General features: G+C 42.5%; 2 protein-coding genes across 2 annotated transcripts; both read right to left on the bottom strand.

Annotated features, from left to right (window-relative positions):
• Window positions 1–539: 539 nt before the first annotated feature.
• rbl2 (retinoblastoma-like 2 (p130)) lies at window positions 540–18,885 on the bottom strand. The gene is made up of 22 exons (XM_083666834.1): window positions 18,594–18,885; window positions 16,840–16,970; window positions 16,221–16,421; window positions 15,844–15,908; window positions 13,978–14,106; window positions 13,312–13,472; window positions 13,120–13,184; window positions 12,713–12,884; window positions 12,344–12,507; window positions 11,887–11,999; window positions 10,670–10,773; window positions 10,405–10,542; window positions 9,233–9,397; window positions 8,637–8,748; window positions 8,176–8,436; window positions 7,405–7,661; window positions 6,488–6,664; window positions 6,266–6,337; window positions 5,296–5,395; window positions 3,430–3,677; window positions 2,991–3,161; window positions 540–2,238 (listed from the first exon to the last, which is right to left on the bottom strand). The coding sequence occupies exons 1-22, from the start codon at window positions 18,729–18,731 to the stop codon at window positions 2,071–2,073; spliced, it is 3,312 nt and encodes a 1,103-aa protein (XP_083522960.1). The 5' UTR covers window positions 18,732–18,885; the 3' UTR covers window positions 540–2,070.
• Window positions 18,886–24,876: 5,991 nt separating this feature from the next.
• On the bottom strand, window positions 24,877–44,192 carry rpgrip1l (RPGRIP1 like). The gene is made up of 26 exons (XM_083666172.1): window positions 44,132–44,192; window positions 43,313–43,413; window positions 42,882–43,026; window positions 42,469–42,776; window positions 41,883–41,982; window positions 41,610–41,753; window positions 40,577–40,682; window positions 40,035–40,181; window positions 39,574–39,647; window positions 39,332–39,471; window positions 39,116–39,222; window positions 38,947–38,997; window positions 38,650–38,829; window positions 38,258–38,375; window positions 37,697–38,149; window positions 37,378–37,520; window positions 36,849–37,212; window positions 36,475–36,734; window positions 36,136–36,225; window positions 35,854–35,931; window positions 35,532–35,697; window positions 34,296–34,396; window positions 31,574–31,760; window positions 28,778–28,862; window positions 27,988–28,124; window positions 24,877–26,150 (listed from the first exon to the last, which is right to left on the bottom strand). The coding sequence occupies exons 2-26, from the start codon at window positions 43,398–43,400 to the stop codon at window positions 26,014–26,016; spliced, it is 3,909 nt and encodes a 1,302-aa protein (XP_083522298.1). The 5' UTR covers window positions 43,401–43,413; window positions 44,132–44,192; the 3' UTR covers window positions 24,877–26,013.
• Window positions 44,193–72,089: the final 27,897 nt, after the last annotated feature.

A 72,089-nucleotide genomic window follows, 5' to 3' on the forward strand; every position in this document is an offset into this window, starting at 1 on the left:
TCATAGTTGAGGTAAAAGGGGAGGGGCTAAGCTGATGATAGATCAGTGCCCAAGTGGCTTCTATTTCATGTCACTAAAGTCTTCTCTGATCCCTTGGATATGCAGCAACATCTAGTGGTGAAAAATACAAATGACAGTTACAAATACAAAATTGAGGTTTCCAAAGGCAACCTTTATTTTTAAAGGATTGTTGTTTTACAAGCAGGGAGTTAGTCGATTAAAGAAGAAAATTAAGCTTCATAATTTAAACGAACAGATTCAGAGACAGAAAAAGGCACTTATCATACTGCCTAGGATAAAATAATATGCTTTATTTTTTACAAATATGTACAGATATTTGCCATGACTTGTCATTTCAAGTTGGCGGTCATCAAACAACAATACATGACAATGAGTTAGAACATGATTTTCAAATGTAATGGTTTAAAATGGAGACTAAAAGGATGATCTTACAATGAATTAGTTCATACAAGACAGGAAATAAATACAGAGAGATCATTCTATCACTAGTATTGTCAAGGTTAACAGAAAAGGTTAAGGTCTCTAACATGTCTAAAGTTCGAAAAGTAACATAAATATCACACACACACACACACACACACACACACACACACACACACACACACACACACACACACACGCACAGACAACAAATGTAAAATAAAGCATATAAAGCTTTGGGGGGGGGGGGGGGGGGGCTGCAGATTGTATAAAACCATGAACTCTACTCCTGCATTTTAAAAGCTTTAAAAATACTTATTTGAAAGACACTTAGGGCTCTATTTTCAGCCGGCGCATAAAGAAAGTCCAAACGCAGAGATAATGGCAATTTGTGTCGGCGGTAACAGGTGAAAATACCACTGCGGTGTAGCGCTGTCTAGCCTCCGCTCACGGTAAGTAGAGGCGTGCTCAGGAGAATAAGCAGGTCAAGTGCCATCGTGCGAACTAAAAAATCTGGCCTTGAAAATAGCAATTTCAGAACCACCCCCTAAGTGCCAACGCGTTTGTGCTATTACAGTTTTTTACGCCGTTAAAATACGGCCCTTAAAGTGTGTATTCAAGGCAAGAGCGTATACAAAGTACACAAAGAACAAGGTAATTGTCCAATGTTTTAATCTGTGCTGTCTACTTGAGGTTATTTTTTTTAAAACCGTCATATAAACTTTTGAAATATAAAATCCAAAATACATAAATGCGTTACAGAATACATAGTGTATAGAATGACAGATTTTACACCAGAAGAAACTTGAAACACTGAAGGCATTCATAGTATTCAGAACAGCGAAATTGTGGGCATGAACAAGTTAACATTAGTCAAATACATTCCAAAATGAACGATTTTTTTTTTAACTTTTTTTTTTTTTTTTTTTAACATATTCTAGCATAAAGGCAAAGAACCACAACACTAACATTAGGCTATCATTTCTGTATTTGCGGTATAGTCATGACAAATGACATTCCTTTGACCCTGAATATATGCAGAAATATATTGCCATGGGTATAAACGGACTGAACTGGGTCAACAGTCTGACCATGCTAGAATGGACGGAAGTAGGGTTACATTTCTATCTAACCGCAAATCAGATTTTGGCTATGGATGTTGGAAACCAGGCTTTCTGAAACAATGAGATTTTTGAGCCCAATATGTCGAAAAAGTTTAGCTATTCAAAGCCTCGAATTAGTGACATCTGCTGGCAGCAGTGGTTATAGCAGCCAAAAAAAGCTTCAATCTTCGAACCACTTTTAGCTGAATTGAAGCTTCACACGTCATTGATCACATCGTTATGCTACTGTTTGAAACGAGTCGCGCTACAACGCATAAGTGCTTTGGTAATTTTACGAAAGCTCCGGAACAGTGGTATTGAGCTTAACATCCCCACTTTTGACCACTAGCTTTAACCCTGACCTTAGCCCTACCTAACCTTACTCTTATCCTTAACCCTACAGTAAATCAAGACCTAAGCTTTCAAGTATGTGCAAACTCCAAAATGTTGATGATATTGACATTTTTGTCCTTTCTAACATGGCCATCCAGTGACTACTAAACCCAGTAGTTGAGGGTGTGTTGCCTCAGTGGGAGGAGCTGCGGTCGTTGGCCACATCCTGTAGCCTGCGCAGGAGGGCGGTCTGGTTGTCTGGACACACCCTCTTGGGCGATGGCTCCTCCTCCAGCTGCATGCTGCGCTTCTTTGTGGGTGTCTCGCCTGTGCGGATCATACTGTTGATCTCCTGCAGACGCTGGTGACAGAGGCCATAGACATAAAGTGGGGTAAGGTTTTAAAGACATACAGTACCGGTCAAACGTTTGGACACACCTTGCCAAGAGTGTGCAAAGCTGTCATCAAAGCAAAAGGTGGCTACTTTGAAGAATCTAAAATATAAAACATATTCTGGTTTGTTTAACACTTTTTTGTTTACTACATAATTCCATATGTGTTCCTTCCTAGTTTTGATGTCTTCAATATTAATCTACAATGTAGAAAATAATAAAAATAAACCATTGAATGAGAAGGTGTGTCCAAACTTTTGACTGGTACTGTAGGTCTAGTAACCTAGACATACAAGTCAAGTTTTATTTAAAGTGCGTCATCACGTCTCAATACACTTTACAGGGAAAACAGTAGGTAAGGTGTATCAACAAGCACACTATTAAAGTTCTAAAGTTCCAATGTCAAACAGTTTATTTCTCTTTATTCTCAATGAGACTTTGCTTGACCACAGTCCTTACAATAGCTTTTACTGGCCACTCTATGTACTGCGACGCTGTTAGATAATGCTCTCATTTACGTGTGTGTGTGTGTGTGTGTGTGTGTGTATGTGTGTGTTCGTCTTTGTGTGTGTGTGTATGGTCTCTTACAGTCAGACTGCTGTAAAGTCTGTATACTCAGGGGTCCTGGTTTTGTGTATGTGTGTGCATCTTTTTTTGTGTGTGTGTGTGAGAGAGTGTGTGTGTGTGTGTGTGTGTGTGTGTGTGTGTGTGTGAGACTCACGTCGGGTGGGCTACTGCAGATGTAGTAGAAGATCTTGTCCCGTGGAGAGGGGGTGGGGGGGCCGCCACCCTTGTGGGGGGAGATGTAGATGGAGTGGTTGTGGGACAAGAGGAACCTGCGGGGGAAGCTGGACCTCAGACAGGGGTACGGACACAGCGGCGGAGACTCCATCTGATTCTCACACACACACACACACACACACACACACACACACACACACACGCATTATTCGAACAAAACCAAAGATCCACGCAGAGCAAACTAAAGTGTACATTTTATGCAATATCCTTGCGATATATGAATGTTTTACATTTCTCTGCAGATTTGACAATCCCATTTAATCACATCCCTGTGTATGTGCAACTTCTCCTTCCTCCCTCATCCATCATCACATGAGCTCCCTCCCTCGTTCTCTCCCCCCTCCTCCTCTTTCACTCACCCCCGCGGAGGGCGAGCTGGGCGAGTAGCGCAGGGCGAAGGGACGCATCTGCTTTATGTAGACCAGGTTGTAGAAGCGGATGAGGTCTCCCCTCTCTTCCTCCCCCCCTTCCTCCTGCAGCTCGGCCAGGGAGGGGGCCAAGGAGGAGGAGGGAGAGAGGGAGGATGTGGAGGGGGCGAGGGTCGGGGTCGGAGTGGATGGGGTGCTGCTGGAGCAGCGCATAGGCACAGGGCTGCTCTCGCCACTCGCTAGAGGGAGGGAGAAGGGGAGAGAGAGAGAGAGGCAATTACATTTGGAAATGGTAATATCACAGTCATTCATTAGGGGGCAAGCCCACTAATAAGAATAACTATGAGCAATAACAATAGTTGGACTTGCTGAAGCATGCCCACCAATTATATCATTGTTCATATGTACACAATGAAAGTCCATACTGTGACTACAGAATGTAGGCCTCGGTAAACATAACTGGAGACACTCAGACATCATTTTTGGGGACAGGCAGCAGTTGATGCTGTCAATGACTAAATATTGACTTTAAATATTTAGCTTGGAAACTTTGTTAACCTTGGGGTGAAACGTCCACAGTCAGTTGAGGGTGATTGAAATAACAGAAAGGCAGATGTTCAATTATGACTGTAACATTTACCTGGCAAACCTAACCTTTGGGCAAAATACAAGTAAATTAAATAAATACTAATTATATAAAAATACTAAATATTGACTTTAAATATTTAGCTTGAAAACGTTGTTTATCTTGGGGTGAAACAGTCCACATAGGATGGGACTAGACATGTTGACCATTAATTACATGTATCTACCAGTCTGGCCTGTCTCCAGAAGTGAGAAGAGTGTCTCCAGTTATGTTTACACTCCGCAGTTTATGACACTGGACTTCCGTAGCATATTCAAATGATCAGAAAGCTTTTTATCAGGGTTGATGATGATTTTCTGGGTAGTTGAAAGAAAGTGAAATGGGTCGGTCGGTTGATTGGATGGATGAATGGAGAGATGAAAGAGAGCATGGATGGATGAGAGAGGGGAGGTATAGAAAGATCAATACATTTAAGAGGTTAATCAGTGTGGATTATGATGCTATGTAGTTGAAAGGTTAGATAGATATACGGTTGGAAAGCTAAAAGGTTAGATAGATAGTATGTTAAAAGGTCATAGATAGATAAACAGACAGACAGACAGAAGACAGACAGACAGATAGATAGGATGAGCCTGGGATAGTTCAGTGGAGTTGGGGGGGTTGGTTGGTTAAGTGGTTGAGAGTGGTTTTAGTGGAGTAGAACTGGCTGACAGAGTGTATTATGTAATCATTCTAAGAATGTGTTCTGCAGGTCTCCTTTTGTTTTTATTCAAGAGTTGTGAAAGTTCCATAGTAGTCGTAGTAACAATGGGGCTCTCAGAATGTTGGCTTAAATCAACATTCCACCATGTTAACCGGATGAGAGGTTTTGGAGTTTAAAAACGTTTAATAGGTGTCAAAAAGCCTTTATCAGAGATGGTAATTTCACATTTTACACACATTTGAAATGGTGTTAATAGGTTAAAAGGTGTAAGATAGGCAGTGCTTCAAAAATTATTATTTTTTTGTTTCCATAGACCTCCATGTTAAAAAGTGCACTTTCAAGTTTGTAACTTTTAAAAAGTTTAATAGGTATCAAAACCAAATGTCATAGCAACGCGAGATAGACCTCTCTGCATGTTTTAAAGTTGGATTGGTACAATAGCTTAAACGTTTGTGTGTGTGTGTGTGTGTGTGTGTGTGTGTGTGTGTGTGTGTGTGTGTGTGTGTATGTGTGTGTGTGTGTGTGTGTGTGTGTGTGTGTGTGTGTGTGTGTGTGTGTGTGCTCTTACCCTGCTCTTGGCTGGTCTCTGTAGGAAAGCTTCGTCTGTTGCCCTCACTGCTGCCTGAGTGACGTCTCTTTCTTCCGGAGATTAACACACTCCTATAGACCTGGGAGACACACACAATAACCGCCTAAAACACAAGACCATCTGTCTTAACTAACACATTACTCTTTGGGGTGATTTTCCACTAGAGACCGGGTCCCGCTCCAGACTTTTGGCTAGGCTAGCTACTTGTTACAAAAGCATGGAAACATAATATAAACCGTTAGTTACTTTGGTTTGAAGTCACATTTAGAAGCATTTATATGAACTATTAAGTTTGCTTAGCTCCGGTTATTTGTTCCTCCCTGCTTTCCCCAAGTCCTCAGAATCACTCTGGGTGGTAAAAGCAGGTGAAAGCAGGGAGAAACAAATAACCTCAGCTAAGCAAACTTAATAGTGCATATAAATGCTTCTAAATGTGACTCCAAACCAAAGCAACTAACGGTTTATATCGCGTTTCCAGGCTTTTGTAACATACAAGTAGCTAGCCTAGCCAAACAATTGGAGGGCGTAGTACACATCGCACGCCTACTTCCTAACCCTGCCTAAGTCCCAAAAAAGTCCCCAAAATCTTCCCAAGGACCCAGGTCAGGGCAGGACCTTGGGGCCATGGCCCTGGGATTTTTTTGCCCATTCTCGGAAACACAAAAGTCTGAGGCTTTGGGCCAAGCACTGGTGCCAAAAGAGAGTGGAAAAGCGCCATTACACACAACTCTATACCCGAAAATGTTGTGCATCCAGTCTATTTACAATGTTAAAAATGTTTGTCACTGCTTTTGTTATTTATTTATTTTTTTGGGGGGGGTGCAGTGGCACCTTGAGGATAAGCTTTGAATTACAGGTAAATGATGTGACAAGCCAGTGGGTCAAGAAATCCACGGGTCCTTAATCATGAAGTACAAAGCAGAGGTCCTGCCCTAGACTCAATACTCACGCTGCTGCTGGCCTGAGGTTGGGAGCGGTAGCACTTCATTATGTTCTGGAAGGACTTGTCTTCTTTAGTCACCTGCACAACAGTGGGAATTACATACAGTACAGTACCTATCGCCTTAGGAAGGTTGTATACTGTACTGTACCTTATATTACTTATACTGCAGGTTATACAATTTAATAAGTAAGCACACACACGCACGCACGCACGCACGCACGCACAGACCTTGGTCATGACGTAGACGGCGCACATGAGGAGCTGGTCCAGGTGGCGGTCCATCATGAGCTCAGTGCAATGCACCAGGGAGTACTCGAAACATGTCCAGATCTTCCTCCGCAGCTCCGATGAGATGTCCAGCTTAGCACACAGGTCTCTGAGACGCACGCTGGCCAGGTGGTACACCTGTGGAGGAGAGGACATTCTATTAGATAGGATTGAGGTTTTATATTTCACACACATATTTCACACAGTTTCAACTGGTATTTTCTCAATATTTATTAAGACTGTGTCGTAACAAGGGGTATTTACTCAGTATTTACTAAGAAACATTGTGGTAACGAGGTATTTACTCAGTATTTACTAAGACTAAGGCAACAAGGGGTATTTACTCAGTATTTACTAAGACTAAGGTAACAAGGGCTATTTACTAAGGCACTATGAGGTAACAAGGGGTATTTACTAAGACACGATGAGGTAACAAGGGGTATGACTATGAGGTAACAAGGGGTATTTACTAAGACACTATGAGGTCACAAGGGGTATTTACTAAGACACGATGAGGTAACAAGGGGTATAGACTGAGGTAACAAGGGGTATTTACCAAGACTATGAGGTAACAAGGGGTATTTACTAAGACACTATGAGGTAACAAGTGGTATTTACTAAGACACTATGAGGTAACAAAGGGTATTTACTCAGTATAGAAACTATGTGGTAACTAGGGGTATTTACTCAGTATAGAAACAATGTGTATAGGGTACTATTACCTGGTAATAAATGATACATACTCTAGTGGTGCTTGTGTGCTTCACAATTAAACCGAGGTGTAATTTATATGCAATTATATACTGGCAGTCAATGGTTTTACCAAGTACTTTCCAAGTACATACTTGCTTCATACCGATGATGTCTTGTTCTCTTACCTTACGGAAGAACAGTGAGAGGGAGCCCTTTCTCTGAGGCTTGTTACTGGCCTGGGCTGACTGCTTCTTGATTGGCTTGCCAGCGGTGGGGCTGCCCTGGGGGGCGGGACAGTTTTGTGCAGTGGTGGCTGGTGGTTGGGCAGTCAAGGTGCCAGTCAGGGACTGGGCAGACAGGGGCTGCAGTGTGGCTGCGCCCTGCGCTGTCACACTCACTTGGACAGGGATGAAGGTGATGCCGCCGTTTTCATTGGCTATTCCTGCAGAGGTCAAATGGCAAGAGATTGGTCAATATATTATGTTTTATAACTACATCATTCATGTAGGACTCATATATAGACACCCAAAGCTTGCTAATAGATTCCTTTTAGAAGTTTACTGCACTCTAAAGTGCCAAATAGAAACTGATACACTGGCACTATGACACAAGCTTTAGCGTGTGTAGACTATGGGATCCTTCTCTCCTAACTGTTACAAACTATCCACAAAACCTTCCAGGTAGATTCAGCAACATGGCATGACCACAGAAGGGGATGACTTCAGCGATGTTGCAGCTTCATGCAAGCGAGACGTTTCACCGATTAGCGTTTGCAACAGCAGTCGCTATCTCTAGCCCTGCTACCGTTGCTACGTCACATCACTGAGTCTACCTTAGAGAAGGAACGTATCACGCCTGATTTCACATCCGTAAAATATCAGAAAAACCCCCCACAAGTGACACTACAACAAACGTAAAACCAACCAACCGACCGACAGCGTCACCTGAAACCTCACCTTGCACAGGTATGGTGACTGTCTGGCCGTTGTTTGCGGTGACGGTGGCCGTTGCCATGGTGACCACCGTCTGTCCGGCGGGGATGGTGGTGACCAGGGATGTCTGGGTGGGGGTCCTGACAGGGGTGGTGGTGGTGGCGGCGGTGGTGCTGGAGTCAGGGGCGGTGGGGTCAGCTGCGTCTACAAACAGCCGCCTCCTGGCTGAGCCTGTCGGGGGGGAGCTGTAGCGATCCAGCAGGGTGGTGGGGGACGGAGACACTCCTGGGGAGGGGGGGGGGGGGGGGGGCGATTGGATAGGGTTCACTGGAAAAGTAGTGACTATCTAACTGATTGACTCACTCATGGACTGATAAACAAGCTAACTCACAAAAAAAACTCACTCACTCACCCACTCACTAAGAAGCTAGCTAATAAAATGAACTGACTGCCTTACAAACCAACCAACATGCATGCACACACACCTTTCCCCCCGCTGTTTGCACTCAGGTCAGGTCCATGGTTGTTGGGGGTCAGGGGGGCGCTGCCTGAGCTGCTGCCTCCATCACTGTCCTCCAGGTGCTGGGGTGGCATCACCTACAAACACACACACAGAGCCAGTGTATGTGTGTGTGTGTGTGTGTGTGTGTGTGTGTGTGTGTGTGTGATCTGTAAGCAGGACAGGCAAAGTGTGTGTGTGTCATATAGGTAGGACATGCATATATGCATGTGTGTCATATAGGTAGGACTGTTGCTAAGATGCAGTAAGTGTGTGTGTGTGTGTCTATGTGTGTATGCGCATGTATGCATGTACTGTACAGTATGTGTATATACTGTATATGTACTGCATGTGTGTGTGTGGGTGTGTGACTATGTGCATATGTGCATGTATGCATGTACTATACAGAATGTGTGTGTGTGTATGTACTATATTTGATATTTGTATGTACTGTGTGTGTGTGTGTGTGTGTGTGTGTGTGTGTGTACTGTATGTGTGTGTGTGTGTGTGTGTGTACTGTATGTGTGTGTATGTGTCAAATAAAGAGTATGGTTGAGGCGGGTGGATATGAGGATGTCGGACCTCCTGGCAGGCGGGGACGTGGTCCTTGGCCCCCCGGACGCTGTCCCACAGTGGGGAGCCCCCCCTCCAGGCCAGGCTCTCCAGGACCTGCTCCTCCACCTGGTTCAGGTGCTTCACCACCTCCCTGAACAGACCCTGCTCCGCACGCACCAGCACCTCTATCACCTACACAGAGCAGAGGAATACTACTCATCACGTCCAGTGGATTGTAGAACTTGTTGGATTCATAAGGTGCATGAAAACCACTAGCTTGAAACTTGGAGTTTTTCACTTAGTGACAATGGACCAAATGTGTTCAGTAAACAGTCACAAACTTCTAATGTTTTTTGATAACACATATTAAAACAACATAAAAGAAAACACACACAGTAGCCATTAAACAATACAAGCTGATAAACCAGTAAGTGCAAGCTATAAAGTGCCACAGGGCCATGAAACCCATAACGCAAATATTTTGTCTTAGCCTATTGGTGATATTGTGTTAAAGTAAAAGCCCAAATTCTCTCTGGTCACAGAAGGTGATCGCACCAAGAGAAAATTTCAACTTGTGTGCAATGGGGACTTGGCACTGTAAAACAGAGACAACCAGAGTGACATAGTAAAACGTTTATGAATAAACGTTGTGCTTCATTCAAAGGCTTCATTTCATTACTCTCCTTTTATAGAGAGGCGCTACATCATTTGTGGGGGACAACATGTTTACTGAACACTTGTTTGTACTTCTTTCAGACAGTAGGAAGAAGAAGGGATGGATGAGGTGGAGACAAAGTTGAGAAGTGGCAGACTTGAAGATCAAGCCCCTAAATCCAAGACCAGAGCACCTGGTGGCCCAGAGCTAACAGCGCCATCTACTGACCAAACTCCACACTACCAGATTTACTCTTAAATTCAAAGAACATTTTAAAAACCTTCAGAAAATTGAAGGTTTTACAATTTGAAAAATGTGTATTGGCAGATTGCCCTGACCAGATTGATTGGCAGATTGCACTGACTAGATTGATTCTTCAAGACAAAGAACATTGTAAAACAGTTTTACAATTTTAAGAATTCCTGTCAATGGAGTACAGTCGTACACTATTGTGTGTGTGTGTTACCACATAAAAGTGGTATGCGGGGGAGCTGGAAGGTGTGGATGACTGTTGTGTGTGTGTATGTGTGTGTGTGTGTGTTACCTTGTAGAAGTGGTATGCGGGGAGCTGGAAGATGTGGATGACTCGCGGGAAATCCCCTGGTGGTCTGTAGGAGAAGATGACAATCTCCAGACAGCAGGCCAGCAGAGAGCGATGGAACACATCCTGCTCCAGAATAACCTACCACACACACACACACAAACGCTTCTGTTATAACACACACAAAGGACATTCAGTTACTGTACTCTTGAGCCCAATTACATTTCATCAAACCTGCTAGACATACAGTCAGGTTTGTCAGACTCACAGAGAGGTCAGTGTCGCCCAGTCTCTTCTTCTCCTGATCAATGACGGCCTCCAGGGTCTTGTAGTACAGCGCCTCCGCCAGGCGGAAGTACTTCACTGCAATATCTAAATCACCAGAGTACACACATGAGTCCACTGGTTCCCGTCTTTGTAAAACATTTTATCAGCTAGGATGAATAGAAGTTTAACTGCAGCGATATGAAGACAACCAGTGCTCTTCGTATTGAGTGACGGGAGTGACTGAGACTGCGTGTGCTGCAGACAATCGGCTCTCACGAGCAAAAGCTTTGTCAACGTGACTTTGTAGAGGTAGGTCTTGTGCACATACTGACACCTCATGTTGTTCCGATGGGCCAATCAGAGGGAGGGAGATACAGACCTCCAAAGTCAAGTAGGCAAATCCGAGGAACCGTTTCACTGAGTGACAAGTGGTTTTTTCCACTGCGTTAGGAAGTGCAAGATGACTGGCAATATGCAATCAAGCATGCTTCACTGTCTGTGATACAGCAAATGGTCATACTAGGATTAGGATGGTCATAAACAGACTAGGATGGATGTTCTGATGGATGTTTGCATTGATCATGTATTGTCAGATGGATTGGTGACAAAAGTAATTTTATTAGTTCTGTTTGATTGAATTTAAACATATTTTTCTTATTGATCACACTTGAGATTCTGCCATAATCTGATTGCCATTGAACATGTCAAATGATGTATATGATTTATGTAAGACATGTCATTTTCTCACATTAAACTTGTATAACTAAATTCCCCTAACTCGCCTAAAAAAGAAAATGGATTACACTTGATAGCTCACGTTTATTGGATTGTTATAAAAGATGGGAGGGAATTTTGAAAAACTGAATTCCATAAACAGAAAAGCAAGCTTACCAAAGCTCACCCAAATGAACGCATACTGTACAGTATATGCAAGCACACACTCAAAATGTCACAAATGCCGCTGCCTGTGCCAGTCAAACGTGTTTGTATTGGGGTGTGTGTGTGGGTGTGTGTGTGTGTGTGTGTGTGTGTGTGTGTGTGTCAGGAAAAGCTGGTGGTGGTAGAAATAGAAGGACGGGCTCATTGTAATACATGGAATACAATGAGGAATGGCATCAAACATGTGTGTTTGATACCATTCCTCATTCCATTCCATGCATTACAATGAGCCCGTCCTACTATTTCTACCAGCACCAGCCTCCCCTGGTGTGTGTGTACCTTTCCCCAGTCCTCTGTTCTCTTCCCCGTTGCCTTCGTAGTGCTGAGTGAAGAGCTGGAACATGCCCTGTAGTCGACTGGAGACGGCCTCACTAGGGTCTCTGGCACATGCCCTGACACAAAACAACACAAGGATACCATTAGGGCTTGGGACAGGGAGAGGAACTACAGAGATGAATAGCACTGCATCCTCCATCTGAGAGGAGCACATTTTGAACAGCACAACTTTATTAAAACAACGACATCTGGTGGGAACATGGGGATTCTCTTGCTACTCTCTCTGAATGCAAACGTACATGGTGTAGAAGATCATTTGGACTTATAGTGCTTTTTGTGTTATCTACTGACTACTACTAAACATATCCCTAACAACTGGTGCTCAAAATACTACTACAATTATAGTATGATGAGACAAAACAGCTGTGGCTCTTGCGTCTTGACTTCAGAGTGTGTGTACCTTAGCATATCGCTCAGTCTCCCACTCGGGCCATGCTTCAGTCCTACTAACAGGCTGTGGAGTCTCCCGACACTCTGCATGGCCGTGGAGACTGGTGTGCCCAGGCTGTTGTCCTGGACGTACTTCCTTCCTGTCAGCGGAGTGGACACTTTTAGGGCTGAGGCCTACGCAGGGAACACAAAAAAGGGTTCAGGGTCATTACTGTTGTTTGTGCACTTCATTAACACGAGGTCGGCTGTGTGTGTGTGTGTGTGTGTGTGTGTATGTGTGTGTTTGTGTTTGTACTATATGTGCACAGTAATTATGTGTGTGTGTGTGTGTGTGTGTGTGTGTGTGTGTGTGTGTGTGTGTGTGTGTGTGGTCTCTTACAGTCAAACTGCTGTAGAGTCCATAGGCTGAGGGGTCCTGGTTCTCTGCTCCCTCACACAGACAGGGTCCCGGGGTGCCGATGTCATCATTAGCTCCCTCACCCAGGAAGATCCTCTCATCCAGACTGCCTGTCGCCAGCACATGCTCTTCATACACACGGCCCAGAGAGGCACTGGACAACACACACACACACACACACACACACACACACACACACACACACACACACACACACACACACACACAAAGGGAGCAGAAAATAAAAATAAATGTCACACACACACACACACACACACAGGGAGCAGAAAAGACAAGTAGATGTTGTAGATGCTAGCCACCAGAAACACAGTGACACATTAAATTCCCTCAGAAGATTGGCATGGGTCTACTGTGATCATATCACTTACAAGCTGTCTCCAAAGTTCATAGGGTCCAGGAATCCAGTCAAGCCGTCCTCTTTTCCTTTGAGAATCTGTTGATGACATGAACAATATCCAATGTGTGTGTGTGTGTGTGTGTGTGTTTGGCTGTTTTGTGTGTTGGTAAGCGTTGATGCCAACCTTCTTGTGGAAGAGTCTCTACGTGTATGTGCCCCTAACCTTCTTGTGGAAGAGTCTCTTGATGAAGGGTTTCCAGAAGTGCTCCTTGACCCCCTTGGCCTCCAGAACCAGCCCGTCGTGCAGCTCACACAGCTGGTCTATGAAGCAGTTGGGCCCTGGAGCAGGCTTGTAGTCCTTGTTGCCAAAGTCCTCAGGCAGGCCTGGGAAGGAGGGGAAACACACTAGCTTGTTGCTTTAGCTCTTTCAGAGTCGAGGGTGAATAAAGTCGCCCAAATGGTCAACATTCTAGAGTACCACGGGTGACTTTATTCACCGAAAGTGCATAAATGATGATGCTTCATTTTGTAGCCAATCAAAGTATTGTTGCTAGGTAGATACCACATAAAACACTTGGCACTCTAGGTGGTGAGTGTTCTGGAATTCTTTGGCAGTTAGTGAGTTAAATAACAGTAATTGTACACGTCTGACTGGCACAGGCAGGGGCATTTGAGGCCACACTAATACAGTGCAACAAGTCTGAGCTCCAGGCAGGATGAATATAGCAGATCTAATTTTGACACTATGCAGTTGTACAGCAACACATAGTCAGACTGGACTGATATGGCAGATGAAGGTCTGAAACTAGGACTATGATTTATTTTGGGGCCCATGGTTTCTTTGCTTAGCCCAGAGGGGGGATATGGATTGGACAGGTGTGGAATGTACCTTTAAAGTTGGGATTGAGCAGATCCTTCCTGCTGTTGCACTGCAGAGCGTTGGTGAAGACCAGGTCCAGAGCACACAGCAGCAGGTGGTAGGAGTTCACCAGGTCATCGCTGATCATAGGGAAGTTTCCTGGAAGAGGGAGGGAGAAAAAGAGAGGGAGACAAAAAGAGTGTGTGTGTGTGTGTGAGAGAGAGAGAGAGAGAGAGAGAGAGAGAGAGAGAGAGAGAGAGAGAGAGTGAACGAGAGAGAGTGAGTGAGAGAGTGAAAGAGAGTGAGGGGGGGTGCAGAGGGAGAGGCAGGGGGAGACATTCAAGTATAATAAATAGCATAGTATAATTGGAGAGGGTGCTGCTAACTGTTAGCCTTTGCTGAGGTAGCAAAGTGGAGAACAGAGAACCGGAGAAGGCCTTGTGGCAGCTGTACATGCCCAAACCATAGAACCCCTCCACCATGTTTCACAGATGAGGTGATATGCTGTAAATCTTGGGCAGATCCTGTTACATGATAATATTAATCTTATCTATCAACAAAACCGTTTTCCAGACCTCTGCAGGCTTTTTAGGTACTCTTTAGCAAACTGTAACCATCCTTTTTTTGACAACTAGTGGTTTGCACCTTACAGTGAAGTCCATGTAGTTCAGCTGGTGAAGTATTCTGCAGATGTTTCTCTGACACATTCACACCTACCTACTGGAGAGTGTTCCTGATCTGTGGGACAGTTGTTCGTTTTTTTTAATTATGGTGAGCATTCTTCGGTCATCCACTACAGAAGTCTTTCTTGGCCTAACAAGAAAGTGATTGCTGAGCTCACCAGTGCTTTCTTTCTTTTTTAATGATGTTACAAACTGTTTTGGCTATGTTTCTGATTCATTTCTCTTATGTTTCAGAACATTGAATAAAAGCTGAGAATCTCTACTTTAACCTCATAGTAATTGTTTGATTTCAAATACAAACTGTTGGGAGTATAGAGCTGTATAAGGGACAGGTATTCCAGCCATTTTCACTTGTGACTAGTGTTGTCACAATACCAGCATTTTGACTTTGATACCGATACCAGGTTTAGGATCAAAATGATGCCAAAACGATACTTGATACCATAACTCACTAAACTGGCTTAAAATGTAATTTGATACATATCAGGGCAAATTTGCTCATCCATTATTCATTACAGCTAAATAATTTATATATTTCATAAATAGTTTAGTTCCAAAACTACATAAACTATTTTATACATGCCATTTGCATTGAAATTCTAACTTTTGGACAATGAGAAGAACAATTATTAAGCATATAACTCAATATTCATGTTGTAACATACATTGTAATATGATTATACTCATAGCTATTCGTTGGGGTGCCTGTCACTTAGGTATTTGGCCAGGTTGGAGGTGTTGCCTTCCTTGCACTGCACAGCTTTGTAACATTGTTTGCACAAAGGCTTAGTAATGTCGATGGGCTCGCCTTCCTCATCAGCTTGGTAGGCAAAGTACTCCCATGCCTTCTAGAGCCAGCTTTATCTCCAAGCTGCGGGCATGGAGGTATGAAATAATTTGCAGAATGCTGTCGGTGGTGTTCTTCTGTCTCTCTCCTATTGTTTCAAGTGGTTCGCTGTGAAAGCAGCCTGCTTGGGCTAGCTTACTACTGCCCTCTAGACTCAGATGTACATTCAAACAGATGTGTCTCTCTCAATCAGTGTACAATATGTAAAACATATTTGACAGTACCGAAAGTCCAAAAAAAGATACTACGGCACCGCTTAAAAATAAAAAGGATCTAAAAAGTACAGATACTTTTATAGTATCTGTACCAGATATCAGTATACTGTGCAACACTACTTGTGACCACTACAGTGAAAATGCTACTTACCTTTAGCGTGGACAAACAGAATCCAGCAGAAGTTGAAGACCTCTGAGATGGTGCAAGGGTGTCGTCTGCAGAACAACGAGGATCAGGTGAGATGGGTCGTTTCCAGCCATTTTTACATTCTCATGGTAAAACTATACTAGACCAAACACTTTAGACATACAAAATGTATACTTTGATCATAACAATATACCATAATATATACCTTGGATGATAATATATGGTCATGTATAAGGGGAAAATAATTGAAAGTCCCCCAATTCTTGCTCTGAGCCCCGTAAGCCCCTATGCTCTGTTAACACGTTTTCACACTCAACTTTCACACGTTCAACTATGATATGGGGTCAAAGTTCAAAAGTAATGTGAGGAGTGAAACGTACCGCTGTTTACGACTCCTGTGGGCTCTGGGTGGGTCTTCCGAGGGGGCCTTGAAGATGGCTTTGAAGATGGGGACGTACTTCTTGAAGATGACTGCTGAAACCGTGAAGTTTCTCTCCAGCTTGTCTGTGCTCTGGCGGAACTCCTGTGGCAAGTTTGCCATGTCCTGCCATTTCTTCATCTTGTTAAAGAACTCTATCAAGCTGGGATTAGAAGGAAGGAAACTATTTGAATAACACAAGGAGTTTCCCTTTGTATTAAATGATGTATTCCCACAGGATGGATACAGTATGTGAAAATGTGTTGTTGTTCCTATTGCAGCATTATTCAACATGAACAAACAATTTATTGCATTGTGAACAGAATTGATATCAGAATCAAGGAACTGGGAAAGCTTGTTTCTGACTTTTGACTTGACTTAAAATCTACACAATAAATAACACAATAAAAGAAGAAACAATCTCCAAGGATTCTGTGTGAAAGTTGTAATAAGTCTATGAGACAGTATGAATAGAGATGAGTGTATGAGACAGTATGAATAGAGATGAGTCTATGAGACAGTATGAATAGAGATGAGTCTATGAGACAGTATGAATAGAGATGAGTGTATGGCCTTGGTACCTTTGTTCTGAACAGCGCAGGATCCTGGTCAGGGAGACGTAGTTGCCCTCAGCAGTTCCCTTGCCTACCGTTGGTACTGCTGTCCTGCAGGCCACGTAGAGAGAGCATGCCAGCCAGTGGAGCTCACTACCCTGTGGATGTGGATGTGTGTGTGGATGTGTGTGTGTGTGTGTGTGGGGAGAGAGAGAGAGATATAGAGAGGGAGAGAGAGAGATTAGCTTCTCACCTTCAACAATAACCTGGATGTTTTTTTTATTAATGAGCTTGACAGCTTGGACATAACCTTGACAGGGGCGGACTCAAGTTAAGATGCATAGTAGGACTTAGTGTAGAGATTACCCTACAAATAACAAGAACCTTGCCATTGTGTCGAAATTCAGTTTGAAGTTCCAAACAACAACATCCTCCCTAATAATAATATAAACCGCCAAAATGGATTTGCAGTGTTGGACATTAGCTGTTGTGTTTCTGCATTTCACCGCAGTGGCCAGAGGTGGCAGGTTTCCAACAAACTTACTCTCTGTTCCTTTAAGTATCAAAAGTAGTCATAAATTTTATAGGCCTACTAGGCCTACTGTCACACCATAGCCATGAAGTCTACACAGAGAGGATGGCAGGGAAAGAAAAAATATCCTGTCCTGTCCTGGAAAGTAGCCATTTTCCTATCCTTTTCCAATACCACAACAACCTTAAACCTGACTCCTGTCTTGAAGAAAATTCCTCACTTTATTCTGTAATCCGAGTGCTTTGTTATTGCGCCTATAAAATATAATGTCAATTCTCTAATATTTCACAGGTATTATGTATTTAAAGCTGCTCATTTTACAGATTAGAGCTAAAGTTTATATAGTCATATTGTGTCTTATACTCATGTCAAATGTATGAATTAAACTGTTGGCCGCACACAATCTGCTCGTGATGAGAGGAGCAAAACCGGGGTTGAAGGTAGGCTATAGTCAAAATTAATATCAAAGTGTGGATCCAAGCGTCGTCATGACTGAACAGCAGATTTCATGCAGATGTAACAAGCATTGTGTGTCAGAGTAGGGTGTCAGTGAAAAATATATAGGAGTAAAAGCACACATTTTCTTGTGAAAATGTAGTGAGTAAAAGTAAAAGTTGCCAGATTATAAATAGGCTACTGATGCCCCAAAAAAACCTACTTAAGTACAGTAACAAAGTACTTATACTTTGTTACTGTACACCACTGCTTTTACACTGTCCAATACTCTGAGCTAGTGACATCCTGAGACGCCATGTTAGAAATCCTCCCCTCTAGTGGTCTCTTCTCTTATCCTCCATATACTGCACCTTGTGTTTCTGCCAAACCATGACACAATAAACCATATATATTGGGGATATGCTTTATTCTGTCATGGTTTGTTAGAAACACAAGCTGCAGTATATGAAGGATAAGAGAATAAAGGATTATATACATATGGATTTATCATTAAGGGGACATGTTTGTGTTATAACAGTGCATTCAAATGGGTTGTTATGCTATTAGTATCTCCCTCCCCCCACCCCCCGCCCCCTTTCCAATGCAAAATATCGCAAATGGACAAGATACTCTAGGCTTAGAAGCTACGCCAACACATTTAAACGCAACTCATAAGCTAAAAAACACAGGGAAAATGTGACGACTGTGGCTGAAGCTGGAGGAGACATTGTCCACGCGAAAGCCTACCCGGTAAACGGAGCCCGAAAAGGTAAATATTACAGTAGTAAATAAACAGACACAATGTAATGTTCACCTCTAATGTGAAATTTTTGCTTATGTTTTCGTAGCTCTTCCATGCCTCGGTGCTCGCCTCCTCGTCCATATTCAAAGCTCGACAGAGATCTTCAAATCCCAGTCTTGTTTTCTGCAAAAAGTCGTCGTCCTCGTTCATTTTGAGTATTACAAAAGGGTTATCAAAATAAATCCGGGACAAAATGACAATACAGTTGCAAAGCAAGGACTTACGCGCGATCGGTTTCAAAGTACATTGAAACAATTGTATTATATTCGTGTTGTATCAATACGATATACAGTTCTGTACAGTGTAGCCATTTAAATGTCCTTTGAGTGACAGCTACTACGTGCGTAGCAGGTTTACGCTAAAGACTTGCATTAAATTCTTGAGCGATAGAAAAACGCCATTTTTTACCGTACTTGGTTGGAGAATACAGTATAAGTGTCATGGGATGCACGCCCACAAAATGTGCGTTTCAAACCTTGAATGGACGCACAGCAAGTCATTCAACAGTCTGACACTTCCGGCTTAATATGATCAGTCATATGAATCAGGCAACATGTAGTCTCTCAGAACAGTCTCTCTCTAAAGATAGAAAAGAATAAAGATAAGGATGTTAACCTTGATACAGTCCGTATTAAAACAGACCCACTATTACCCCTATAAATGTAAATCAAGAAATTGCAAACGTGAGCTTTGTTACTTTGTGAAAATCACCAAGCGCAAAATAGGAGCTGAAAACATGGATCGTGTTTGAGGATACATTTTGAGCAGTTGCCGACCAGCGCTGATTAGCACATTTCAATACCTGTTACATGATGGCGATAAAACATGTCCGATTTGCTCAAACATTTCAGCTGCTTGTGTACTTGAATCAGGAAAAGCCCTATATGCTGCCATGTGTAGACTGTGGTAGGATATAAATCATTATGGTATTTGAGAGATCTATTGATTGCACATATGTTCAGTTGATGGTTATGTTATGTGGTGATTATTCAAAGATAATTCATGGGATGTTTTATTGAGGATTTCAATAGCCCTCATGTTGTCATTATACAACTTGAAACTGCACAGATACACTGCCGGTTAAATTTTGAAGTCAAACAAGCTCACTGTAATACTGAAATTAACATTGACTCTTGTAGTCTTTGTTCTATCAACATCATCTAGATCTTGATGTTGGGTAATGAAAAATCATAACAATTAATGCTACTCTGCAGTGCACACACAAGACCAGACAAGGAGACTATACCTGATACATAAAAGTTAAATAAAAAAATATATTATCCATATATATATATATAATTAAGAAAGAGACTCTGAGAATGTTTTTTTTTCTATATATAAAACCATTCTCAGAGTCTCTTTCTTAATCACTATTGTAAGAGAGAAAGTTCTGGAAAAAATGTATTGTACAGTGTAAAAGTGAGTGAGGTGAATAGAGGTGGTGACCACTGGGTGAAGCCAGTGTTTTCTGATGGAGATAAAAATTGTAACATGGGAGTGAATTTAAAACTGGCTATGATGGTGCAGTCATTGTGAGAGATAAAATAATCAATGAGCTTTCAAACAGGACAAGCAATCCCATGCCCTAAAGCATTATGATGACAACAGCACCATTAATTGTCCAGTATGTAACATTCTGGTTGTAATAACAATATTTAATTAGTAGCGATCACGGAATGAGAAATATTTCATTTACGAATGCTGTTTTGGGCCCACGAAAGCGCTTTCAAAAATGGAGTGTCCTACCCGATACAAACATGTTGTTATGGCTAGGGGTGTTCTAGGGGATGGACCTGATTTTCGCCTGTCTGTCTCTGGTGGCTACTTTTTCGAATCGTGTGCACATGCAGAAACACAACAGCTAATGTCCAACACTGCAAGTCCATTTCAGGGGTTTATATTATTATATTATCAGGGATGATGTTGTTGTTTGGAACTTCTAACTGAATTTCGCTGCGGTGGCCACAGGTGACAGATTTACTTACGCCCTGCTCCTTTAATTTAACAGATGTAATTAGACCAAATGGGAGAATTGTTGATAAGTTATTATTGTAGGATGATGATGATGATGATAATGATGATGATGATCACCATCATCATTATCAGGTGAGATCTAGGTCATTTTAATTGATGAAATTATAGGGGCATGAAATCTGTCAATAGAAAAAAGAAGTTGGGATCATGATATTGAGAATAGAGGATGCATAATGTAAGTGCAATTTCAACCCATAAGTTAAGCTAAGTCCTGCATATTTATTTTCCTTCATATTAATAACGGTAAAAGGCAGAGTCAATGTTCTACTCTTGAGTAGGCTCATAAGCTGTGTCAAATCAACACTGGATGGCGCTGTAGTCCAGTTCAACATCCATGTAACAGCTCAAAGTAGTATAGTCTGTGCACAACTTCACATAGTAGTGTTATGACAAAAGTGTACGTGTTATAATCACATTGATGATGTATTTCATCATTCCTAGCTGTATGTTGCACCTCTGTGTGGTAACGGTGTACACTGGGTCATACGAGTCACTGCAGAATACATTAAATTCAAACATTAGTCAACTCAGGAAGTGAACTGAAATTCAGCTCTTGAACAGACACATTTTCTTTTAAATTGACCTCAATCCTGATGACCTGTGCATTTAACCTGTACTGTATCTGTACTGTGCATTTAACCTGTACTGTATCTGTACTGTGCATTTAACCTGTACTGTCCATCCATTAGTATTTTATGAGTTTCACTGTCTCCTTAGGGTGGACTATTACAGAAGTTCATGGTGCCTGACAAAGAATATACATTCACCGGCCACTTTATTAGGTACAGTTCAACTGCTCGGTAACGCAAATATCTAATCAGCCAATCACATGGCAGCAACTCAGTGCATTTAGGCATGTAGACATGGTCAAGACGACCTGCTGAAGTTCAAACCGAGCATCAGAATGGGGAAGAAAGGTGATTTAAGTGTCTTTGAATGTGGCATGGTTGTTGGTGCCAGACGGGCTGGTCTGAGTATTTCAGAAACTGCTGATCTACTGGGATTTTCACGCACAACCATCTCTAGGGTTTACAGAGAATGGTCCGAAAAATAGAAAATATCCAGTGAGCGGCAGTTCTCTGGGCGAAAATGCCTTGTTGATGCTTGAGGAGAATGGCCAGACGGGTTCGAGATGATAGAAAGGCAACAGTAACTTAAATAACCACTCGTTACAAGCAAGGTATTTTTGCATTTTTTTAAATGGTCCATACTGCATACTGGGTCCACTTCAGAGTCTGACTCTGGGATCTGTGGTATTGTTCTTCCAGCGTAACACCAGATACCATTGTATTTCTTTGGCTCACAGGAGGTGCAGTGCCTGGGATTCCAAAGGAGGCCTGAGTCTAAGGCCCAGAGTCAGGGGATAACAGAGGTAGGGCGCTTTCCTAAGGGCGCACATCTTGAGAGAGAGTTTTGGATTTGTCTGGGGTTTGTTACGGACAGATCTAATGAACCCAGGCGTGGACACAGAGTCAGGACACAAATATAAAACAATAAGGTATTTAATGAGGGACAAGCAGGGAACGGGACCAGCAGGGGGGAATGGCTAACGGGGTAGGGAAGGCAAGCATGTAGGGCAGGCAGGCAGGCAGGCAGGCAGGCAGGCAGACGTACAGGGCAGGCGGGCACGTAGGGCAGTTTGGGCAAGCAGGGGAGGTAGACTAGTCAGGCAGGGTGGTCGTCAATCATCTGGGGGGGAGGGGGGAGACAGGCACTGGGGAAGACAGGCTTAATCTGGGAGACATGAAAAGTGGGGTGAACACGAAGGAAGGGAGAGAGCTTTAAAAACGGACAGCACAGGGGTTGTCAATGGATTCAGTTACATAGGGACCAATAAAATAGGGAGCCAGCTTCTAGGACTCCACCCTGAAGGGCAGATCCTTAGCCAGAAGCCATACCTTCTGCCCAGGGGAGTACGTGGGTGCCAGGGTGCAATGGCGGTTAGCCTGCTTCTGGGATCGCATGGATGTGCAGGCATGCCTCCAGGTCCTCCGGCAGCAACGCATGCGGGCCTGGACGGACGGAACCACAATGTCCTCTTCCTGCACAGGAAAAAAGGGGGGCTGGTACCCGAGAGAGCAGAGGAAGGGGGACAAACCAGAGGAGGCATTGATGAGGGAGTTATGGGTGTACTCCACTCAGGAAAGCTGGGAACTCCAAGTGGACGGGTTGGCGGATGTGAGGCAGTAGAGTGCAGCCTCAATCTCCTGGTTAGCCTGCTCTGATTGGCCATTGGTCTGTGGGTGGTATCCAGAGGACAGGCTGACAGTGGCCCTCAGAGCCTTGCAGAATGCCTTCCACACCTGGGAGAAGAACTGGGGGCCTCTGTCAGACACAATGTCAGAGGGGATCCCATTGAGACGGAAGACGTGGGTGACCTTGAGGTTGGCAGTCTCCCTTGCTGAGGGAAGCTTAGATAGGGCAATGAAATGGGCAGCCTTGGAGAAACGTTTGATAACTGTAAGTATGGCAGTCTTAGCATGAGATGGGGGGAGACCAGTGACAAAGTCTAAGGCTATGTGGGACCAGGGACGACGGGGAACAGTCTTGTTACGGGCACAGAGGGTGCAGGTGGCGATGAAGGACCGGTCCGCATCCATTGTGGGCCACCAAAACCGTTGGCGGAGGAAGGCGAACGTCCAGTGGATACCAGGATGACAGGTGAGACAGGATGAATGAGCCCATAGAAGAATCTGGGAGCGGACAGAGTCAGGGACAAACAGGCAATTAGGGGGGCCGTTACCTGGGTCAGGTTGTTGGTTCTGGGCACGCCTGACCTGCCAGGTGAGAGTGGCGACGAAGCAGGTGGGTGGTAAAATGGAAACTGGCTCAGAAGACTTTTCCTCCCTAGAGTAAAGTCGTGACATTGTGTCAGGCTTGACGTTGCGGGAACCAGGGTGGTACGTCAGAGTGAAATTGAACCTACTAAAAAACAGAGCCCACCTCGCTTGGCGTAAGTTCAGTCGCTTGGCCGACTGCAGGTATATGAGGTTATGGTGATCGGTCCACACCACGAAAGGCTGCCTCCAGCCAATGCCGCCACTCTTCCAGGGCCATTTTGACGGCGAGCAGCTCCCAGTTGCCGACGTCATAATTCCTCTCCGGGGGAAGAGAGCTTGCGGGAGAAGAACACACAGGGATGGGAGGTGAGGGCTGTGAGTTTGACAAATGTAAAATAATAAGGTATTTAATGAGGGACAAGCAGGGAACAGGACCAGCAGGGGGGAATGGCTAACGGGGTAGGGGAGGCAGGCAGGTAGGGCAGGCAGATAGGCAGACAGGGCAGGCGGGCAGACAGGTGGATAACCAGGTAGGGTTTCTGGAGCACAAAGAAAAGATGGTCAACACGAACACAAACACGAAGGCTAAGTATCTATAAGACTAAGAGGCTGAGAATGAGACTAACATGTAAGAACACTAAACAACGACCTGGCGATGAGTGGATGGGAAGCCGAGGTTTAAATATAGCCAGGTGATGAGTTGATGAACAGCAGATGTGTAGATCAGGCAGGTGGAGATGATGACGTGAACAGAGAACCAGAGGATAGCCACGCCCACACACAATACAAACAGACAGACACAGACAGACAGCAGAGAGGGGGGCACTGGCACCGACTAGGAGAAAATGGAGGCCGTGACAGGGTCCAGTGTGGGGTTTGCCTCTGTGGGTGGGTTCTTCATTTGATGTTCAGTGGGTAAATCCCCCTTGGCACGAGAGTTGAGCCTGTCAGGGTGTTTGGTCCCCTTTTTATAATAAGAATTCATCAGAGGGTGCTCTTGTGTTGCTGCTCACCTCGCTGCCTTCCAATAGGGTGAGTTTTGCATCAGCTGCAGCTATTTCTGTGACGACTTCCAGCTGTTCCTTTCTTTTTCTCAGCTTCCCCAGTTCCACTTCCAAAGCATACTTCTTCTCAAGAGCAATAGCACTTTGCATTAGTGCTGCTTTCTGTTTTGATTTGGATGTGTGCAGAAGAGGTAGTAGACACCTTTGATGACACACCTGTGGTAACTTTGACTACATTATAGGTAACATTTAACCAAAATATAGTCGTAAAATAGAACCTCCATAACTGAATATAAGCACATTTCCATTTCCATTTAATATAATCATATGTGATGTAAAATAAAAATGGAAACAAATTTAGAAACTAAACTCTTTAATATTCTTAAAATACAAACCATGAAAACCAACAAACACAAGTAAAAACACAATTCAAAAATATCTACAATATAATCTCAAAGTACATAATTTCACAATCCGTAACTTCCTCACAATTTCAAATTCAGCATGTCTTGAGACCAACATGATACCAAAGAAAATAAACAGGTGTTAAAGAAACATTACAGTACATAAAGATACATATCTTTTGTCAGTAATTCTTTACATCATGCTTGAATGTTAACTGTATGGTTCATGATATGATGTTAATTAATTTGTTATCTCATTAGACCAGACAGTCCTTATTTTAAAGCTAACAAACTTGAGCAAAATAGGCTTTTGCTCATGGGTGTGTGGAGGTGTGCCTGTTGTCCAATCAGGTCATTTCTTGACAATATTTCTGTCTATTTAGGAGATCCACCTAGCTCAAGAGCTCCCCCAGAGGTAGAAAGTGCTAGCTCCCAAGCCAACGAGAGCAGGGGTGAAATAAGTGTGAAATTTTACATTGTCATGAGGGGGATTAACCAGAATTATAACCGTCAATCCAGCCTTAAGTACAGTGAGTGTTACTGTTCTCAGCTCCCAACAGTCTTTCTTCTCACCTTATTGGGAAAGCCTGGGGAAATTCGATGCAGAAGTGCGTTAGTGAGTAGTGGAGTCCTGTAACGTGCTTGCCACACTCCCAACCAATAGGCAGCCCAAAATGGAACAGCCAAACATTTTCATTGATCCCCACGTGGGTAATGTTTCAACAACCAAATAAAAAAATAAAACCACTTCAGCAATGTCGTTTAAAAAAAAAAAGAAGCTTTCTAGCAATGTTAGCAAAGTTGATTGATTGACTAATTAGCTCTTTTCACGAGTAACCAAAAAGGATAGGGGGTTGTTTTTCTTGAAAACATCACTTCTGCTCAAAGCTAATCAAATTGTGACCTCTTGCAGCCTGCTCTCCATTCAAACCAATTAGTAAATCAGCTAATAATAATTTCTCCAGACCTCCAAAGGAGAAGTGACAACGTGATTTGGAGGTATGGCTACTCAAGATCACACGAAAATCAACGTTTGCAGGTCTGATAACTATGTGATATTGTAGTGTCATATCAGAATACAGCACATTAGCCATCATTCATAAGTATTTCAAACTTTACCTCCCCTAATAAATAAATGTGTAAAGAATGCTTAGGGTACTTAAACAATGTTGAAATGTAGTATAACTGAATTGTTTGGTTTGATACAGCCCTATGTGTCCAGTTCCAGAGAGGAGATGGGGGTGTAGTCGTGATCTGGGTCCTCCATGATGGACTGAAGAGCCTCCAGTCCCTCTACAGACACGGTCAGAGTCCCCACAACCATACTGGTGTCCTGAACATCCACGACTACACAGAGAGAGAGAGAGGGAGAGAGAGAGGGAGAGAGAGAGAGGGAGAGAGAGAGAGGGAGAAAGAGAGGGAGAGAGAGAGAGGGAGAAAGAGAGAGGGAGAGCGAGAGAAAGACAGAGAGAGAGAGAGAGACGGTCAGACTCCCCACCACCACACTGCTGTCCTGAACATCCACCACTACAGAGGGAGAGAGGGTTAGCCTTGGCTCTTACACCAATGTATTAATTTCATGCAGGGAAGAGCACAAGTTTATTTTGATGTTTTTTTTTTTTATCCTTTATTTATTCAGGGGAGTCCCTTTGAGACCAAGGTCTCTCTTTCAAGGGTGCCCTGATTACAAAATATATACACATCACTTTTATTTATATCAAGATTTTAAAAGAACACAACTTACACAAGCAATCATTTTTACACACAAAAATCAATTATAACTAGAAAAATAAGATCCAGAAGAAACTTTGTGGGCAAAGTGTTGTTTTGGTAGTGGAAAAGGTTTAAATATGTTTCGATAGATAGATAGATTTGATGGGTAGTTGAAAGAAAGTGAGAGTCTTATTATGGTAGCGGATAAAGTTAGACATGGTTTGGTTGGTTGGATGGATAGAATGATAATAGATCGATAGATAGGATGATCCAGGGGTACTTCAGTGGAGTGGGTAGAGAGTTGGTTGGTTGAGTGGTTGATAGTGGTAGAGTTGGTTGGTTAAGTTGAGTTTTTGTTTGACAAAAAGCTTCATAGTTTGAGTATCAGAAAGCTTTTTATTAGGGTTGATGATTTTCTGGGTAGTTGAAAGAAAGTGAGATAGGTTGGTTGATTGGATGGATGGATGAATGGATAAATGAAAGAGAGGATGGATAGATGAGACAGGGGAGGTATAAAAAGATCAAAACAATGAAGAGGTTAATCAGTATGAGTTATACTGAGTGAAGCAGTAGTGACTGGTGAAAGGATGATGGCCAGGTAGTTGAAAGGTCAGATATAAGGTTGGAAAGATAGAATGTTAGATAGACAGACAGACAGACAGACAGACAGACAGACAGACAGACAGATACATAGATAGATAGATAGATAGATAGATAGATAGGTAGGATGAGCCAGGGGTAGTTCAGTGTGGAGGGTAGAGAGTTGGTTGGTTGAGTTGGTTGCTTAGCCGGATGAGAGTTTATGGAGTTACAAAGGTATCAGAAAGCTGGGCAGTTGAAAAGAAAGTGAGATAGATAGGTTGGTTGGTTGGTTGGTTGGTTAGTTGGATGAATCGATAAATGAAAGAGGATGGATGAATGAGAGAGGGGAGGTATAGAAAGATCAAATTTTGAGAACAGAAATTGCAACACTGCCCCCTCTTCCTAACCTCTCAGATCTAAATATATTGTAGCCAACAAGGGTTATCATCATCAATTGATATAGATTTGTTTAACCATGTCTCTGTTCAAATAAAAACATCTGGGTTTGCCTCACGGATCCAAATGTTAATGAAGTCCATTTTAGAAAACTTGTCCCTTACATTTAAGTGCAACAGTCTGAGCCCATGTTGTGATTTGAGATCAGATGGAGTCTCAAAGGCTGGTAACTCCCCACTAACACTTGTTTCTACACTGACTTTGATTGGTATCATTATGAGGTTGTTTATAGCCACACCATTTGGTCTGTGTCTCGAACGAGGGATCAGATTATGGATAACTGCAGTACAATGATGATGACAATTCTTTGAAATAACAGTAGGGATTACCTGAGCGGGGCCTGAATTATCTGTGAGTCAATACTGTATACTTCGGGGTGGAGAAATGGAATGCAGCAATAGATACCCAGTCATTCACCCTGTCAAATACTCACTGTTCAGGCTGGTCTCAATCATGTCCTGCTGTTGCTCCAGGATGTCAGGGATCCTCAGGTAGGCCACGCCCACATCCTCACACTCCTTCTCCTGTTCCTCCTCCTCCGGGGGCTCGCTGACCACCGTGAACCTGATACTGTCCAATCACAGCAGACTAGTGGTCAGGCAAGACCAATCAGATCTCTAGCGCGGGCACCATCTCTCTCCTGAGAGACTGCACCACAGAGCAGCACATCGCTGTCGGATCTACAATTTCTCAGTCTAGCTGAAATATGTTGTGTCATGATGGAAGCTAGCGTTAGTTCAGTCAGGGCACTCCAAGTCAAACGGCGCAGCTGTCCGTCAGGTGACAGGGCAGCTGGTTCACACTTATGGAAAAACACCATCACATGTTCAAGGGACAGAGGCTTAAAAGCAGCCATGTTTATGCTCCTCCATAGTATTCGTAACAGTTGTGACATGGTTGTAATGGCTATGAGAGTATGTTTTGTGGAGTCGCCCCCCAACCACCCCCAGCCTCCACCTGCTCACACAAACACACACACACACACACACACACACACACACACACACACACACACAGGCATACAAACACACACACACACACACACACACACACACACACACACACACACACACACAGGCATACAAACACACACACACACACACACAGGCATACACACACACACACACACACACACACACACACAAACACAAACACGCACATCTTACCATAGTTTAGACAGATGTCAGAGGTAAAAAAAACATACATTTCCAACTGTTTCTTACCTTTCCATTTGAGGGTTGCGCCCCTCTAGTACCCCCCTCAACATCTCCCGTCTCGTCTTGTTATTCTGTATGTCCACATGAATCACTGTCAGGGTAAACAAAGCATGACTGAATCAAATCTGACACTCAATACACACTCACACACCCAATGGAGGAAGCATTTCTGTGTACGCCCTAGTCAAAGAGGAATTGCTCCATCACTCCTGTCAGTTTGGAATGCTCTGATCGGTAGCTAGAGAGAGAGTGTTTGTGTCAATGTTTGTTAACATGAGTGTGAGCAATGTGTACTTCAATTCCTGTGTGCGCATTGTTGTGTCTGGGTTTGAATGTGAATGTAAGCAAAATACAGTGCCCTCAATAAGAATTAGAACGAGGAAGAATTCAAACAATTACTATGAGGTTAAAGTAGAGTTTCTCAGCTTTAATTAAATGTTTTCTTTTTTCAGGTTGGTTTCACCATTCAGAAATTATAACACTTTTATATGTTATCACTATTTCAGGGAACCAGTAATATTTGAAAATTGGCTGAACAGGTGTCTAGTATTGATTCTAGGCTTTATGTTTTCCTTTGGAATCTGCTAATGATGTCTGTCAACATCAACACAAGAAAGAGTTATTACTGCAAGTCAATGAAGCCATTATTGGGCTGAGAAATCAGAAAGAAACTATCATGAACATATCCAAAACCCTAGACCTGCCAACAACAGTTTGCACACACATCCATCCATACATACGCTAACACACACATACGCTCTCTCTCACACACACATACACTCAAATGCACACACACACACACACACACACACACACACACACACACACACACACACACACACACACACACACACACACACACACACACACACACACACACACACACACACACACACACACACACACACACACACACACACACACACACACACACACACACACACACACACACACACACACACACACACACACACACACTGTTCACTGCATGTTCTTCCTCAAGCCTCAACTAGGCAAGGGCAGCCAGGTAAATGTTAAGTGGGGTTCTTGGGATGACCCAACTCTGACATCACCCCATTATACTTGAGATATAAAACGTTTAAAATCAGGGTTATGGTTAGGTAACGGTACAGTAAGGTTTAAGGTTGGTTTTACGCTTTAGGGTAGGTAGACACACACACACACGTGTGCATACAATGCTCTCCATAAGTATTGGAAAGAGGAAGCATTTTGTCTTCTTTTAGCTCTATACTCTTAACTCTTATACTCTTAACAGTTTGAAATCAAACAATTACTACGGGGTCAAAGCAGAGATTAATTCAATGTTTTTTTTCTTTCAGATTGGTTTCACCATTTAGAAAGTATAACATTTTTGAATGTTATACCTACTATTTCAGGGCTCCAAAGGTATTGGCAAAAATCATATCATATGTCCAAATATAGCACTCATGTTTAGTATTTGGTCGATAATCCTTTGCATGCAATAACTGCCTGAAGTCTGCGACCCATTGACCCCACTAGACACTGGGTATATTATCTGGTGATGCGCTGCCAGGCCTGTCCTGCAGCCATCTTCAATTGTTGTTTGTTTTGTTGGTCTTTTTGCCTTAAGTTCTCTCTTCAGCCAATGAAATGCATGTTCAATTGGATTTAAATCTGAAAATTGACTTGACCCGTTAAGGACTTTACACTTTTGGCCCTGAAAAACTCCCTAGTTGCTATGGCAGTATGTTTGGGGTTATTGTCTTGCTGCATGATGAAGCACCGTCCAATGAGACTGGAAGCATTTGCTCGTACTTCAGCAGACAAGATGTTTGTGTACACTTCAGAATTAATTCTGCTGTTGCCGTCAGCTGTAACATCAACAATGAAGACAAGTGAGCCAGTTCCAGTGACTGCCATACACGTCCAAGCCATAACACCCCCTCCACCATATTTCACAGATGAGGTGGTATGCCAGGGATTTTTCCCAGTGTCTAGTGGGGTCAATGGGTCGCAGACTTCAGGCAGTTATTGCATGCAAAGGATTGTCGACCAAATACTAAACATGAGTGCTATATTTGGACATATGATATGATTTTTTCCAATACTTTTGGAGCCCTGAAATAATATGGTTCAAAAATGTTATACTGAAAGAAAAAAAACATTGAATTAATCTCTGCTTTGACCCCGTAGTAATTGTTTGATTTCAAACTATTAAGAGTATAAGAGTTAAGAGTATAGAGCTAAAAGAAGACAAAATGCTTCCTCTTTCCAATACTTATGGAAAGCATTGTATGCACACGTGTGTGTGTGTGTGTGTCTACCTACCCTAAAGCGTAAAACCAACCTTAAACCTTACTGTACCGTTACCTAACCATAACCCTGATTTTAAACGTTTTATATCTCAAGTATAATGGGGTGATGTCAGAGTTGGGTCATCCCAAGAACCCCACTTAACATTTACCTGGCTGCCCTTGCCTAGTTGAGGCTTGAGGAAGAACATGCAGTGAACAGTAGATGAGAGTAGGAGTGTGTGTGTGTGTGTGTGTGTGTGTATGTATGTGCATGTATGTATGTGTATGTGTGTGAGTGTGAGAGAGAGAGCGTATGTGTGTATGTGAGCGTATGTATGGATGGATGTGTGTGTGTGTGTGTGTGAGAGAGAGAGAGAGCGTATGTGTGTATGTGAGCGTATGTATGGATGGATGTGTGTGTGTGTGTGTGTGAGAGAGAGAGAGAGCGTATGTGTGTGTGTATGTGAGCGTATGTATGGATGGATGTGTGTGTGTGCTCTCTCTTGTCTCTGTTGTTAACCCTTACTGTTGCTGTAGTTGTAGTGGCTGCTCTTCCCTGGGGGAGGCTTGGGCAGGGACAGGGGGGTCTCCTCAGAGGGTAGGTCCAGGAGGGAGTACTCTACGAACAGCCGGACCACACTGCTGTCTGTGGCCGCCTGCGACTCAGGGGTCAGGCTCAGAGACACAATCTCCACGCGCACACGCTCAGATGCCTGCAGAGACAGACATGATGCGCTCATTCAACTGAACAGGAATAGGAATAGGAACAGGGGTAAACCTAGTTGGATTTTCATGTGTTTATCATTTGAACCGGGCTTCAAATAGTTATTATTTGCTCTGCTTGATAGATTTTGTCTGGCACAATAGAACCAATAAAATAGTGTCAAAAGTGCAAATCCCGGCTGTCTTGACACTCCAGGCAGGCAAGCGTTCGTGAAAGATTTCTAAGATTATTTGGACCTAGGTCTGGTGCGAGGTTACCTCTCTGCAGAGGTTTAGCTTTACATGTTGTTCAGATAGATGTAATCTGTAGGACAAGCCCATTTCATCTTCGGTACAATTCATTAGCAACAACTCACCATATCTCTCCTGTCATGTCATAGAAAATGGTCATTTGTAGTTGTAGATGTTAACTGTGTGTTAGTTCAAATGTCAGACTACAGGGAATGTTGCATGATGAACCTCTGAATCCACACTGTCTTATAAGCTATGGGTCTGAATCCACACTGTTTCATATAATATGGGTCTGAATCCACACTGTTTTATAAGACATGGGTCTGAATCCACACTGTTTTATAAGACATGGGTCTGAATCTACAATGTCTTATAAGACATGGGTCTGAATCTACACTGTGTTATAAGCTATGGGTCTGAATCCACAATGTCTTATAAGATATGGGTCTGAATCCACACTGTTTTATAAACTACTGTATAGATCTGAATCTACACTGTTTTATAAGCTAATGTATGGATCTGAATCTACACTGTTTTATAAGACATGGGTCTGAATCTACACTGTCTTATAAGCTATGGGTTGTATCTAAAGGGATTGGCAGGGAGGGAAAGAACACGCTCAACTGAAAAGGTATTGAAAGGCTCTTTAATCCATATATATGGTATCTCCTAAAATGCCATCAGATGTTTTTTCTAGTGTTGCTTCAGACACCTCCTCCTCAGAATAAGAATAGTCTTCATGCATCCTATATGCCTGGCTACCTAGCCTGGGATTGGTTGAGGTGTTGTCACTCCTGTTCTCTGATTGTTTGAATGCTGTCCTCACTGTCCAATCCAGTTTACTGTTACAGGAAATATACAGGAAACTGGACAATTATCTGTCTGAAAAAATATTGCTTAGTATAGCTGGTAGACACAGTTATATAAATGGTGATATATAAATCAGTGATTATAATAATAACTACAAAAGGCAGTTGCTGAAGAAACTTTATGGGCTTGTAAAGTCTTATTTTGGTAGTTGGTGAAGTTAAAAGATGTATAGAATTTTTAAGTAGGATCAGTTAGTACACATTTTAAAGTTGGATTGAGGTGTCAAGCTTAAAAGATGAAAGAGGAGATGCATTTTAAAATGTATTATAGGAACCAATAATATAGGAACCCATAACCCATGTAATATTGAAACCCATGTTAATTCATCCAACTTAAAAAGGCTTAAAGTTTAAAAGGTCTAAATCATAGGTGTCAAACTCATTCCATGGAGGGCCGAGTGTCTACAGGTTTTTGGTTTTTCCTTTCAATTTAGACCTCGTCAACCAGGTGAGGGGAGTTCCATACTAATTAGTGACCTTAATTCATCAATCAAGTAGATGGGAAGAGCAAAAACCTGTAGACACTCGGCCCTCCATGGAATGAGTTTGACACCTATGGTCTAAATGGTCAACTCCGAATGGATGTTCTTTAAGTGGAGTCAGTCATCACATTTTAAAATTGAATTGAGGTGTCAAGCTTAAAATATTAAAACGTGGATACATTTTTTAAATGTCCCCATTCAGAGCGAATGGCCATAGGAATGAATAGGATTTCAGGCAAATTTCGAGTACAGCTCAAAAAGTATAAATGGTATGAACATATTGTTTTCAAGCAAGTGGAGTTACACAAGTCCGGCATTTAAAAGTTGATTTGAAGTTATGAGGCTCAGTGATTTAAGCTGTGCACGTGGTGGTATGGGCATGAACAGGATTTCATGCAGATTCGAGTAAAGCTCAAAAAGTGTAAATAGTATAACAAATCTGAATGGAAGTTCTTTAAGTGGAGTCAGTCTGCACAGATAGAGAGGTAGAGAGATAGATATAGATAGAAAGATATATTGTGGTTTGAGTGGGGTATAACTGGTTGCCAAAAGAGTGCATTGTTGTGTTATCATTCTAAGAATGATAACTGAAGTAAGCCCACTAATCATAATAATAATAATAATAATAATCTGATCTGACAAACTGGTTATTGGTGATAGGTACTCCACCTCAGCATCTACAGCACCAGAGATTCATCCAAAGTACAGTTCAACACTCACAATAAAAACTAAACAAAACAACAACTTTTTCTTTCGAAGCCGAAGATCATCTTTCAGCAATGTTCCTGCAGTGTGCTGTGCGGTATGCTTGACAAAAACAAAACAAGTCCAATAACCTTGATACATCCCCATCTTCACTACTCACACCCTCTGGACTCTGAGGTTCATCTGAGTGTGCAAGGTAAATAGAGAGGTATACGCCTTCTGTCCTTGATTCACCCACCTTCCTTCCCACAGAGGACTGTCCTGGAACAATGCAGTCATCACTGTCGGACAGGATTGATTCACTCTGATCCTCGTCGGCTGCCAAGGCCTCCTCTATGTCTGGGGGGAGGGGAGGGAGGGAGAGGGAAGTTTAGTGCAGGCATAATCAACAGTAGCATTACAGGCTTGATGTGCTGCCAAAGGGACCAGGAGGGGTTAAAGGAAGGAGAAAAGAAGGATAGAGATAGCAGAGAGAGAGAGAGAGAGAGAGAGAAATAAAGGGCAGGAGTGAGGGAGACTGGAACAGAATAGAAGTGAGGGAGAGGAGAGACTGGAATAGAAGTGAGAGAGAAGAGAGACCACTGCTCTCTCAACCAACAGTTAGAGGAGTGATGTTCTCAGACAAGATCCAAAATGGCTGCAGGAAATGTGTCTGTCCAGAATACATAGTACAGTAGAGAACAGGAAGAAATTATACATTATTGACTTGAGTGGATTGCTCAGCTTCCCGCTTCTTTAGGCCCCTATTCATACCGGCATAGGTGTCTATAGTGAGAATCATTGATACAGACTGAGTGAGATGTAGGCCTTTAAAAGGGAACCTCCTCTCTCTCTCACTTGCACAAGGTCGCCATTAACATTTATGGAGTCAGCCATTCCCAACCTGAAGATTATTGGTAGTAACATTCAATATTTATGGCTGTTGTAGAAAGGAAGCACTGCCAGCAAAACAACAACATTGACCATTTGCACTTGAAATGGAATACAAGGCAAAAACAGTAAGTATTTGTTTCCCAAGGATCCATAAGGGATTCAGGTGTGTTGCCAAGATTTTAAGCTGCAGCCCTATTCCTATCATAATAACTCGCTGTTAGACTGAGAACGTAGACGTAGAGTAAACATAGAGTAAACTGGGGGAGATTACAGTAGAGATTTGGTTACAGTAGAGATTTGGTTTGGTTTGTAAACAAAAAGTCAGAAAATTATTGCAGCAGTATTGGTAGCGGTTCCAAAAATGTAGCTACTCTACACACCAAAAACAGTACCAAACCGTACATATTTGTCAAATGGCCTTTTAAATCAGGCAAAACTGAGGACACTGAACAAAAGCCCATATAGTATGCCAAACCTTAAGGTATTATATTCGGCAAGAAAATGTTGAAAACTAGACAAAGAAAAACAGACAACTAGAACTACTGTTCTGAATTACATTTGTTATAGTTTCTGTTGCTGCTATTGTTAAAACAATGTCTACCTTCTTCCTGTTGGAGAATTTCCTCAGAAATCTCTGATTCGTCAGAGGTAGATTGTGAGCTCGATGCGATGATTACCTGCCCCACAGAGAAGTGAGACTCTTCCTCATCACTGTCTTCCTCAGTAGTGTTCTGAGGTGCTGGCACTACCTCAGACACTGTGACAACCTTTTGAAAAAATTGGAACACATGAAAATGGCTTTCTATTGTCTAGCACAGTGCAACCGATGCATTGTACATGTATGTATTACATTGTCACTTTACAACTCAACTGAGTATAGTACAAGCATATGCTAATACCATCAACATGGTAGGGTAATGTACCTTAGGCAGGGGTGGTAGCTTTGAAATCATCTCTCTTCTCTCTATTTCAGGCACACTGGCTGGACTCCTCTCCTCCACCTTATTAAGGAAAATCAAATTGATTAAAAATAATTTTAAGCTACATTAGAGTATTGTGAAACCAAAACCCTTTGGCTTTCTGGCTTATACTTTGCTACTTTTTATGTTTAATAATACTGTACATTTTGAAATAGTTATTTTTTTAATGTCTGCTCATAAACAGTCTAATATTTGCAGTAACACCTATTTTGTCAACTGTCTTACTTGATTTTCAGCTGCAGGAAGGAATGAGACTTTTTTGATAGCTGTCTTCTCTTTCACCAAAGTCCTCAGTCTGGGTTTTGGCAATGGTGCCTGGTGGAATAGAGAAAAATAACAATTCATAGAGAACATAAGGAACCTGAATATTTCTGAATATTGAACATTTCCCTGTGCACATATAACTAGAACCCTTGATTTCTGAAAGTTTTTGATGAATCCAAGTGCTGCCGAAAGTGCTGAAATTAAGCTTGCTACAACCAAATAGAAATCATGACATCATTAGTAGTAACTAATACCATCATGGACCAAGTTAGTGTAGCCCACCCTAAGATCTGTCCTCACCTCAGAGGAAGTGGAAGCTGGAAGTGGAGGGAGCACTTTGACCACCGCCTTCACTTCTTCCTTCTTCTTCTCCTCTTGTTCCACCACCTTCTTCTTCTCTTCCTTTGGTGCTAACCTCACTGGCCTCTCTTTGGGCACAAACTTAGCCTGTTCTACTGTCATGGTAGAGCCAGGGGGAGGGAGGTAGGTGAATTTCCACTTTAGTATAACTTCAATATAGCCACTGGGGAGGCCGGCAGGATCGGTCAGCTCAAATATACCTGAGGACATATGGATACACAAAGGGGATGTCAGTGGTAAGAAAGGGACAAGAGGGTCTACTGACCAAACCGTTGGTTTTGAGATCCATTAACACATTGAGGATTTGCTCTGACCGGTGATGCCCTTGTCGTGGGCCAGCGATAGCAGGGGCAGCGTGGCCTTGCCCAGGTACAGCTCAGCCTGACTCTCCTGGTCGTCAAACACGTAGAGCAGCAGAGCCTCTGCTTTGAGGTAGCTGTCCAGGTCTGCAACCATGGGCACCGGGAATGACATGTGGTCCTCAAATTGAGGTTCACTGCTGCTAGAGACAATGCAGGTGTCGTGGTCAGGGAAGTCGAAGAACTTGTAGACTACATATGGGCTGGGTGGGTGGTGGGAGCCATGGGATGTTAGGTTGCTGCAGCGTAGTATGGTGACGGTGAGTTCATTCAGGCTGCCGTCGGCTAATATCGGTTGAGGTGTTAGGGTTGTTGATGCCTGAAGATTGTGGGAAAACATTGGGTTTAATGGGGGTAACAGCAAATTGAAGGTATTTATTTCTTTAAAACTGAGATCAACCTGTATGCAATAGTATCTGTTCTGCTTGTGCTGTGTTTTTGGTGAACAGGTAATACGGTGTATGGTACATGTAATGTGCATTACCCGCTGGTCCTCGTTGTGAATAGAGCTGAGGTAGCCCAGGGCTTTCTCCCTATCTTTATACAGACGCATGGCCTGCTCCATGGGGACCCGCAGCCTCACCCAGTACTCCACAGAACCAAAGAACTGCACCTCACCAGCCACACCTGAGACAGACAGTAAACACCTGATACACCTTAAAGACACCTTAAAGCCTACAAATAAGATTCAGTTTGTTACATCAATCTATCTCACCTGCAACATCAGATGAATGGGACTATACACTTGATTTACCACAATTATACACCTGGGGCCATAAGTTCATCAAATTAACCCCACTCACCGACCAGCTGTACAGTCCCGGTCACCTTGCCATCGTGCTCCAGGAGCTGCTGCAGCCTGAGCTGCCCTGCCGCCACTGTCTGGAAGTCCAGGCCCTGTGCCAGCTGCAGCTCCAGTGTGACCGAGGCTGTGTGGAGGTACTGCAGGAAGAGATTGTCCATGCGCACCACATACTGTGAGGTAAACCCATAGGCCGGCCGCGAGCCCCTGACCACTGGAGTGGCCTGCAGCTCAAAGTCGTAGAAGGCGTAGGTGCAGAAGGTGGAGGGTTCCTGGTCGCTGAACGCCTCCAGGGCGACCAGAGAGAGGGTCGCCGTGCCAATGTGGATCTCCAGAAGGTTCTCTCCGCGTTCCAGATGGACGGTTTCGTCAAACTCATCGACCGCGTCCTCATCGGTGGTGTCAGGTTTGAAGGTTTGGGCTTTGGTGCCATAGGCGATGTTTCTGAGTTGGGCTGAGAGACAAGAACAGAGAAATACACTTCAAACCAGACAAAACACAACAACATCACCACTAAAAACAGTAAACAATCATGTCTGTATGAAAGGGAAGCAATAAACACCTTCCAGTTTCTTGATTCTGGCAGCCCTCATATCAAGCAGCTGGGCAAGACGTTCCAACTTCAGTTCATACTCTGTTTTGGAGTCGTCCATCTTTCGCGTCACAGCTTCAACTTCCGCCTGGAATGGTGATAGAGCAAAAGTCAGCCATGTCTTGCTAGTCCTATTAATATATGCTAATCTCATGCTGCATTATATTATGTCCTAAAGGCTCATGTTCCAGAAAATCTGAAAGTTGTTGCAGTTGACTTTCTTTATCTTTTGATTAATAATTATTCACAGTATAGTAATAGTGGTAGTGGTCTAATAGTATTGTGGTGTATAATACTGTACTGTACTAAGTATGCCCTACTATCCCTGGTAGTCTTTGTGGATCTTGTGCTGTGTGTCATACCTGGTAGTCTTTGTTGATCTTGTGCTGGATGATGAGCATGTTCCGTGTCTTCTCCAGCTCCTGGATGGTCTCTGCGTGTGTGGCCTGCAGCTCTCTCATGGACCTCTCCGTATCTCCACGGACCTCCTCCTCTACCTGCTCCAAGAAGCCCAGCTCACCACTCTTCTGGGTCTTCCGTACCTGAGGGAGAGGACAGGAACGGTTTCTCAAAAGGTATCTCAAAGTGCCTCTGTAACACACTTTATTCTTGTGGGTAGAAAACTGAGAGATAAAGTTAAAATAAAGTTTAAGACTGACCTTAATTAGCATCAATGCCTCACTCAGTTCAGCCACATCAATCTCACTCTCCTGGAAGTGAAACAAATCCATTAAAGAAGGGTATACTGTACGAAGGAATTTATATACATATGAGGTCTAAAAAAAACTAATCTAATTTGAACATTGAGAATCTTTTCTTGTAAGATACCTTGTTGTAGATTTTCATACGATCCTTTATCTCATCTAACTGCTGCTTCTGCTCCAGGAACCGAAGCTGAAGCTGTTTATTCTCTAGTGTTACTTTTTCGTTCATATCTAAAAAAACAACAAATCAAGTACAATATGAACATTCCAATACACGCACTATCAAAAACTTACTGTGCAGAAAAAAAAAAGAGTCTACAGTCAATAGTCAAAACAGTACCTCTTTCAACCTTGATTTTGTCCAGAATTTCATTTTTGTCTGTCAGATCAGACTTCAGTGCCACCTCAAGCTGTGCAATCTGTAGTTTCAGCTGCTGTTCCCTTGTCCGCCATTTCTGTTCCTCAGTTACATCAAAGGCGCTAGAAGCAAAAAACAAAATCATCACTAATAATCAGAATTGAACTTCACCAACAAATAAGTGTGAACATTCAATCACAATCCAAACGTGACCTATCCCTCACCTGTTCACCAGTTTATCACAGTTCTCCTTTAGCAGTTCTCTCTCCCTCTCAAGGTCATGAATTCGCTCCTGCAACTGGGAAATGTAAACAAGAGGCTAGTTAAAGGATAAGTTCAGATTTTTAAATAAAATCTCTATTTTATATGTAAATTCTATGTTGTTTTCAATTTCAATTCATTGTAGACTGATGAAGGTTTCGCTGGTACTGGTAAGTTTCTCAAAACCAAGCAAAATCACAAAGAAAGTGTCTGTACCCTTTAAAAACATGCCATTTACATCCAAATCTGAACTTATCCTTTAAGAGTTTCTAGAGTTAACACGCTGGTAAAGGGTAAGAAGGATGGAGTTTAAGTTGAGGTCAGATAGGGTCATGGGGATGGGATTCATGGTAAATGGATGAGTAGGGGTCAGAAGTGTGTTAATATTAAGATTGAGCTTGAGTCACGTTTTGGGTTAGGTTACCTCCTCTGTCCTTCTATGTGAGAAGGTCTTGGTCTGAAGTTGGCTTTCCAGGCCCAGGCCCCTCAGCCGCTCATCCTTCAGTTGGCCTGTGAGCTCATCCACCTTGGCCATCACAGCCTCATGGCTAGCCTTCAGGGTCCTCTGATTCTATACATACAAAGCAGATGTTTCAATGATGAAAATACACAGTAAAACTGACGTTTCTACAATGAAAGTTCTCTGGGGAGCAACATTACACTGAATCACATACATTTCTATTGGATCAAATGCTTAAATTGTGAAAAATCTCTCTCTCTATAGAAGTGTCATTCGAGGTACTCATTATGATTTAAACTATAACCTACAAAGAGAGCCACGAGACCATTCAAAAGAGAGACCATTCAAAAGCTCCCTGAATTTGTAACTCAAAATTCACATTCCCCTCTGCAAAACTGACACCCTCTGTATCTCTAACTACTCTATACGATACTGTGTAAGGGGCTAACCATTCTGTGCTAGAATATCTAATCAACTCTCTGCTATAACATGCAGTTGGATTTCACCTCTTGGAGTTGGTGAAATCTGCCCTCGAGCACAATGAACGCATTGGCTTTCTCAGCAAGCTGCTTCTGCAGCCTGATCATCTCCACATTGTCCTTGATAGTAGACCTAGAGACCACAACACCATAGAAAGACATGTGTGCCGGGTACTACAGATATAGATTGTGCGAAATACAATTCAACCCTGAGTGTTTTGGGTATGCAAGAGATACGGAAAAAAAATGATACATTTGTTAGTAAAACTAAAGAAATGTCCACTGCTGTGCGCACCGGCACCTCATATTATTACAATACTGGATATTACAGTAGCCTGTACTCAGCTAACACTCAATGCCTCATTTCCACAGAGCTCAATATTACAGTGATACAGTAGCCTTCTAAAATGTTCAAGATCGGTTCATCTGTGGGCAATCTGAAGGTTGGAACTAAAAAAAAGAATTAATAATTAATTAACCAATATATGTATACATCCATTACAAGCTATAATAAAAAACTATAGACAGATGTATTCTGTATGTTTTTAATTTTGTATATACATGTGCCTTACCAAGTACAATAAATTGCTGTAAGTAGGAGTCATTTTTAATTTCCTCCAATTAGGGAGGAGGTGGTAGGGATTCAAAAATGAAATAAAAAATGAATGAGACATTATGCAAGCAATGCTTTCTGATAGAACTGAACTGCTATCTTCCCGCTTGCTGATCTATCCTTAAAAAAACAAAAAGTGCAAATCGCCTGCGGGCCTGATCAGACCAGCTGACGGGCCAGGGCTTTGACACCCCTGCTCTACAGCAGGATGTCTATCATACCTCGTCTTTAACAGAGTTTTTGTAAACACCATGCAAATGCTAGTTGCAGTATTTTAAACTCCTATTGGATTATGTTTTTGTATGTTTTATTAGAAAGATTACGGTAAGATGACAGACGTTGCTCACTTTTTAGCACATGCAAATTGGAGACAAAACCGGCTTTGTGTGCTTGCTGGAATCAGTGTGTATCAGAATACTTGTCAGTGGTGGGCGTAAGGCAATTTACCTTTGTCCGGTGGTCTGTTGCTCTCTCAAATGGAGAAGCGACTCCTCGTACTCTCTCTCCTTCCTTCTCAGCTGGTCCCTGAGCAGCTCCGCAGCTCTGTCCATCTCCTCAATGTGTCCCCGCTGGGTCTCTATCACATTCTCCCTGACAGACAGACAGACAGACAGACAGACAGACACACACACACACACACAGTCAGTCTAGTTGAATGGAAAATCTCACAACTGTTTATATGACATTCACGACTGACTGACTGATGAGATGAGTACATACAGGTTGCGTATCTCAGCTCTGGCATCATCCAGTAGACTATGTCCATATCGGGGCAGCAGGCCCTGAGGGGGTCTCACCTCCAACTCCACAGTCCTGGGGCCTGGGGTACACACACACACACACACACACACACACACACACACACACACACACACACACACACACACACACACATTTATAGCAGTGTTTACCTCAGATTCGTTCGTAGGCAGGCTGCAGAGGCCCACAAAATCAACATCCAGGGTTGCCATTACCAACATTACAACAAGCCAAGGGCAATTTGGCAGAACAAATTGAGACGGGCCTCGAAACACTGGTTTATGGAATGGAAAAGTCTAACTGAGATCTTTGACATGCCCTGACACCACTAAAGGTGAGATCAGACACAATAGCTAAGGTTAGGGTTGTCAAAGGTTATTGTTATGACAATGTCATGGTAGAGGTTAAGGTTAGGGTCATCCCAAGAATCCCACTTATTATCTACCATCGTATAGTATTTCTATGGGGTCTATATCACTATAATGGTCACTTATTATCTACCTTCGTATAGTATTTCTATGGGGTCTGTATCACTACAATGAGGCACCTGTCGCAGAAGGAAGTTGAGCCGGTGTGGGCGTGTCCTCTCTCAGCCTCCGCATGCCGGTGTTGACACGTGATTGGACATGGCCGTAGGGGGTGGGCCGCTTGCCCTGCACCTGCAACTGCTGCTTGGCAGCCAGCAGACGCTGTTTCAGGCCCTCGTTCTGCGTCTGCAGCTCCTGGACCTTCTCCTGGAGGTCCTCCATCAGCTCTTCCAGCTCCACATCCCTGCCCCCCACACGCACCCCGCCTGCAGCCGCCTGCTCCACCCTGCGCCGATCCTTCACCAGGCGGACCAGCTTGGTGGCCATCCTATTGACCAGGCATGATGAAGCGTGTTAAAACCCTACATTGAGTTTGAGCAGGTTGTATCAGAGTGTGTGTGTGTGTGTGTGTGTGTGTGTGTTTGTCTCCAACCTCTTGATCTTGTCTTCCTGTTTGTGGGTGTGTTGTTTGAGGAGCAGGTTTTCCTCGTGGAGACGCAGGAACCTGTCCTCCAGCTCCTCCCTGGACACCCGCGAGATGGCCTGCCGAGCTCGGGCATTCTGGGCCATTAGGGACTCTGCCAACAGAGCCAGCTTAATCACGGCTCACCACGGAAAGACTTAAAGCACTGTGCTACGATGACAGTAAAAGGTCTAGGCCAACAGTAACATTCAGTGGGTAAGACAGCCTCATATTTGTAGATACTTTACAAAGACACAGTCAGGTTCATCTATTCATATACAATATTTCTACTGCGACATTCCTGAAGGCCCAAAGGGTTTTACTCAAGAAACACTGGTGTTCAATGATGTGGGACGCTTGTATCATTTCCTATTGCATTGGTTATAAGGAGCATCTCAAACCTGGTAATCCTACTCCAATTTGGTTGAGGTTCAGGGTGATGTCTTTCACAGGGACATCTCCCCCTGTGTCGTCAGTAAACATGGACATCCTGTAGATTAATCTGGAAAGGTTCAGACATCAGAACTGTAACCCAGACATCATTCAGAACTGTGGGTTCCATTTACAGCCTGCATAGTTTAGGTACAGCAGTGCTCAGACAGTCAGCTGGCTACAGTCATATGTTTTTTTTTCTGGACTAGTATCACATAACAACATCATGTATATTAAGTAACTGGTATGCAGGACAAGATAGTAGAGTAGCCTACTGAAAATCTGTTTAAAAAAGAGGTAAATCAAACTGCATACAGCATTTCTTTAATTAATTAAATAAAATAAGTAAAATAAATAGTTTTTAATAGTAAATTCAGTTGGTGGCACCAGCACAGCATTTGGTCGCACCCAAATGTGGTCACAGCATCTCACGCAATAGACAAAAAAATGTGTAGGCTAATCATCTTAGAACTCTTTACAGAAACATACACAATCAATCGCATGATGATATAGGCCTACTAGTACATAGAGAGAGTTGAAGAGGGTTCATGGACAGTAGGATAGGTTTGTTATGCATGCTATCAAATGCCACACGTTATTTAGTAGTAGCTACCTGGCAAAACATGCACTCTCGTAATCTACTTGTATGAAGCCTACGAATAGCCGGAATAGCCAATTCAAAGTGAGAAACAAGATAATTAGCTAGCTGTCATTCAGTTAAAACGTATCTAGACAACAACAAAACATGCATGCATTATGTATTCATCGATTTCCGAAAGAGTCCTTACCGTTTCACATAACATTTCAGCCCACAGCGACTGTTGCTAGCAAACAACCTTTTTCTTCCTGTTCTCTGGAGCGCATGCGTTTCGAATGAATCATGGGATTCGTAGTTTTCATCTGTTGATGTATAAACGAAACACTTTTCCAACTATAAAAGAAGTTGTATGTCCATGATTAGTTATACTTACTTCAATCAATGTGTGTGTGTGTGTGTGTGTGTGTGTGTGTGTGTGTGTGTGTGTGTGTGTGTGTGTGTGTGTGCGTGTGCGTGTGCATGTGTACGTGCACGTGTGTCAAAGCCATTTTAAACATAGACATTTTAGTATACCCACACATGTTTTCACATATTAGAGTTTGAACAACAACAGATGGATGTGACAATGAAATATCCTGATGTTTTAGTTATCCATGCATGCTATGCCTTCGTCTGCAGGTTCTTTGTTCTGAAAAGGACTCCTTTTTCCCCTTTGCCCATTCCCTCTGAGGTAAAGCAGGACTACCCACTCGGGTCATGATGCAAAACGTTGCATGTCGGCCATATTTGTGCGATCTGACATGAAAAGACAAGAGCCCTGGTTAACAGTCTGGGAATTTGACAGGCAAGCTGTCAGTTGTCTGCCTTTCATGAATTGGCAATGGGTCTAATTTAGGAGGCTGAGATGAGAGCCTGGCTGGACAGAATGAGTTCACTCTGCATGCTCCGCTCCTGGCCTGCCACACAGCGAGCACTGGGCCGTGACAGTCTCCTCTCATGGCTGCCTCCTTAAGCTCTAACCTTTGACCCCCCACCCCACCCCCCCTCACTCTTTATCAGTGCAGAGGTTGGAGTGGGTCAGGAACGTCCGTCGCGTCAGCAGTCAGCCGGCGGTGGAGAGAAGGCGCGTCTGTCAGTGTTTGACTGTCAGAGCCAGCCTGTCGTTGAGTTCAATGATGCTCTCCAACCTTTCTGTTCAACAGGCCGTGCCCCCCTCAATGCAGGACTGTCAAGCACATGATCAGACGAGCATGGAAAGGGCCTATTTTCTTCCCCATTGTAATATAGGGAGATTTTCCCAAAATGTCTCCTGTCTCTGGTTTTATTCAATTTATTCAGATGAGTGTCACTAGGGGAAGCTGGTCAGATCTTGTTGCCGGGCAAAAAAACAGAACAGCTCTTTCCTATAATAGTGGGAGGGGAAGCAGGCCATGCTATTGGAGATGGTGTCCTATTTGAAATGTATATTCAGTCTTCCAAACTGTAAAATAATAAACATATTTCATGAAATGATTCACCCTCAATAGGGCCAGGCCTCTGTACACTTGCCACAGTAACCCATCATCATCAGTGTCTTCCTGGAAATCATTGACTTAAATGACACACTAAGCGACAGTTCTCTCAGAAACAGGATCAGAGGTGGAAACAGAGTTGCACAAATAACAGACAAACAGCCACATAAGCCCCAAACGTGTGGTGACAGTGACACTAGGTGGCACTTGGTTCCCACCATCTGTGAGGCTCTGTGAGTCCCACGCTCCCTCCCTCATCCCCCTGATGGCAGGGCCCTCTGTTTGTTGTCACAGAGCACAGAGCAATGACGGCCTTCTGTTGTTTCATAGGTCACTATCATGACTGTTCACCTCTGTCAGAGAAGACCTTCCCACGAGCCTATACAACCCGCGCTACTCTACTGATTTGTTTTTATGTCCATGCACCAACCTCACCAAGTCAATTTCCTGTATGTACAAATATACTTGGCCAAATAAAATAATTCTGATTCTGATTCTGATTTGTAAACATTAACAGCGTTCTAGACAGGTATTTAGCAAGGGTGTCTCTGTGCATGACATTTCTAGGTAAGACTTGGGCCACTGCTTTGAGTCTAGTATGAATTTGCTTGTAGTACTGTGACACCACCGTGATGTATAACTTGTTTTCCAAGTCTGTTTTTACGTAGTTACGCCCAATGGAGTGTGACTGCAGCTACCACACATTAATATTTCACTACTTAGCTCAGGCTACTGTACAGGAAGCAGAAGCTAAAGTGGGCTAACTTGTTTATGTCAAGGTAGAATATTTACTTTTGTTTTCATATTTCAGACTAAAGTAGTTCCCCCACAGTCCGGTTCGTCTAATGCACCTTGCATGTATCTGTTCCTGAGTTGAAATATACAGTATCGACAAACCTTTTCATGTCTATATGCACAATTCTCTGGCTAAAGCAATAAGATCAGAGGTGGATGTACCCTATGTACCCCATAGTGTCCCACATAGGCTCCGGAAGCTCTTTGTCATGGTCTGTCTTTTTTTTCTTCTTTTTTTGCAAAGACATACATTTGATGGTTTTGTTTCGTAAAGGACAGTGCAATTCCTCTCTCTTATAATTTATTTCCCATTTCATGGGTAATACAATGATGGCTATGAGAACCAGGCGAAGATGGACGATGCAGGGTTTCCAACCCATGCTGTTAGGGACATTTCATGAACTCAGGGACGTCAGCAATTACACTATTGTTTTTTTTTAAGTAACTGTACTTGAGGAGTACCATGAGGAGTTCACCAGACTGGACTTTTCTTAAGATCTAGGCCACATAGTCAGAGGGAGAGATCCATCTTCCTATGAGTGATTTCACCTCCATCATCCCTGCAGTGGAGAGCAATGAATAGCACTTCCCCCCTAGACCAAAAGAACAATAGGCCGACACTCCCATTCAGTATCACTGAAAGAGAGCAGAAGAACTATGCTAGCAGAGTCATTTTTCATGCTGGTTTTACAGACTGAATGTGATAGAGATTGAGTGGTTGGCTATCGCTTGCCTGTGTGTCAGTGTGTGTCAGTGTGTGTGTGTGTGTGTGGACCACCACAGGGATATGTATAATTTATAGACATGGCTGAGTGAGCTGTTACAGTACAAAACTGACACCCAGTAGAAGCGAGGTCTAAGATAAATGTCTGCTCTGAGTTAGCAATACATTCATTATCACTTCATGGTCCATGAGTCAAAGGCTAACTTGCCCTACTGCCTCTGTCCATTCTTGGAACGATGCTTTTAATAAATAACTCACTTATGACATAGCCAGACATCATGAAACTACAGATTATGCAGCCACACTAATGTGTCAGTAATGTGTCATTCTAGTTAATGCCTGACATTTGGTTCACCCTGTGTCCATTGTAGTGTCTGAAGTGATGTTTATACAAGCACATAAGTTACTGAGTTAACACCACAGACGTTTCTTTGAATAGCTTGCACAGGTTACATTTTCACTTGTCCACCAGTATTTTTGCACTTTACATAGAACAAGAAAATATGAAGAGTGAATTTTTAACATTGTGAAAATATTTTCCAACACAAGAGATGATAAAAACAGACTTGAGTAAATAGTTTATCAGCTAAATCAGACTATAAACATTTTATTATGAGTGAAATAATTGTGGGTAAAACATGCCTTAGTTTTGGATAATCTACTGTATGTACAGTAGGTCAGAGTTTAAAAGGATCATGGTTGACCGCCATGGCATTCATATGTTTTATTTTAGGTATTTCACCTCAGCAAAACAACCACTTTATTATTTCATTGGTGGAGCTAAGAGCTAGAGTATGTCAAATATATTGAACTGACCCTGTCATTGCTACCATTGTCACGGTTAGTCGTGCAAAAATAGTAGTGCATATTTGACAGTTTAGTCTTTAATTTTTTTAAAATATTGTCTTATTTGACAGTATTATTTAAGCAATAATGTCAGACAGGCCGTGATTTATCGTCAATATTGTCACGGGTAGGGGGAGTTGTTAGGCACAATGCGCAGCCAAGTGCATGGCAACAGTTACACAACAAATACGAAAATTGTGACAAGAAAACAATGCTTTAAGTATTTATTTTGTGATAGACTGTGGTGGTTTCTGCCTTGCGCTGAGAAATAGAGTTCCCAAAACTACAAATGTTGTCAAGGGAACATGATACACAAATCCACTGAAGCATAGTATACAATTATTGTCTCGGCTTCGAAAGCCAATCACAATGATTGTTTTCGTCAACCCACTGTATAATTGAAAGCATTCCAAGTATCTGAGGGTTAGTTTGGGATTAACGGGACAGTGAGAGCAGGCCAATCAGACGTGTGTTTATTTACATTCTATCTTGCGTTAGGCTATGGCGACCAGTCATACAAATTAAACAGATACACTGTCTGGCACAATAGAACCAATGAAATAGTCCCAAAAGTGCAAACCCCGCCTATATAACTTGCAGCAAACCGTCTGACTGTACGGACAGTCAAAAATCATTGGATCTGATTGCTTTAACTCAGTGTTGTCAGGCTATCGTATATTTGATACAGTAAGGCTGTGGCACAACATGGGAAAGCAGACAGTGGCAGTGATAATCAAGCATGCAGGGGAATTGCTGGCTTTATATCACTGTCACTTTCTCTTGAAGAACCAATCTAGACTCCGGGGAGTGTGGAGTTGCCACGATTGCCTCATACGGTCCTGGGCGGGTCTTTCAACAGGGTAATCAGACGGTAGGGGTTCGGTACACAGGCGGGTTCAAACTAAGATCAAAACGATGAATGGCACACAGCACGATCACTTCACTTTACTTTACTTTACTTTACTGGCTACTCACTCCACTCAGCCCGGTGATTCCTCTCAGGTGCGCTCGTTGAGGAGGAAGCCCTAATATGGGCATGGGTTGGAGCCATCGCGCTGCCACATATCTGCCCTCTAATACCATACCCCTCCTTACTCCCAGCCGGTTGCCACATACCAGTCCGGCATCACAACCGGGCATCTTCGCGGAGCACTGCGTGGGCTGCTTGGTGTCCCTCTACCAGCTCCACGAGCTGGTCCGCACTCTGTGGGTGGGCCCGGTATGCTTCTTAGCGTCGAAGGGGAGGGCGTGCATGAACCTATCAATGACCACACGCTCAATGGACCCCAGCGCCTTCGGTTCAGAGAGCAGCCAGCCCTTCATCAGCTGAATAAGGTCATGCATCTGAGCCCTGGGGGATGTGGCAGGGTCATAAAGCCAGTCCAATCCAACCAATCCTCTAATACAAAATACAGTAATAACACAATAGGGCAATAATGTACCTAATGCAATGATGTTTGCATTAAAACAAATATTACCTCTAGATATTCCTGATCATAGTTGATAATTTGCCACTACCAGTGATCTCTCTCTCTCTCCCCCCCCCCCCCCCCCTCTCTCTCTCTCTCTCTCTCTCTCTCTCTCAATTGTCATCTGGGGCCAAATTGTCTGCATATCCAACTCAGAAAAGTTGGATAGATGATGTGTGCATGTCCAATGATGCAAATAGGTAGCTTCATTATCTCATTACTCCCAAGACAGTTCAGCACAATGGCATCAGTGGGGGACCCTAGTCTGCCCTGAACACTAATTACTGATGAGTTATGGAGCAGGGGTTAAGGTCAGTGTCAATGTCAATGGTTAATGTCAATTCACTGTGCACTTCTTCCAAGCTGGAGGGAGGTTAAGTGTGTGTGTGTTGTCAATCTGTGAACCTATGGAGCAGAATTTGGAAATAATGCATCATATAGCCACTGACACAGTGGCTGTGGAATAGGTGTTACGGTGATGAACAGCTTCTACTGTGGAGGTCATAGTGTGTCCCTCATGACTTTACAGTAGCTCCCTGGACCTAAGCATGGCATACAATAAGTTGGAGTATGAACTAGCCCTTAGTAAAAATGCCATGAATTACTACTATATAATAATAATAATAATAATAATAATAATAATAATAATAATAATACATTTATTTTGTTTGGCGCTTTTCTCAGTACTCAAAGACACTTTACATCCATGGAGAAAACAATCAATAATAATAATCAGAAATAAAACAAGAAAAAGCACAGACCGCAAAACAAAAGAAGTCAGGTACTGATAGACCAAGGTAGGGGGAAAGACATTAAAAGCAAGTTTAAAAAGATGGGTTTTTAAGGGAACATTTGAAGGAGAAGTGTGTTGGATTTCTTGATGTGCTTTGGGAGGTTCGGTGCTTAGTCCTGGTGATGGGGACAAGGAGGTTGGCATCAGCTGACCGTAGGCTGTGGGTGGAGGTGTGTTGATAGAGAAGGAAGTCAGAGAGGTAGGGGTGCCATGTTGTTGAGGGCCTTGTAGGTGGTGAGAAGAATCTTGAACTGGATTCAGAATCTGACTGGGAGCCAGAGGAGGTTCTGGGGGACTGGAGTGATGTGGTCACTGGAACAGGCACTGAGGTCAAGGATACTGAGGGATCCGGCGTCAGAGGAGAGCAGTAGATCATTAGTGGCTTTTAGGAGTGCTGTTTCAGTGCTACTGTATGTTGGGATACTGTTAAGCCTCATCCGAGCCCTCCATTGTTAGGTCTGCTTATAGACCACAAGACTGTTCCAGTTAATTTCATATCGAGCATATTGTCTGTTCAAAGCTACTGAGCAGGTCATAAATTATGTTGAAGGTGAACTGTGACTTGGGGAAAACGTTTATGAAAATGTCATCAATCTGGCTTGGGGAGCCCCAGCTGGTCCTGTCAGAGGCCACTGGTGTTGTGGAGCTGGGCAAGGGGGTGAGGGGGGGGGGGGGGGGGGGTGTAGGGGGGGGTCGGGGTGGAGGAGGGAGTGGGAGGGGGTGGTCACAGCACCAGTGGAGGGGCTCTCACAGGCATTAGCCCCTTAACACACAGACAAAGGTGTACATAGCACACACACAATCACGCACACACGCACACACACACACACACACACACACACACACACACACACACACACACACACACACACACACTCCTGAGACTGGCACAAAGCATGCTAGTGGCAAAGTGATATGTGTATAAAGAAGTGTATAAACTCTCCTTAATGCCATTCGACTGATTGGTTTGAGTGAGTCATTGGAACAAGGCAAATACTGTTTGGAGTGGTCTCCAAGTTGATCCTAGAAATGTATTCAGGGATAAAAGTTGTATCCCTGAATCCCTCAGATTTCTTTGACAGACAAAGTGACTGTGTACATAATTTTATGTTTTTATTTTTTATTTTTTTTATTTTTTTTTACATTTTAGACATTTAGCAGACATCGTCAGACAAGATTCATAGCCTTACGGTTTCCCTTCGATAGATCCTGTGAAAATGACTCGAGCGAACGGCCTAAAGATTTCAACATTTACAGTAACACACACCTTTTTTCTCACCCACGGTGCAGTATCCATCAAGACCCCCTGCTGTGCCAATGACTTCCAAAGCTGGAGGACACATGACCTTTTGTGTCTCGGTCGCTCTCCTCACCAAAGCTGTCTCCTCCTGAAGACCGACATGTTTTGGCACCTCTGACAGACGTGGAAACAGATGCAGCCGTTGTTGGCGGTGACAGGTGATTATAGCTGGCACCGCTGCCAAGGCAATTAAACCCGCGTGCTGACAGCACCATTTGGTGGGCTGTTATTCCAGCATCGGAATAATTGTAGCAGCACATTTTCACCTGCTAGGCTGCAGCTCTGAACATCATTAATCGAACACGGGAACACACCGGATGGAAGTGTACCGGGTCGTATGCTGGCTTTGGCCCATGTTGATTTTATGTAATGAGATGGCTATCGCAGATGCCTCGAGATTCCACCTCTGGTAATTAGCCTTTGCCCTGTACCTTGCTCTGTTCAACTGGGACAATGGGAACACATGCACACACACACACGCACGCACGCACGCACGCACACACACACACACACACACACACTCTGATCCGAGAGGAAGTATGAAGCTGCATCCATAAAGGTGGAGAGGAATCTACAGTAGGTGATGTAACTGACAATGTCATTTAGGACAAGATGCAGGGGGATGATGATCATAAGAATCCCTTTTGCAATACCGCTAATTCTACAGTCCTAGAAGGAGTCTAATAACCTTGTAATGCACAAAGCCAAGCTAGTCACAGTCACATATCAGGGAATGGAGCTATGGTCAATAATATAAACTAACTCAACCTACACATTACCACCCCCAACGGATCAGTTAAATGTGTCACATCTAAATCCTCCATTGTCTGGAATAGACTTGCCAATCCCTTGTAAAGGACGACCGTGTGAGGAACTTTAATCGCCACTTGGGTCAGTATTCATAAATTGCCCTGGGTTGGCTGTCTAATAAGAGACGGGCTTGTCTGGTTTTATAAGACAGTTCATTGAGGGTTCCAGGACCCAGTTCAGTAAATCCTAGCCACTTGAGTGTCAGTCCCACGACTCGACTGGTCCAGAGAGCATACTGTATGACACCTTTTGCCTTCACAGAATATTGCACGCTGTTATTCTTTCATTATGATGGTAGGACTCCAGTTGGCCTCTGCTAACAACATTTAATCAACAGAGATGAACCTGAGAGAATGCCATCGATGAGATATGGCATGCACTGTTGTACTCAGCAGCTGTAACTCACCTGCCACCTTCCCCCTAACCACTCTCTCACTGCCTCTCTATTTTAAGATGTGCTTGAGGGGGGTCCTCCTGTATCCCAAGGGGCAAGTGAATAGCTCTCTTATCCCCTCATCTCCAATCACAGTGGACCTCACACCGGCTTATGTTTTTTTATTTTTTTTATTAGTCTCTGCTCCATTGTGTGACCCAGGGAAATGGTGGCCGAAGTGGGATCATTAGGGGCTAGTGGTGGAATAGAATGGTGGCTCTGCAGCATGTCTGATGTTGTTATGGATTCAGGGCTGAGACGTAATTGAGACGTGCGCTGTGCTTTTATGGGTCCTAGCACTGTCACACATCCTCTCCATACACAACATACCTGGTTTTGAGGTAGACCATCTTGTAGACTTCCTGTTTTACCATGAATACAATTAGGTAGTCTCAGGTCTATGTGTAAGCATATTGGGTAATTTCACCCTCCAAAAATGTAAATGTAAAATGTAAATGTATGTTATTGCTGTTTATCACAGAAAAATGCCTATGCCAAGGTGTTAATTCTAAATAATATAATTCCATTTCTCATAGGGATTATTGGTATATAATATAAAATTAGGAGTCTCAATATGTCCATTGGTATTGTTAGAGGAGCAGATGTTTCTTTTAGCAGATTGGAGCAAATGCAATAATCTACTCAAGGGTAACAATCTAACAGATGATTTACTGTACATTGCTTTATATTGATATTCAGTCCAAAATATTCAGATTCTCTTCCCTTCTCTTAATGTGATATTATTGTTGTGGATTTTGAATCTTGAAACATGAATCGGATAAGATCATGCCCAGATCTTATTAAGACATTTTAATTTCCACCAAAAGAAGGATACAGTACACATTTTGTCATTTATTAAATAAATAATTTTGCTTTTAAGTTTTAAAATAAAGTCAGAGGGGGACATGTATGTTTTCATTATTAAATGATTTCTTTTTTGAGTCTAATCTGAAAGTCACACTCTGTACAGAAATGTCACTGGTGAAACAATGCTTTTTCTTCTGTCTCTAGGGGATCATTGAGAAGCGTTTAAAATAGATGCAATTAAAAACAGAAATTTCTGAAAAGAGACATTTAAACTTTAAAGTTAACTTTAACTTTTAACTTTTAAATCGCTTAAATGTTCCCCACTGAATTGTCTTGGCAGTGGGATATGTTGTCAAAGTTTCACATCTTATTTCAAATCAGACTGAGAGAGCAAACAGTATTTATTCACCATTCACTCTCTCCTTCCTGTCAGAGGAGGTAAGTGGAACATTTCTGAAGATTTAGAATAAGATATACAGTAAGGTTCTGATAAAGTGACTGCTTTTCTTCCTCATCAAGACCAAAAGAGAGAGAGTGAGAGGGACAGAATAAGAGAGGGTAAAAAGGTACCATTTCTGCAATTATATCCTAAACTCCTAACGTGCGGCACCATTGTTGCAGAGAATGAACACCTGATATGATTATAATGGGCGGATGCTTCCTTAAGAGAGGACATTATTGATGTTTTATTTACAGTAGAAATGCTGGGGTGTACATAACAGACACCATTTTTCAGCAGCAACAGCTTTATACTTGAAGAAATTAAATGGGCTCTTAGGACTATTATTGCAAGAGAGACAATTACCCATACGAGAGTCCTAAAAAGTGAATGTGACGTGTGACTGGAGGACAGGATCACTTATGTTACTCATTATTACCAGCTGAAGCTCTGAGGGGAATCTGTTGTCAACTTCACCCTCACATCTCCGTCCAATACAGTTATTATGAGATTCATATATTTGTAATCATGGTTGTTTTGACATTTATACATTTTTTAGACTCATTTTCTAATTTATTAGACTGATATAAATATATAATGTTTTTATTCAACTCTTTTTTGATTGCAATACAACAGGATACAGCTAAGAAGACAGATCCTGAGGTGATGATACTGATGACAACAAAGAGCCATTGCAGATGCTTGCATCTGGAATCAAGCGCAATCCCTTTCATGATCGCTATCTCTGCTTGAAGTCTAATCCTACATTTCACGGAAAAATTACACCAGTGCCTTGGTGCCTGTGCTATTCCCCCTCAGTGGAAATCCAGGAGGTATCACTAATTTCTTTAATTTGTAATTAAAGCACAAAGGTGTTAGGAGTCAGCCAGCTTTGTCTTCTCTCACAGTGTGAAATGACTTTTTCTCCCTCTTTTTTCTTGTCTAACCGTAATCTCTTTGTGCCTTTACCTGCCATTGTCTTTCTTTCCTTCTATCTGTGTTGCTGCCACACTCTCTCCATTCTTCATTTCTATCATATGGATTTAGATTGCTATCTTGTTTGATGTACAGTACTTGATACAGTTCAGTTAGCTAATGCATCATTGGTTTATACTTTAGGGCCCATCCAATTGCAGCTAATTATTGTGATAACATACTGTGCTGTCAGCAATGCTACAACATTGAAGTCAACATAATTCAATAGATAAGGATGATGATTCAGAAATGCTTGATAAAACAAAATCGGAACTGAATATTTGACCAAAAATGTTAGGTTGTGTTAATGTTAATGTGGGAAGGAAATGTTGTGGTAAATGTACTTAATTGCTAATCATTAAGGGTGGAATCCTAACTCGAGATCCATGCGCACAACACAACATTTGTGTAAATCTTCATTGATGTCAATGGGAAAAGTGCACGAAGATGCGATTTACACACAAGGACTTCAAGTTAAGATTCCACCCATACTGACAATTAAGACCAAATGGTCATAAATAAACTGATATACTCTAACCCTAACCCTATACACTGGAAATCTATATCTCATTTTCAGTTACTTACCATTTCTAAATACCCCCCGACCCCAAAAAAGAACAGATCAAGAAAACACTAACACAACAAGGAAATCATTTTCTTGATCTTTTCTTTTTTGGAGTCAATTGGAACACCTACAAATTACACCAAATAAACTCACTTAGCTCCTAAAACATATTTTTCTGTGGTAGAGCTCTACGTGTTCCCAGTAAGGAAGTGTAGCGACATTCAATTAGTAACACTAGAGGGATTTTACAGCTCTGTTGTGGTCTCTAGGTCAAAACGTCAACTGATGATACTCAGACCATGGCTGTTTACAACTTTATGTGCACTCTACAATCCCAAGGCTATCAAAAGATAGATATTTGTAAAATTCACACAATCTCAAAGTTAAAATCATTTTCATCTTATAGCTGCTTGGTTTAGGGCAAATGTAAAATTGTGTGACACAACCTTATGTGCTAGCAAGACACAAAAACATTGATACATATCCATCATGTCAATGTTTAGTCAATGTAACAGTGATCAAAAAACATTGGCTTGGATCCTTGTATTTGAAAGTTCTGGACAGTACTAAAAACATACAGGTGGTGGGAAAAGTGAAATGTATCCGTCCAACTACTTTTCCCAATAAAAAAGAAAAAGAAATGCAGGGAAAAAACCTAACTGTGCATCAGAGGAGGCTGATGGAGGTAGAAATCGGAGGACAGGCTCACTGTAATGCATGGAATGGAATGAGGAATGGTATCAAACACGTACCTCCATTGCTGTGCATGTACTGAGTGAGTTTTATCTCTCTAGCTTGTTTCTGATTGGAGAAAAGCAGGGTGTTACATTCGTCCCCGGTCTTCCCTAATTAGTATTGTCAGCTCTTGATTCTTGAATATTGATTGGTTCCTCAATTGATTCATTCCCCCCCCAAAAAAACGTACACTTCAAATCTTTCTCTCTATTGATGTCGTACAAAAGAAATGCCTAAATCGTTTTTGGTGGCAGCTTATTCTGTGGTTTGTATCTGACAAGGCAATTCATAGAGCTAACCTCCTTTTTGCATAATACCCCAGCGGGTCTCAGCACAAAACTTTCACACCCCTTAAACTTTAGCTGTCCTCTAAATTGCTGTTGACACTGCGGAGAAGCATCTAATATCAATCCGTAATGGATCCTGATGACAAACTACATGGTTGGAAGACCATGTAATCTCCCCTCAATTAATTAAAGCACACAGGGCTTTCCAACCCATCTACTCCTGTCCATGCTGAACCAGCTGCTACTAAATGGCTTCACTTGCACTGCTGTCAAGTGGAAAAGATTGAGCTCTGCACGCCGAGGAAGGTGCTTAGCTGCAGCAGGCAGATGCTCTGTGTGTGTGTGTGTGTGTGTGTGTGTGTGTGTGTGTGTGTGAGTGTGTGAGAGAGAGAGAGAGAGAGAGAGAGAGAGAGAGAGAGAGAGAGAGATTGCGCTAACACCATGAGTCCTCAGAAACATCTGCACATTCAGTGAGTTAATTACCCGCACCACTTCCCCAGTCCATCAGTACTTTACTAGACACACACACACACACGCACGCACGTGTGCACGCACACACTGTGAGAGGCTATACTGATCAACAAGGTGGGACTCAGTCACTCACACACTGGAATAAGCACGTTCCTTTAGCAGTGCTATAGCGAGTGTTGTAATAGTATCTTTGTCGATGTTCGGGTCTGGTAGTCTGGCTCGGTAGTCTGGCTCGCCACCGGCTGTCCTTCATGCCGTGTGGGGTGGTTGGGCTGTAGGTCTGGGGTAGCTTCACCAACGTGTGGGGTGGTTGGGCTGTAGGTCTGGGGTAGCTTCACGACTGTGTGGGGTGGTTGGGCTGTAGGTCTGGGGTAGCTTCACCACTGTGTGGGGTGGTTGGGCTGTAGGTCTCGGGGTAGCTTCACCAACATGTGGGGTGGTTGGGCTGTAGGTCTGGGGTAGCTTCACCAACGTGTGGGGTGGTTGGGCTGTTGGTCTGGGGTAGCTTCACCAATGTGTGGGGTGGTTGGGCTGTAGGTCTGGGGTAGCTTCACCACTGTGTGGGGTGGTTGGGCTGTAGGTCTGGGGTAGCTTCACCAACGTGTGGGGTGGTTGGGCTGTAGGTCTGGGGTAGCTTTACCACTGTGTGGGGTGGTTGGGCTGTAGGTCTCGGGGTAGCTTCACCAACGTGTGGGGTGGTTGGGCTGTAGGTCTGGGGTAGCTTCACGACTGTGTGGGGTGGTTGGGCTGTTGGTCTGGGGTAGCTTCACCAACGTGTGGGGTGGTTGGGCTGTAGGTCTCGGGGTAGCTTCACCAACGTGTGGGGTGGTTGGGCTGTAGGTCTCGGGGTAGCTTCACCAACGTGTGGGGTGGTTGGGCTGTAGGTCTCGGGGTAGCTTCACCAACGTGTGGGGTGGTTGGGCTGTAGGTCTCGGGGTAGCTTCACCAACGTGTGGGGTGGTTGGGCTGTAGGTCTCGGGGTAGCTTCACCAACGTGTCGGATGCAGAGTATGTAAGCGGAGTTAAGTGGAAAGAGATACCGCTCCTCACTCACAAGGCTGTGCTTGTGCTCCGCTCCGCTCCTCTCCCGAGCTCCGGTCACCGCTCACAGAAAAAAGGTTGTCGCTCAAAATTCGCTGCATTTGTTTCTTTGTTTCAAACAATAATTTAACCCATTTAACAAACACCACCAACTAATCTTGACACACACACACACACACACACACACACACACACACACACACACACTGTATGTACACTTTAACCCATCATATAAACATTAGTGGCCATTTACTCTACAAAATCAATTGGTAAAACTAATAACAAAACTAGAGTATCAACTGTTAAAGTTCTATTACTTTACCTTTTCTGCATACCCTTGCTCAAGAACATAACTCCTAAACCGAAGAGACAAACATCTTATTTTTTTTCCAAACCCAAATCCCATCCCTGGCTTTCTACTTGTAATTAAATGAGAAATTACTGAAGCTTTACTCTGGTTTTGATAAGAGCTATCAGTTTGGAGTTGCTTTGGCTATTGATTTGATTAAGAGGCTTATACATTGTTTAATGAGTTTTCCACTCGACTGCACTCACAGTAATCAGGCAGATTGCCCGTCCTCGGATCCTGCTCTCCCTGGCAGAGGCTACCAGACTGAACAGCCCAAACCACCAGATTGAAGAGGCTATAGAAATCAATGGAGCTATTTACCTTGAACGTGGAGTTTAAAAGCTTAATTTCCACGTTCCATAAACATTCGATTTCAGCATTTGTGAATGGTGGCGCTAAGGTGCAATACTGCATCTCTGTGCCACTGTATTTGTACCTGCAAGAAAGTGTTTAGATGGTAGTTATGTTCTCTCCCATCAAGTCATACATACGTACAGTAGATGCTACTGTACAAACCATCTACAGTATATACAGCATACAGATGTATATTTAACCATTTACAAACCTTCTATAAACCTCTTATAAATGCTCCTTCAACAGAGAGTAATGAACTATATCTATTTGTATTGCTTTTTTTATTTTATTATGGGGTTGTATGGGGTTTTCCAGCATCTTCAAGCAGACAAAACATTGACTTCACTTTTTCACCTCATATTTATTATCTCTAGCATCATACTGGTGTCTACACTTAACCCACATATTCATGATAAAACTCTTTATGCGATTTGCACATATTAGCTTAGTTCCATTGTAAAGGTTAGGCGCTAGATTGCCCTGGGTCTAAGCATACTGCACACACCAAGAAGATCACCTCTGTGGTTGACTGTGAAGAAGAAGAATGTGGATATAATTCTCCTCTGAGAAATGGATATCTAAGCATATATATAATATGGATATCTTTCTCGTTTAAAAGACCCCTCCCCCCCTCCCCCCTTTAATGCACCTCTGTTATGAAAACAACCTGCGATCACCGCTCAATCCGGGCCATGATTGACAGTTATGGCTGCATAATTCTCTCCCGTCATCCCCTCATCTCCTCCTTCATTCTCCTTGCCGATGACAGTCCCTCAGATAGCGGCAGATAAATATGTCATAAATCACAGCGCCAGGCTTTAAGGCTCTCCAGGGAGTAATCTCTGGTGGCTCGCCAGGGCCACTATTCATCATTAGATTGGAAATCACTCGCGGTCTCTGGGTTTGACAGAGGGAGTGTGAAGAGGCACGGACTCAAAGCCAGTGCAAACAGCGGGAACAAAGCCCTACTCGCCGGTTCCAATAACCCAGCATTAAAGATGAGATTGCCTTGCCTTTTCCCTCTCCATCTCCATCTCTTTCTTTTCCCTCCCTCCTTCCTTCCTTCCTTCTTTCCTTCCTTCCTTCCTTCTTTCCTTCCTGCCTTTCTCTCAGAGATAACTCGATTAAACTCGATTATAACTCATTTGATGTCAGCGTTTCCCTTTTTTCCTCCCAGCATCCAAGTGGGCATGGTGTCAGCTGTTGTTAGCCTCTTGAGTTATTAGCACTCTTCAGCTGCCGCTGTCTCTGCCGTCAGTTTCGCTAGCGACGGCTAGCTTGACAGTTGCAAAGTTAATTAGCCCCGCTAATGAGAAGCCGGCGTTTGGCCGGACGTGACATTTGAGTTGTGTCAGCAGAGGAAAACAAACAAATGAAGCATTTCATTAGTTGAATGTGACAGCTAGGTCCCTTTTTATGTTCCCTATCTCTCTGAAATGGAGCTAGGCCCACATTGTTTGTTTTGAGGCAATAATAAACTTCACGTTCAAGCCTTTTTTTTTCTGTCTTTGTATCTGCTGGGAATGGACCACATTCTTTACTCACCACTTACTAATGCCAATAAGAATAAAATCACAGTTGCCTCTGGATGTAACGACGCACACATTAATAATTTATCTGTGTAATAGCTAGACGCTCCTTCTTCACCAGAACTAAAATGCCTCAGTTGATTTGAAGCCAGATAATGATCAATGGAGCGTGAAGACACTGTGCTGTGTGACAGTCCTGATTATATTTACATTGTCTCCCCCATTGTAGTCAGTTCGCATTCCCAAAATGGTAATGAATGTCGAGGGGAGGCCTCAAAATATCACCTCATCAAGGACAGCTGAGAAAAGGCTGCTTCAGTAATTAGACAACTGTTGTGACAGGGACTAAGCAGTGCAACCACATCATATTATCCACATCCAGTGACAATATGGGTATGTTCATAATTTTATGTTACTGTCTTAATGGCCACTGTGCGATAGACTACTACATTTATGAAGGGCAGCTTTGGAAGATAGCTGGTTTTCCCCTATTCCTCCCTGCCCCAGAGACCTAATCCGGTCCAATGCAATGTCGACGCAGCTGCAGCTCATTGGGGCTTGTTGTGGGCAGCCTCACCTCAGCAAGTGTGACTGAATGAGCTGATTCCTCCTTGCCTACAAAGACTGACAGGAAGCCATTAGAGGGAGACACCTTGGAGGCAGGGAGGCTGCCGGACCTCCCACTATACCTTACGTTACGTTTCAGAAGTGTTTTGTGTTATTTTCATTTTGAGGAGGAGACTCTTCATTAAAAGCAGTATTTTGATCCTGAAGTGCCTCTGCCTCACCCTTGTCTGCCTGCCACTACTACGCCTCTGCCTCACCCTTGCCTGCCTGCCACTACTACGCCTCTGCCTCACCCTTGCCTGCCTGCCACTACTACGCCCTCACAAGGTCCCGCCGGTGCCTCCTACCCCTGGGGGTGCCACACTATGTATATACTAGACATTCAGTCTATACTGTCTTTTGTCTTTTAATCATTGCATCCAGAAACTGGTAATTATGTGAAAGTCCTGTCTGTTACCAGGTTCCATGGTAAAGCTCTAGAAATACCACTAGATTGGTTACTAGTTACAGTGCCTGCTATGGGAGCAGCAGCAAGTGTATTCACCTTACAACACTGAAGCATTTTAAGATAACAAAAATGTAGATTACAGTATATGATTTACAATATAATTATGTTTAAGAGTTTGTACTGTACTCTGTACCAGACCATTGAGTGTTTGCTTGAGCCTGCCCTGAGGGCAAGATGGGCCCCTATTGGGACTATTCCATTGGTTGCATTGTGCCAGGCAAACTCAATCAAGCACAGCTACCGTACACATTATTTAACACATTATTTCAAAAACTGCTATTTCAAATACTAATTGAAGCCAGGTCTGCTCTGTACAATATCTTACTTCTCCATTCCAAACCCTCTTGAATCCTTGTGGACATCTCTGTTTACTCCCAAACCAAGCATTTCCTGCTCTCTCCCATTCGCCATTCCTTTAACTTGTTTATTTTCCTGTTTCCTTATTTCTTGTTTTGCTAAATAATTCCCCCTCATACTTCCATCAATAAATCATTTGTCGAGATGCACCGCTTTGTCAGGCAGCATTCACAGAGGCTCTGCTAGGATGTGATAACCGCTCTCATCTCTCGCCGAAGCAAAGAGATTTATAGGGCTCTGATAAGCAACAAGCTAGCCATCATTCTCAGCCAAATAGACTGGCGCCTGCGTTTATGCGTTTATGCTTATTGTGTTTTCCCCCTCGAGGCCTCGGGTCCTGCCAGAGAGGGCTGGAGACACAGTCTGTGTCATTACTTTCTATTAGATAAAGAAATAAATGGGCCACGATGGGTTTTCACGTTGATGAGGAAGAGAGGTGACGGGCTATCAATCCACGGATCCTTCAGGACACTGGTTAGTTGACTCTGTTTGAGACTCGTTTTGTACGTCAGATTTTCTATGTGTATTTATTTTAAGACTTTGTAATCATACTGTAGATGTGGTGGTGCTTTTTTCAGCTGTGGTGCATTTCCACTACTGTTGCCGTACAGCATCATGGTAGTGATGGCGAATGGAAATCACAGGACTTTTAGGCAGACTTGGGTCAAAATAGTATTTGAATTTGTTTGCTTGAGCCTGTCTGGATTGCCAGATGGGCGGGATTTGCATTTTGTGTGACTATTCTATTGGTTCCATTACACCAGGCAACTCATACACATACTGCATCCCCGTTGTGTTTTGATTTAGCCTATGTGATGCACAAAGGTAGGAGTTGTGGTCTATAATCACACTAACATTACAACTCCTGGCTTTGATCACATATGGTAGGTTCAACTGGCCGCACGTGGACATCAATCAGAGCCATCATGTCAGCTCATATGAACCATATTTAATTCCCACTGTGTAAATGGCCATTTGTTATCGCTGCACACAGATGCCGACTGACATATAGATGAGTCTCCTGTGAGCCCTGTTGGCCCTGGTGCAGAGTAGCGGTTAATGTTCCATGAAGGAAGCGTATGGCACAACAGAGATCATGGGTGTTATTTACATTTGAAAGATGTATATTTTGATGGGAGTCAAAACCCTCGACTATTCCCACTTATTATCATGTCATCCGGTTACATTAATCTATTTTGTTACTGTCTCTCTGTCTCTCTTTCTCTCTCTCTCTCTCTCTCTCTCTCTCTCTCTCTTTCTTTCTCTCTCTCTTTCTCTCTCTCTCTCTCTCTCACGATAAATTAGTAATTGTATGATTGATTTATACAGTAACCCTTACGTGAAGATAATGTCGCATGTGCTGGCAACTCCATGGGCAATGAGACAGAGTCACAGTGGTTACAGGCACATGCACATGCAATGAGACAGGCACATGCACAGGAAGGGCAGGTGCTCAGCTCCAAAAAAGATCACCAAGACACCTCAAACACACACACACACACACACACACACACACACACCTAGTAATTAACATAGCACTCCTACCACGCTTTTTACATTGACTTTAGTTAGTTTTGAGTGGAGAAATGGTCATTGCTGCTGTTGTTTACGAAAATAAACTGTCAGTATCTGTCAGTATCTAGCCTCATCATCTAGCCTCTTTTACTGAGTGACACTGTGACACACATCATGCAGACCTCGTTTGGGAAGGAGAAACAACAGTAGGAACTTCATTCACCATCAGGAACCATATATGATGACACAACACTGGAAATGCTAGCACTACCAGCGCACTGCAATAGGCAAGTCTGCAACAGAATAAGACTTTTTTTTCTCTCTGATGGAGATTGATTGAGGCGAAACCATTAAGGGGGGGGGGTGCCCTTATTTTACATGGGTTGTTACACCAAAAAAACAAACACCATCTAGGAGGGCACTTTGTGAGTGGCAAGACACAGGGGCCGTCGCCCCCTCTTACTGTACACATGCCAGAGTGGTTAATCAGTACATCATTCTTATGTACAAACCAAGGACATGTGATTTCAAGATCTCATTTTCTCACAAAAATATGCATACAGTATAGGGTGCTGTAGTTGGGACATAGCATACAATTGTGTCAGGCTGGACAAAGGTCACAGGGGTACATATGCCAAAGGCTACAATCCTCACCAATATTCTGATTTGAGATATGAAAATATGTCTGGTGGCAAAGCATTTCCATAGCACAGTCAACTGCTCTTTCTCCTCTGGCATTCTTCGTACTCGTTTCTGTGAAACAATGAATAAATTGCCAAGCTGATTTGGTATCAGTGCAAAAGGGGTCCACAGAAATAGGGTCTTTTAAACGTCTTGATTTTCTGGTCTGAGGGAAGCTAATTTGAAAAACCAAAACACATTTCTTCATTTATCTTTTCCTGGTCTAATCAAGATTAACTTTTGTGACTGAAAATTGAGAAAGACAATACAGTTTTGATTAAATTAAAAACAATTGTTGTCTGTCTGTTTCACTTTGCTTACCCAGTTGTCTCAATATGACTTGCCTATTGTCAGATGTAATTTTTAACATACCACTCTCAAACAAGGACTGGAATATATAGTATACTGGTTGACGTCCCAAGTGAAGCAAACAGTGTTTTATTGTAAATCCTGACCACAACAGTGGCACTGATTTCTTTTTCTTGATTTTTCTAATTTTGGTGACCATATATATATATGGTAATATGGCTCTTTATTGTGCTTTTGTCTGAAAGTTAGCGCAATCTCCTCAAAAGATAATTTCCCGCTGATAAACATGTTTTCCTCCAACAAAAAATATTCATCAGATGCTAATTTTATTAGACAGGTTCCTCAAAGGGAATCCAAATGAAAGGAACATATGTCATGCTTTTCATTCCCTCAGAAAGCATATTTAGCTGTCAGCATAATCTGAAGCCAACAGAGATGCCATTGATCATTAGAAAATGGGTTTGTCTTACTTTCCGTACGGTGTGTATACAGTATACCAGATATTCAGCCAACCATGTTGGTTTCTACTGTTCTAGAAACCACTAATGATGACAAGGTGGTAAGGTCACTTGGAACTTAAAAAGCACAGGATGTCTCAAAGGCTTCATTTATTGGGAGATACTGTGCACAGACTAATTTAATAAATTCCCAAAGAGGACATCCAGTTATTATAACCATTCTCCAGTAACCAGTTCTTGTGAAATTATACTGAAATATATACAATCTGTATAGTCCTATCATACAGTAAGTGACTGCTACAATATGAGTTAAAGATGTCAGTGTTTAGGATGAGGTAGCAAATGTGAAAACTTTGATCCTTTGCTTCGGTCTGACTTCCTCTTGGAAAACAACTGAGTTATTGAGTTATTCCATCTTCTTCCCTCTTTTCCTCTCATTCCCCTGTCCAGGGGGTAATTTTTGCGTTGGTAAATATTGTATGGGCCTCAATGCCTCACCTTACATAAACCTGAGAAAGGAACCTCATTCTGGCCCACAAACTCCATCAATAAATGAAGAAAGCCAAGAGAAAAGGCCAGCTCTGTCTTGCAGTAGGGCCCTATTTATTTTCATAAATTCTGGTGGATCTCTAACATTTTTTCCATTGGCTATGTGCTATAATCTCCAGTGTCATATAAATATGGATTTATTAATTTTTTTAAGAGTGCACATCCACCCTCCTTCATGCAATGTTTTGAGAGGAGAGATGGAGTAAAAGGGTCAGGGGCAAGGTTCAAACCCCGTTAGCTCAGAGGCACAAGGCGGTCGGAGGCAGCGGGGTTATACCTCTGCCAAACAAATATTGGCACACAAATATGGACTTGATTAGTTTCCAAAGCCACTGTGGATTTAAGAGTGTGCGAAGGTTTATTGTGGAGTTAATTGCACGAAATTCACTTCCATGAGAATCAAGCAACTCACTTTGAAGAGCACTGCATGGTTGTTAATCTATCGGAAGTAGTTCACACACCTTCTTACTATTACACAGTTCAAGTGAGTGAAATAAACAATGGTTAAAAGAATAAGATGCCGTTCAGAAATTGATTTTCCGCTATAAATATGCAGTACAATCCCAAGAGAGCTTCCACAGATGTGAGAAACAGAGAAAACAAAATGTCTTTAATTAACCATTTAATTATCATTTTAGATGTTGACTTAAACCTGTCACCCCGTAAATATGATTTGTTTTCAGATTGCTGTCATGCTTTCCAAAAATAATTTCTACGGTTGAAGTTCACCTACTGATTTTTGCACGACAGATATGTTTTGTTTGAAGCGTTTTTTGGATGCAGGAAAGTAAAGCTCTTGGGACTCTTGGGGATACATGTTTTAATTTTGGCAATTACATTAATTATTTTTTTTTTTACACATCTGCCCTAAAAACTATATTAGATATGAAAACAATTTTTCATGATCACATGGTACAATCCCATCCATTATGGTTTCCTCCTTTGAGATAAGGTCTCACTACAGTTTCAGTGAAGTAATCATCCGATTAGGGAAAGGTGGGAGATTTTGGTTCAATAACACACACACACACACACACACACACACACACACACATACACACACACACACACACACACACACACGCACACAGAGTGTATCAAGGAAGCCCATCTAAGCTAAGGTAATACCGTTTCTGCCCACTTCTCTCTCTCTCTCTCTCTCGCTTTGCTTGCCTTCATTTGTAATGCCTCTATAACATTGTATGGTGTCCTAACCCTAACCCTGGTAATAGTAATGGGTGGCTAGTTGAGAGCTACCATGTAACATAGTGATCCAAGGTCTCAAACCCCCCTAGTGGAAGACATCAATGGAGATGTTTTAATTTGTCAGTAACAAGAAATGGCTGAATGCCAAAACCTTTAGGTTTGTGAGTGTGCCGTTTCATCTAGATTTGATTCTTTAGCAATATTTTCTCAACAAACAGGGCAGCTAGTAAGATTCAGCTTAGGTATAGCAACCAGAGCCGGTCAACTTCTGACCTACGGAACAAAGTTATACCTGGGCCACATCAACATTGTGTGGCAAAGGACTGGCTTAGTTTTGGAAACCAGACCTGGCCCACTTCTGTACCATCATGCTGGCCAAGATGTGGCCTTTTCATGGTGATGATTGAGCTTATGTACGGCCAATGTATGTACTGTTAAGTGTGCTGAGATCCAGGCTTTTGTATGGTAACCAGATCATGGTTGCATTGAAAGAGATTTAATATATGTATGGTAACTAAAGTTCTGTTCCTTTATTCCAAGTGGGATGCATCAACATTTCAATTGGGCTTACTATGTGCTTATTTTTCACAAGATATCCAATTAAAGGACTTTCATGATAGTCAGATGATTCCTTACCCTTAAAGTAATCTATGGGCAAGGAGAAACATTACCATTCAGATTTGTTAAAATAGCCAATGCTAATTCAGCTAATTGGCGCAGGTATGGTAGCTGTTGTTCTGAGCTCCACAACGTGGCCTATGGATATTGTTTGAAAATGCAAAAAAATAAATAAAAAAATGGTGATATAGCACAGCTAGAGCTTTTTATTAATCAATGTAATGACATTGATTCTAAGTCAACAAACCAAATGCACAGGACAAGTACTGTCCTTCAGTGAAACCAAAGAAGCACAGTCTACCAAACACACCAACAGAGAAATAATGGAAGAGGATTTCCCTACCACATTCTCTAAAGTTGACAGCGCACTGTTGGCGAGTATGAATGAGAGAAGCTCTCCCACCACAGAACTTCCCCCAAATTACACAGAGCTTACATACTTCCTCAATGAATAGAGGGGCATCGGGTGTTGTGTCTTAATTGGCCACACCATCTAGTCAAATTGGGTGTCTATTATAAATGGAAAACCCAACAGTACTACTGTATCTTAACTGTTTTGCCACAAGATAACAACACTTGACTCTTTTGTGTCCTACCCACTTCGTATTAGTAACAAATAGACATTGATTTCGCGGTAGAGTCACTTTGCAGAGGGAGTGACTCACTACAGCCAGTACCATCGTTGTACTACACAGGGACATGCCTTGTAACAAGATGGACATTGATTCAGCTCTATGCCTGATCAATATTGGAATAAGTAGGCAAGCTGCAGAGACACATTAGAATGTCAGCAACCTCGACATCTCTTCTTGTCAAGACACAAGAAAGCTGTTTCAGTTGAGACCCTGTGTGATAGCTGGAATACTTGTATGCAGGGCCAGATTTTTCCAGATCACGTGACATTGCCAAATTCGTATTCAAGCCCATAATGCCATCATTCAAGCACTATATGGCTTTGGGCATTCCGTTTTTTATCAGTATTGAGTAGTATTGATCCTCTTAGTGGTACTAATCCAAACTAGGAGGACCAATCACAACTCCATTACCACTTCTTCACTTTGGATTGGAAGTTCTAATGCCAAGATTATAGGAAACCAGTCTGACCTGTCAGCTTTGCTTGGCATTTTGGACACTATTCTTTCTGTTTTTGACTCCTGTTTACATGATGTAACACTGTGACTTGACCAGAGCATGATGTTCCTGTTCTGTCCATCAAGCATCTCTACTCAGGTAAGGGTTCATGTAAAGAGGATGATGCCCAAGGGGAGCTGGATGGGCACTCTCAACACATATCATGGCACCCAGAGGAACAATATCAACATGGGCAACCCTATGTAGAGTATGTATACTGTTTAAAATATGCATGTTGTCATCGCACCTCAATGCCACTGCTGTGGCAGACAGTAGTTGTGAAGACGTGTGAAGTGCTGCCGAAAGCCAACACCAGGTGGAGGCAAGAGCTGTGAAGGATGAAAAGAAAAGATCCCTCCTTCTGTGGTAGAAATGACTGACAGTGTTGACTTCCTTGTAACAAAATAATCACAAAAATAAAAATGAGAGAGAAAATAGTTTGTGATTTCAAATTCTTGCTTAATCAGCTTGCCAGATACAGTAGTTTAACTCCTTGCACGAATGACAGAATATCTCTTATATTTGGCCAAACAGAGTTGGTTCTGGTCATGAATTAAATGAAGAGATAAAGAGTGAAAATTGTTTTTCAGATATCCTTACCTACTCTCAAACTTACAAATTCTCTCATATGCACAGCACGCGACAGCAAGGAGACACGGAAACTTGGGAAATTTGACATGAATAACTTGAACATGAGTTGGCTTTGATAATGCAACAGAATAAAGTTAGGAATCTTTATGAGAGATAGATTTAAAGATTTGGGGTTTCAGTGGGATTGTCTCCCATGACTTTACTTCATGGCTGTGATAGAGATGCCTATGTTGTGCACTGTGCTTAGTGCGCAAAATTGTGTTTTGCTATGTTGAATTCCCCCTTCACCTTCCCCCACACATTAGTTAACAATGGGGTATTAACAGTCTAACGACTCGCTGCAGGTTTTTGGGTGGGGTGAAGTGGGGTATAGCCAACCACACAACCACCCTGTTGTGGATAACTGCTCATGTTCAGTTTGTCAACATGTTCCTAAATAATTTGTATAGGCCCTATTGGATGATTCAAAACTGAAACCACTGTCAATTTCGAGGTCAATGATGATTAATCTCTGAAGTTTGGAATGGCGCACACGGCTGTATTTACAAAGCAAATGCCACATGTGTGTCTCTTTAAATGTATTTGATAGCCTACATGTTATTGTGTGATTAAAAAAAATAACATTGATAGATTGCTTTCAAACTCTTACCCCCCTGTACAAGTTTCTCTCCTGTAAATAAATTAATAAAATAAATAATAAAAAAAAAGTAATTGTTCCTTCTTCTAGCATTGTGACTGCCAATAGCCCCTGGTCCTAGCATAGATTACTTTTTCTTATGATGACTGATGGATAGATGATTCACTTACTTAGACAAATGTATTTGTTGTAAGTCACTTTGGATAAAGGCGTCTGCTAAATCCCATAAATGTAAATGTAAAAAAAATAAAAAAAATACTGTAATACCTTTGACTGCTGAGGATTCAACTAAAAGTGGGCCAAGTGACAACAGCCCCTGTGTGCACAACTGACATTTTTACTGGATGCTTTGTAACGTTTTCTTATGGACTATAGTAGGAGGCTATTAGACTTCCGTCTATGTTATTTGATCTGATTAATTCAATTAAATAGCATACAATTCGTCACATCTTTCACCATTGCTTTGTGTGCATGTTTTATATAAATGAAAGCTATAATTAATCAAGTATAAATACAGTATAATAAAGTCATTCAGTTGGCCTACCCCTATCAACTCTAGTGGATTTATCACCCATATACCGTATGAGACACCAACACACTCTCCAGAACAGTATGGCAACAAGGATTGTTACTATCATGGATGACCCAACTACAAAAACGCACACAATACACCATAGCCTACTGTAGGCTACTAGAATGAACAAGCCACAATATGTCCAACATGGTCTATAGAATTACTTTTACTTTTGAAACAGACAATAAGTGGATCTCTGAGAGGCAGCAATTAGGCTACAAAGAATGGAAACACATATCTTGAATTAAATAAACAGAAATAACTCATGAGTGTCTTGGTAATGATTTGTAGCCTTTTCTTTGCAGTTTTTTAAATATCAATATGAAATTACATGCATTCGTAATCATTGGAATTTGTGGCACAATTATAATTTAAATTTTTCATTATAATCCATGAATTAAACAGGACACAATGCGGGCTATTATTGCATTTCATGCAATAGGCTATGCAATTATTATCCATTAAATAAAACTGGGCAAAATTGGGTCTATTGGAAACACATTTTTATGCAATACGTTTTATATGACTATTTGTTCTGTGTGCATTTTGGCCATCTGACTGTCTCCATGGGCTGTGGTTTGTTATTTGACATGTGTGGAGGGAGGCTGTTCCCCTGCTGTAGAGCATTCATTTTGCTTGAATCTGACGGGACTCCACTAGGGGTTGGGTCTATTTCGATCTGCTCGAATTTAAATGTTAAGAATAAATTACAGACCGAAACATATCTTTTGTGTCATTTGGATATTGCACCATGGACCAAGACCAACCCCCCAAAACAAGAACGGTTCCAATCCTGAAAACCAAAGATAATTGCTCATCTTAATTTAGAATTGTTCCCCTGTATCTATGGTCGCCTACTCCTCTGTGCTTCACCAGAGATGACTGGAGTGAACAGCATGAAACATACAGTACCATTGCAAGTGTCAGCTGATGGACAGAATAAACCAATTTACCTTCATTACAACCACAAACTATACACTGTTGCCTTTCTGTGCTAGTTGGAGGTGACAGGTTAACTACATTCTTTAATTAGTCTCCCACTTGTTTTCCCACAAAGTTTGGATAAGTAGCCAAGTCAACCAACCATGTGATTACGAAGAACCCGTACCAGCCCTGGCCCGATCCTGGTGATAAACCTCACCATCCAATTACAAGATGTAATAATTTTGCACTCAAGTAGGTAATGTCTAATACCGGCCCCATATGATAATTCCCCTGCCGGTTGCTGGCTTGATCAGATGTTAAGCTTTGTAATTAGACTGGCAGAAAAATCATTATTTGGTGTTCAAATAGAAAATGAGGTTGGTGGGAAGTCAATTTAGCTCCGCTCTGTGAAGCGTAGACAAGAACATAATGATTTAATTACAGTTGTAAGCTCTTTGGATGAGACTTCAATCGAGCTGGGACTTTTCCCAGCCTGCCGTGGGGGGAGATGGGCCATACCAAGCTCTTGACATCCATTTAGGATGATAGGGAGGCCTGATGTCTGTCATGTGGGGAACCACTGCTAACACTCTTCATGAGCCACCTGTTTGATGAGGCATTATAAACTCCTACTATGTGATTTTGAATCAATTACAAAATGAATCCATAACAAGATGATAATAATATGTTGTGACTAGATTAATTCCGGCATTAATACACAGGTGTAGAGCAACTTAAAGTATTACTTTAATTTCTCTCAACCAGCGCTCGCAGGTCCGGATGTGTCCAACTCACTCTTACTCCTCATTATAAGTGGTGGTCATGTCCCAAAACATTTGTGTGAGAGGAATATCTCAGGGCTTAAAGGTGTGAGTCTTGTGTTTGCCACTCAAAGTGACTGATTGTTGTTGTTATTTTGCAAGTCAAAAGACTTTCTTTTTGTCATGCCTACAAGAAGTGAAGCAAACATGGGTCCAGTTTCCAAATATGGGTGCAATTTCTGAAAGGATAGGCTGACTGTTAGGACAGAAAACAGATCTCTAGGTGACTTTAGATTTATTATTATTCTTTTTTTATTCATGCCATTTCAGGGTATGGTAATTTTGGCTCTGCATGAAAAAGGTAAATACCCAATAGCTCTGATAGAGTACTGTAACATATGGCTCAGTATACGAGCGCAGAACACATGAGCTCACGTGTTGCACGGTAAAATAAACTGACAAAATGATCTTGATCCAATATTTATTAATTTATTCATTATGTAGTTATTCATTCATTTACAGTAACCGTAAAGTAAACAAGTAAGAGCCTTATATTTACTTACAGTTCCCTCCATCATCCCCACATCTA

The sequence above is a fragment of the Argentina silus genome, assembly GCF_951799395.1.
Source record: "Argentina silus genome assembly, chromosome: 3".
NCBI classification, from domain to species: domain Eukaryota; kingdom Metazoa; phylum Chordata; class Actinopteri; order Argentiniformes; family Argentinidae; genus Argentina; species Argentina silus.

Coding starts and splice junctions, on each gene's coding strand:
- rpgrip1l (XM_083666172.1), bottom strand. CDS start 43,400: ATGTCCATGTTTACTGACGACACAGGGGGAGATGTCCCTGTGAAAGAC. Junction 41,754..41,882: donor AGAGCTGAGATACGCAACCT/GTATGTACTCAT, acceptor TCTGTCTGTCAG/GGAGAATGTGATAGAGACCC. Junction 31,761..34,295: donor AGTCCTCTGTGGGAAGGAAG/GTGGGTGAATCA, acceptor CTGTCTCTGCAG/GCATCTGAGCGTGTGCGCGT.
- rbl2 (XM_083666834.1), bottom strand. CDS start 18,731: ATGAACGAGGACGACGACTTTTTGCAGAAAACAAGACTGGGATTTGAA. Junction 10,774..11,886: donor GAACAGAGGACTGGGGAAAG/GTACACACACAC, acceptor CTGGTGATTTAG/ATATTGCAGTGAAGTACTTC. Junction 7,662..8,175: donor AGTCACCATACCTGTGCAAG/GTGAGGTTTCAG, acceptor TGACCTCTGCAG/GAATAGCCAATGAAAACGGC.